Source organism: Perognathus longimembris, chromosome 4 (assembly GCF_023159225.1).
Source record: "Perognathus longimembris pacificus isolate PPM17 chromosome 4, ASM2315922v1, whole genome shotgun sequence".
NCBI lineage: Eukaryota > Metazoa > Chordata > Mammalia > Rodentia > Heteromyidae > Perognathus > Perognathus longimembris.
In genome coordinates, this window is record NC_063164.1 from 81,564,002 (window position 1) to 81,636,090 (window position 72,089).

The 72,089-nt window shown below is 36.7% G+C and overlaps 1 protein-coding gene across 1 annotated transcript; it reads right to left on the bottom strand.

Moving 5' to 3' along the window:
- Positions 1–11,930: 11,930 nt before the first annotated feature.
- On the bottom strand, positions 11,931–42,916 carry Hnmt (histamine N-methyltransferase). Its single transcript, XM_048345546.1, has 6 exons — positions 42,549–42,916; positions 37,777–37,829; positions 21,694–21,801; positions 20,355–20,485; positions 17,752–17,845; positions 11,931–12,535 (listed from the first exon to the last, which is right to left on the bottom strand). The coding sequence occupies exons 1-6, from the start codon at positions 42,683–42,685 to the stop codon at positions 12,180–12,182; spliced, it is 879 nt and encodes a 292-aa protein (XP_048201503.1). The 5' UTR covers positions 42,686–42,916; the 3' UTR covers positions 11,931–12,179.
- Between the last annotated feature and the right edge of the window lie 29,173 nt (positions 42,917–72,089).

A 72,089-nucleotide genomic window follows, 5' to 3' on the forward strand; every position in this document is an offset into this window, starting at 1 on the left:
CTGCTTAGTGCTGGCTGCTTTTAGTCAGATTTACAATTAGAACTGGGAACAAAAAGGAAAAGGATAACACTGTACAAAAAGAAATGTGCTAATTACCTTACTGCATAACTGTAATCCCTCTGTACATCACCTTTATAATAAAATTAAAATAAAAAATAAAATAAAGAAAAATTTATATGTCCATTTTTCTGGTCACTGGTAACTCATGCCTCTACTCCTAAGTATTCATGAAGCTGAGATCTGATTATCAAAGTTCAGAGCTACCCTAGGCAGACAAAACCTAGAAACTTTTATCTCCAATTAACCAGAACTGGAAGCAGGGCTCATGTGATAGAGGCACTAACTGTGAGCAAAATAGTCAGCAGAATGAATACCTGAGAATTGAGTTTAAGGGACAGTACTGGTGTGTATACACACACACACACACACACACACACACACACACACACACACACACACAATCTTTCCAGAAAAGGAGGTAGGGGAAAATTTTAGGGAAGCAAAGTGTGGTTATTATAGAGATTAGCCTCATTAAAATGAAGCCAAACACATTTCACCAAAACAATTAAGGAAGATGCCTTTAGGGTATCTTAGTAATGGACCTACCCTGCCAATTCTGGAGAGGTGAACATATATACGATTTCAAAATGGTAAAATATTATGCCTAAACTATTCTCTTTTTTTGTTAGGTTACATTAACTGTGCAAAGTAAGGAAATTATTACATCTCCATATATGTATATAGTATAATTTGGTCATAACCAGCCTCACTATTATCTTACCACAACCACCCTCCTTATTATTTTCCATTTCTCTTCTCTCCTTTCTAGCAGCTTTCTTCTATTTTTTTCCAGTCCTGGGGCTGGGCATTTTCTGAGTTTCTTTTGCTCAAGACTAGCACTCTACCAGTTGAGCCACAGGGCCACAGAACCCAGGGTTTCATGCATGCTAGGCAAGCACTCTACCACTAAGCCACTTTTCTTGCCCTTTCTATGTTCTTGAGCTGTGCTTTACCCACTAGCTTTTACAAATAAGAAAACTTTTTTTTTTTTGGTGCAGATAAGAATGGTTTATTTCAATGAACACAATGATCTCTAGTACTGTACTTTCCAATAAATGACATTTTCATTGTTCTTAAAGGCTGAGAAAACTCTATTATGTACATATATTACATTTTCTTTATTTATTCAGTCATTGATGGCCACCTAGGCTGATTTCATAACTTGGCTACTGCAAACAGTGCTAATATATACATATTTCTCTAGAATAATACAATTTGATCATTTTGGGTATATGCCCAGAAGTGTTAGGCTACATCTTATTAAATAAGCATTTGAAATATTTTACCTATTAGAGTCTGTGCATATTTACACAGCTAACAGTTAGTATTCTCTAAGTCCTTTACATCTCTTTGTATGTATGTATGTTCATCAAATCAAACTTGATTTGATGTAGAATGAGTGTCAAAGTTGTTAATAAAGAAAGTTGACAATTTTTATAACCAAGAAATAGTGACATCAAATGTGTTCAACATTATAGTTTCTCTTTGAAATTTGACAATATTCTGTAAAAACAAATTTTTATGAGGGACAAGGTAACAAACAGTACAAGAAATGTGTCCAATGCCTAACGTATGAAATTGTAACCTCTCTGTACATCAGTTTGATAATAAAAATTTGAAAAAATAAAATCAATGGGATGAGAGGGGTAATTTACGGCTAAACAAGAGTTTAGAATGTAAGACCCAGATTTAAACCCCAAAATGCCACACAAAAAATTAAAAATTGTCAGAAAGAGTCCGTAACAAGTTAACAGCACTAATGATAAGTAACAATAAATAAATAATAATATTAAATAAATAATATTAATGCTAAGACAGATACATAGTTGTTGGGTTTCTTTCTTTTCCTTTCTCCTTTCTTCCTTCTTTCCCTTGCTCTTTTCTTCCTTTCTTCCTATCCTTTCTTCCTTTTTCTTTATCATTTTGTTATTTGGTATGCGTGCATGCATGTGTGAGTGTGTGCATTCATATCTGTGTGTTTCAGGGAACTGAGCCAAGAGCCTTGCACATGTCATATAAATTCTCTACCCCTAAGCTTCACCTTAGGCCCATTTGTTCAGTTTATTGAGCTATGTTTATAATCCTAAAACAAATATGTAAGGCATAAGGTAGAAGCTTGAGAAAGGTAGAATTCATCCACTACAATGTCCTTTGCATCAACCATATATAAGGAACTATATAAAACATAGAAGGATGATTTGTGAAATAGCTTTCCAAAGTCATATCAAGTGTCATTTTTTTCTGAATCACAAGAACAAATTTGTAAAATCAATGTATGACTGTTTTGAATCCTTCAGAGTATTAAGCAGTACAGAAAGAATCCAACATTTCCATCCCTAGATGTGGGTAGAGCTGGTCAGGTCTGGTTGAGTCAGCTGGAGTAGCAGTAGAAGCACACTTCCTGCTCTTGGAGACATAGCCCACAGGCACATCTGCCCGGCTTGCCGGCCACGATCTGTCCAGCTCCCCACACTCCCCCGGGGAACCAATAGGTGCCCACCACTAGTGCCTTACATCAACTCCCCGCTAGGTGATTGGCCGGGGAGTACTCAGGAGGTTGGGGTGCTGGGGGCTATATAATTCCTGATCTGCACAACAGTAAACGAGACCTGCTTCAAGCTTGTCCTCCCAGCATGTGTTCCTGTGCGGGTCGTTCACGCTTACCTCCTGCCAGAGATCTAGCCCTGCACCTAGGTACTATATGTCTTTTGACCATTAAGTGACAGGTGGTCATGGAAATTTTTCTCTTAAAAAGTCCTGTGGTGGGGCTGGGAATATGAATTCTTTTTGCTCAAGTAGTAGAGTGCTAGCCTTGAGCAAAAAGAATCCATGGACAGTGCTCAGGCCCTCAGTCCAAGCCCTAGGACTGGCAAAAAAAAAAAAAAATAGGTCCTGTATATTCCAGTCATACTAAACTGTAGCAGGTGAATATTTATTTATTCTTGTGTTTTACAGAAAAGGCCTTAGAGGAGTCACTGTTTTCTTAGTGTTTTCTGTTCTTAATTTCGACATCAACTCTATTTTTGTTCCTTCCTGTACATGTGCTTTTTACAAACAGCCATAGTTTGCTCAATAGTGCCAATTTACAGCCTTCTAGTAACATTGTTCAAGGTCATCATGGCCCCATATCCATCAATCATGTGCTCCTCACAGATTTCCTTTCTCAGGATGATTAATCAGCATGATTAATGGCTCAGTGTTCATATGCAGGAATCTGACTGGATAACTGTCACTTTATTTGTCGAAATTTATAATAAATAAAACATTGAAACATCAATAAAGTTGTCCAAGAGATGAGATCATAATAATTTTTACTTATTATGAACAACAACGCTTGGTAATCTGTTAATTACCATGGAATCTAAGCCTGTATACTTCTTGGGGGTGAGGTGGGTGGGTGAACAGGTGCTGGGTATACACACTTTAATGTGAACATCCCATAGTATGAGATAGTAATACTGTCATGGAAACAAGTCACTATCATTCTGGATTGAAGGCTTCTATGCAAGGTTTATCAACTATTTAGTAAGAAGTAACTTTCTTCCTATGACTGAAGAGAGTAGTCCTACTTACTATAAAAATAGTATCAATTATTATTACTACTCAGCTAAAAGATGTATTGTACTATAAAAATGGCATAGGGTTAACATTTAAACAAAATAGAGAACATTAAGAAAATTTTCAAAAAGTCCCTCAAACCCCAGTGTACAAAGATGACCCCTGACCTCAGAGGAAATATGAGCAACATAAAGGATGATAAACTACCAAAAGAAGTTCAAGGTTTTCTTGAGATGTAGGAAGTGGTAAAGTATGCACTTCAAGTCAATGGAGACTTGGAAGTTTTGCATTTCAGTGCATCTTTGTGGTACAGGGGGCTATTATTTTGGAAGAATGAAGCTTGCCTTATATAACAGATTAAAACACATAAATTTCAACTATGACAAAAAAATTTAAAGTGAAACTGTAGAATTATTATAACATATACTAGAATTAATAAACTTTGATTATAGAAGATCTTTTCAATTGTGTGTTTAAAACCAAGAATTAAAAAAAAAATAGTGCTAAATCAGATTGAGTAAAATAGAGAAATTTTAATATATCAAAAAAGCAGACTTCCGGGAACACGGCTGGGGAGCAGTAGAGCCCTAGCTAAGCTCCCTCCAACATCCCAGTTTTACCACTCCAGAGTAACTTTTACTCCTAGAAAGACAGTCTAAGTAAGTTATAACAGTATAGGGATTCTGGCCAAAAAGGAAAAATCAACTTTGCTGGCCTGAAAACACAGATTTGAGCTCCAGGCTGCTTCCAAGCACCACACCGGCACCAGCGCCAGCACAGCGCCCAGCACTCCACACACCTAAAGCACACAACAGGGACCAGGAAGAAATCCTCCAGATGGAAGCAGACAGACACGAATCACAGTCTGAGCACGGATTGGCCGAAATCGCAGAGAAAGCGTGAGTACCCCCACGAAACACTTTCTTACTGGCACCCACAGAGCAGCATCTGGAAGGTAGCCCTTCCCCCACCTCCAGAGCAAAGCACCTTCTTTGACTCTGTCATAGACCTAGTCAGAGCAGACTGAAACTAAAATCAGGCCAGGGGAAAGCAAGGACAAAGGGGCCATCTTGGAAAAGGGCAAGAGTGACTGAACTGTGAGAGCCAGCTCCACCCAGGAGAACCTCCCAATGCCCAGGCTGGAGGCTCTTCCCCGGCCTGTGGCTCACAGAGTCAGATAAACTCAGCCAGAGATGCCCTGCCCCGCCCCACTGACACTGCAACTGCCCACTCTCCAGCAGCCAGAAATTCTAAAATCAAACCGAAAGTGGCGAGCAGTTACTGGCGGCATGGAACAATCAGACAGGCGTGTAAACAGTTCCCAAGACTGATAAACGGCCCCATTACAGAGGATGCCCAACTCCTACCAGCAAACCAAGCTGAATTCCACAGCCAGCTCCACCCAGGAGAAGGTTGCCCTGCCCAGGAGGGAGGAATTTCCCCGGGGCAAGTGGACCTCAGCTAGGTAAGCCAGGCCAAAGGCGCCCCACCCCACTGAGTCCACAGCTTATTCAGAGCCAGCCCTTAAAGGCAGTGGCCAAACAGCAGACAGGAGGAGCCACGGTTCCCCAGACAGTTCAGCATCCCCCAACTACAGAGGACACCGAAGTCCTACCTGCAATCTGTGCAAATCACAGAGCCCCAGGATTTTACTAACAGGGGAGGAGGGCAGAGCAGATCCACACCTTACAAGTGGAAAGCAAATCAAACCAGCCAAGCAGCAGGAAAATAGACTGTAGACTATCGCAAGGAAACCAGGGACTGGAAAGAGCCAACCTAAAAAAGGAAGATTCCATTTTTTTTAAACATTTTTTAAAACTTTTTTACTTTTTATTTTTCATTTTTGAGTTGTCGTTTATTTTTTCTCTTTTTTATTTGTTTGTTTTATTGGGATTGTTTTTGGTAATTTTTTTTTCTTGTCTAGTGTGTTTTCCTGTATTTTTGTTTCTCTTTTCACATTTTCTTTCTTTAAAATTACTTTCCTCTGACTAACACCTTTACTATTTTCTGTTGACTCTCTATTCTCTACCATTTTAACCTCGTTCTTTCTACCGATTCTACTCTACTCCACCTTTCAATTTCACTGAAACTAAAATAAAATCATCATCCCCCATTCATTTTACTCTATTCTTTTCACTACCTCTAACTTACCCTACTAAATTTACTTCCAGGACCTCCAGACTCCATTGACCTCTGGTTATTGGATTGTTCAATCCCTGTTCAATCCAAGTGAGTCAAAAGGGTTCATAGAGAAATCCCACCAGTCCAAAAAGAACTAAATATAAAAACAAAAATTGCACATAGGGTTATAACAGTAAATAAGTAACTACTGAATAGAGGGCTTGGGGTTGGTTGTTATATTAAAATTGTATTCTTTGGGGACACCAAATCTGATTTTATATACAAAAAAGAAGGAAGGTATCTGTATATAATTGTGAACTTCTAAGATTTTTACAACAGTGCTTGGTAAGGTCTGCTTTGGGTCTTAAACAGTGCTCACAGGTGCTTGTAGAATGGCATTTCCAATCCAAAAGGGCAGAAGAAGCACAAGAAAAATGGCAAACAAGGGAATCTCATCTCCCACTCAAAACAAGCAGGAAGCAGAGCAGTCAATCAAAGACCTAGAAGAGAACCCTCAAAATGCTCTAAAAACTCTACTGATAAAAATGTTAAATGAAAAGTTTGAATCTCTTCAGGCAACTGTTCTACAGCATGAGGAGGTGAACCAAAAATTAATAGAGGATTTCATGGCATCCACAAGTATAAAGATAAATGAACTTCAAGAGTTCAATGAAAAGTCCAATGAAAAGATAACTATCAAGCTAACAGATTTGAGAGATAGCACTCAGAACCAAATTAATGAAGTAAAGAAGTCCATGCAGGACCTAAGAGAAAATTAAAGCAAAGACATGAAGCCATTAAGAAAGACCAGTCAGAAGGAAGGGAGATTAGAAATCAAGTAGCTAGCCTACAGAGCAGAATAGATGAAGCAGAGGATCGAATCTCAGAAACTGAAAATTCCCCAAATCTTTGGAGAAAGAACAACAACAAAAAAAAATACAAAACCAATCCAATCAGCAAAACAGATCACTCCAGAGCTCCAAGATACAATCAGGAAACCCAATTTAAGGATAATAGGTATTGAGGAAAACCTGAAAAAGAAGTCAATGGACTAGGCAACCTATTTAACAGAATATTAGCTGAAAACTTCCCAAATATCCAGAAGGGTAGGCCTACCCTGATACAAGTAGCATTTAGCACCCCAAACTAACCAGACCAGAATTGGACATCCCACCAACACATTGTGATCAAAACAGGATCAACAGAATCCAAGGAAAGAATGCTTAAAGCTGCTAGGGAGAAGAAAGTAATCACATATCAAGAAAAACAAAACAGAATTACCCCAAACTTTTCAGCAGATACCATGAAAGCAAGGAGAGCCTGGAATGAGACATGTATGCAACACCCTAAAGAAAAATAACTATCAACCAAGAATACTGAACACAGCTAAACTCTCAGTCATAGCCGAAGGTCAAATTAAAGTCTTACACAGTAAGGAAAAATTGAAACAATATATCTGCACCAAACCAGCTTTACAGAAAATCCTCAAGGATGTACTACACATGGAAAATAATCAAGATCACAATACAGAAAAATGAGCCCTAAGTAGAAAATCAGAATATTAGAATTGGGAAGACACAGCTTTTTAACAAGATAGCTATAATGAATGGAACAAACGATCATCTCTCAATCCTAACTCTCAATATTAATGGACTTAATTCTCCAATTAAACGACATACACCAACTAGACTTAACCAATATCTACAGAATATTCCATCCAGCAACACCAGAATACACGTTCTTTTCTGGAGCACTTGGAACATTCTCCAAAATAGATAACATCTTAGGGCACAAAAAAAATCTGTACGAATTCAGAAGTATCAAAATCATTCCCTGCATTCTCTCAGAACACAATGGAATAAAATTAGAGCTCAACTCAAACAGAAAATCCTACAATTCATGGAGACTAAACAACACATTGCTGAACCATCAGTGGGTCATTGAAAAAAGTAGAAAAGAAATTGAAATGTTATGGAAAAATACCAAGGTAAGCACACATAGTACCAGCTCCTTTGGGACACAGCAAAGGCAGTATGCAGAGGAAAATTTATATCTGAGTGCCTACATCAACAAACTGGAGAAACAGCAATTCAACAACTTAAAGCAGCACCTAAAGCTCCTCAAAGGAGAACAACAAGCCAAACCACAAGCCAATAGATGGAAGCAAATAATTAAAATAAAATCAGAATTAAATCAATTAGAGATGAAAAAAACCATCGAAAGAATCAACAAAAGGAAGAGTTGGTTCTTTGAAAAAATAAACAAGATAGACCGACTCCTAGCAAATCTGACCAAAAAACAAAGGGAGCACACCCAAATAAACAAGATCAGAGATGAAACAGGTGACATCACCATACAAACAACCAAAATTCAGAATAAAATAAGGGACTATTTTGTAAAACCTTTATGCCAACAAATTCGAGAACCAGGAAGAAATGGATGATTTCCTAGCCAAAATTGATGTGCCCACACTCAACCATGAAGATTTAAACCTTCTAAACAGATCCATATCCACCATTGAAATAGAAATGGCAATAAGAGATCTCCCATCCAAGAAAAGCCCAAGTCCAGATGGATTCACAGCAGAATTCTTCAAGGACTTCAAAACAGAACTCAAACCAATATTTCTCAAACTCTTCGATGAAATTGAAAGACAACGTTCACTACCAGACACATTCAATGATCCCATTATAACACTCATTTCCAATCCAGGCTGGAACTCATCAAGGAAAGAGAACTACAGACTGATTTCCCTGATGAATATTGATGGAAAACTTCTCAACAAAATTCTGGGCAACTGACTTCAACAGGTCATCAAAAAAAACATACACTATAAGCAAACTGGATTCATCCCAGGGATGAAAAGGTGGTTCAATGTATGCAAGGCAATTGATGTAATCCACCACATCAACTGGAGCAAGATAAAGAATCACATGGTTACATCCCTAGATGCGGAAAAGGCATTTGATAAAATCCAGAACCCATTATGCTAAAAGCCCTGGAAAAACTGGGATTCCAGGGAACATTCCTGAACATAATAAAGGCGGTCTATGACAAATGAACAGGAAGCATAATTCTAAACGTTGAAAAGCTAAAGCCATTCCCTTTAAAATCAGGAGCAAGACAGGGATGTCTGCTCTCTACTCTCCTCTTTAACACAGTACTAGAAGTCCTAGTCAGAGCAATTAGGCAAGAAGAAAACATAAAGAGGATCCAAATGGGAAAAGCTGAAGTTAAACTTTCTCTCTTCACAGATGATATGATCCTATACCTAAAGAACCCCATAGACTCTACTCCCAAGCTACTAGAGCCGATCCAAAACTTTGGCCAAGTAGCAGAATATAAAACAAACCCTCAAAAATCAGTGGCTTTTCTATATGCCAATGATCCGAAGACTGAGGCTGAAATCAGAAAAGCAACTCTTTTTGCAATAGCCTCAAAAAACATAAAAAAAAAACTAGGATTAACCTTAACCAAAGAAGTGAAAGACCTCTATGGTGAGAACTTTAAAACATGAAAAACAAAATTAAGGCAGAACTAAGGAAATGGAAAACCCTACCTTGCTCCTGGATCGGGGGGATTAATAAAGTCAAAATGGCAATATTGCAAAAGGCTATCTACAAATTCAATGCAATACCCTTTAATATCCCAACACCATTTTTAAGTGAAATAGAGGAAGCAATCCAGAAATTCATATGGAACAATAAAAGACCCAGAATAGCAAAAACAATCCTAAGCAGAAAGAACGGTGTTGGAGGAATTACAATACCCAACTTCAAGCTGTGTTATAAAGCGATAATAATAAAAACAGCTTGGTATTGGCACAGGAACAGGCCTGAAGACCAGTGGAACAGAACAGAAGACCCAGAAATGAACCTGCAAAACTATGCCTACATAATCTTTGATAAAGTAGCTAAAATAATAGGATGGAAGAAAGATAGCCTCTTTAACAAATGGTGCTGGCAAAACTGGTTCAACAAACTAAAACTAGATCCTTATATATCACCCTGCACCAAAATCAATTCCAAATGGATCAAAGACCTCGTAATAAAAACAGATACCTGAAAACACTAAAAGAAAGAGTAGAAGAAACACATGAGCTCCTATGCACCGGATGAAACTTCCTTAATAAAGACCCAGAATTGCAACAAATCAAAGAAAGGTTGGACAAATGGGACTGTATCAAACTTTAGAGCTTCTGCAGGACAAAGGACATTGCTCGCAAGATAAACAGAAAGCCCACAGATTGGGAGAAGATCTTTACTGGCCATACAATGGACAAAGGCCTCATGTCTAAAATATATGCAGAACTAAAAAAATTAAATCCTTCGAAAACAAAACCTCAAAGAACTAACAGCACAGCCCCTCAACAAGTGGGCTAAAGACATTTAAAAAGAGACTTCTCTGATGAGGAAATGAGAATGGCCAAGAGACATATGAAAAAGTGCTCTACATCACTGGCCATAAAAGAAATGCAAATCAAAACAACATTGAGATTCCATCTCACCCCAGTAAGAATGTCATATATCAAGAAAACTAACAATAACAGTTGTTGGAGGGGATGTGGCCAAAAGGGAACCCTACTTCATTGTTGGTGGGAATGTAAACTGGCTCAGCCACTCTGGCAAGCAGTATGGAGATTCCTCAGAAGGCTAAATGTAGAACTCCCCTATGACCCAGCAACCCCACTTTTGGGTATTTATCCAAAAAACCACAAACAAAATCACAGTAAAGCCACCAGCACAACAATGTTCATTGCAGCGCAATTTGTCATAGCGAGAATCTGGAACCAACCCAGATGCCCCTCAGTAGACGAATGGATCAGGAAAATGTGGTACATATACACAATGGAATTTTATGCCTCTATCAGAAAGAATGACATTGCCCCATTTGTAAGGAAATGGAACGACTTGGAAAAAATTATACTAAGTGAAGTGAGCCAGACCCAAAGAAACATGGACTCTATGGTCTCCCTTATTGGGAATAACTAGCACAGGATTAGGCAAGCCACAGCAGAGGATCACAAGAGCGCAATAGCATTACCCTTATGATCACATAAGATGATGCTAAGTGAAATGAACTCCATTTTATGGAAATTATTGTTATATCACAGTTGTAACTACTTTCAACATCCCATGTGTATCTGTAGTTTATACTGTTGATGATGTTCTTGTATCACCTTCTTGGATTGTATCTACACTATCTCTGTAATCTTATCTGAGTATATTGGAAACCGTGTATACTAGTATTAGAATTAGGAAATTGAGAGGGAATACCAAAATTGAGAGACAAAGGGTAAATTAAGAGAAACAACAACAAAAGCAATACTTGCAAAACTGTATGGTGTAAGCGAACTGAACAGCTCGGGGCGGAAAGGGGGAGGAGGGAAGGGGGTATGAGGGACAAGGTAACAAACAGTACAAGAAATGTATCCAATGCCTAACGTATGAAACTGTAACCTCTCTGTACATCAGTTTTATAATAAAAACTTAAAAAAAAAAGCATACCAAATGTCAAGAAATGACAATATGTGGCAATACATGATAAATGTTTTATTTTTTAGTATTCTTAATGTTCCAAAATTGCTTATCTTTTTTTTTCTTTCTTTTTTCTTAAACTGGATTTTGAACTCAAAGCCTTGTACTGTCTAGGTAGGAGCTCTATTACTTGAGCCATGTCCCAGCTTTTTTTTTCCCTTCAGTTATTTTTCCAGCTGTTTCTCAAGTCTTTTAAAAGATGGTGTCTTTCTTGCCTAAGCTGGCTTCAAAACTTCCAAACTTGATCCTCAGAACTCAGTTTCTGAGTGGCTAGGATTACAGGAGTAAGCCACCAGTGTCTGGCTGTCTCGTGTCTGGCTGTCTCCTGTCAGGTTGGCCTCAACCCACCATCATCCTTACTTCCAAATCCTGAGTAGCTAGAATTATATTCATGAGCCATGGTGCCCAATCAGTATTTGTTTCCCAGTAGTAGCCTTAATTTTTTTAAGTGCCAGTAAGAGAATGTACAACAAAAAATACTTAACAGGATACTTATTAGTACTGAATACTTATTAGTATTTAAAGTATCAATTAATTCTTACTCTCCTCGCATTTAAGACTCCATGGGGCATATTTCATTAGAATTCTGGAAATATCCAGTAAAATCAACAAATGGAAAATATATTCTTTTCAACAAGACACTAGAATCCAGGCCATATATTTCAAGCTTATATGTTGGTTCGCCTTCATATGATCTCCCAAGGAAGAAATTAGAGCAGAAGTCACTCCACATGATTCTACATGAAAGTCCAAGAATGTCTTCAAATTTCCTAGATTCTATTTGTAAGAAGCAATTATCTATCTGTATTTTATGAAATACATTTGTAATTTTAATTGGGAAATAAATGAATGACCAACATTAGTTTAAAACATGATTTTTTAATATATTCTTGTGAATGATAATTAAGCTTCAACCACGATGAAACTCAGATTATTATTAAAAAGAACCTTCCCATCTTTCTTAACACTAAATTCAGGCTCTTGGAGATCTTTCATGATTTCTGCTTTGAGACTTGGTGGAGCTGTCATATTGAAATTGCAGGTTTCTGTCAAAAAATCCCAAAGTAGGTCTCCATTTTCATTACCATCAATAAAACAATCAGTTATGTCCATGGTGGATGGGAGATCATGACATTCATATTTAATCCCCAGGCTGTCCAGCATGTGAGTGAGATCAGATGAAGTGACATACAGGCAGAGGTCATCCCTAGGTAGGCGAGATCCATATTTTTTCCACAGTTTGTCCCAGCCACTGGTGCCTGTGAAATAAAACACGCTGTCATTTATTCTTCCTTTCATGACTCCATTCCACACACAAAATAATATGCTCAGACATCATGGAACTGAAGTCAAGGAACATGGGAAATGGTGAGGAGGATGAAATAAGTTCCATACACATCTGATGATGACATGTGTAAATGAGAAACTAAGCATAAAGAGATGAAGTCAAACAGTTTGAATGACTGCTGCTTTACCTATGGTGGTCATAAAGAATCTTTAATAAGGTGACAATTGAACATAGACCTGACAAACCATATAGACATGAAAGGAGAGATTGTGTCAAATGAAGATAAAAGCAATTGCAAAGGACTTAAGTCAAATGCATGTCTGGTATGTTCAAGACATAACCAGGAAGTCAGTGGAACTGGAGTTGAGTGAGAAAAGAGAGATGAAACTGAATGTGTGACAGAGGGAGTATATGAGGGCCCAGACAAAGGAAAGGTTCTTATAAGACCAAACTGGAAACTATAGAGCTGTCTAGAGGGAGTTCTGGTTTGAGAGGTATGTTTTATATTAGCATAGGCCAATACAGTAGCCACTTATTACTTGGAGCTGTAGAATACTTAAAATGTGGCTAGTGTGACTGAAGAACCTAATTTTAGGTTTATTTCATTTTAATCAATTTTAATTTTAACTTTAATAGCCAGGTGTGCCTTCTATCTTGAACAGCATAGTGCTAGGGTGACTTAATTTGCATTTTAATAAGGCAACTCTGGACATTCAGGCTGGAAGAACAGTACAGAGAGACTATTGCAATCAACTAGGTGATATGTGAAGGTAACATAGAATGGTTAATTGAAGACCAAAAGATGTGCTTGGAACATCTTTATGTATTTATTCTTCCAATTTGAGTGAGTTTGCCAACTACTTGAATATGAAGTATAAGCAGTAAAACAGGGCCAGTGAACACTAGTGATTGTTGTTTGAACAGCTGAAAGATAGACTTACCATTATTAGAAATGAGAAGAATAAAAGAAAAAAGCTTTTCAGTTTATAAACAGCCTTTGATTTAGAAATGCAAACTTGAAAGTGCTATTGGACATTCAGGAGGTCATATGAGAAAGGGAGTTGTTTGTGTTAATAAAGAAATTAGAAGAAGAATTAGAAGAAATGGTGAGTTATGCTAGCCAGATTTGCATGTCAATAGTCCACTTACAAAAAGCATTGCTGTCTGCAACTGCCTGAAAAGTAGATTGACTTCTGCATATTTTGTCCTAAGCTTTAGAAGACAATTCAGAAATACCTGTTGTGTTTAACTGAAAACCTAGCATAGAGACTAAGATGTATCATCCGGGCCCATCCAATGTTTACAGACTTATCTCAGCTCAAGAGATCATCTAAGAAAAGCAATAGTAAATATGTAGCTTAGTTAATTGTCATGCCTTTATATTTCAGAAGAAGTATAGATAACTACAGGATCTGTTGTAGGAAAAGGTGGCATTGGAATGTGGCAGAAAAGAATTAAGTCTCAGCAGAATAAAAAAACAATGAGCCTTGTGAGAATGTACTTAAAAATCTTCCATTGCAAAGACAGCAGGTTGTTTTCCCAAGTGAAAGGCTCTGTTATCATCATTGTTATTTTTAACCTGGCAGAAGAAAAAGAACCAGGCATTAATTGTGGAAAATTTGCTGGTGTCAGTGCTGTGACTCAGTGTCATTTTTAAGCTGAGCAATACACACTCCCTGACTGAGGTATTACCATAATGGCTCTCAGTGAGTACACATATGGTGTAACTTTTGCTTTTAATATGACATAAATGAGAATCTTTTCCTGCCCTACTATATTAGAAAGAACACACACTGACTTGCCACTTCCTTAGATAAAGGCAAAACAATTAGAAAGCTCAATTAGTTTTTTCTGTCTTTTTCCCCCACCTAAGTAAGACTGCCCTTTAACAACTCAACGAATACCTGGCTACGTAATTACAGAAACACATGCCACTCACATTATTTTACTATTGCATATTTCTCAATTAAAACAAAATCCAAATCTTCTTATTCCTCTTCTTTTTCTTCTCCAAACCAACTCTCATTTTCACACAAAAATGAGGATATTTACTGAGTTGGGCTGGTTGTGTAGTGCATGCCCCGAAACAGAGGAAAGGGCCTTTTCCTCAAGCAAGATTTCTTCTAGTAGTCTAAGAAATTGATCATTGAATTCTGCTTTCAGTTTTCTTTCTTTTCCTAATTAGTTTTGTTTATTTATACCATATTGCTTCTGTCTGGATTTTTCCTTATGAAATATAAATGCACACATGTATGTATGCATGTGTCTTTTTATTCAGCCTTTTATTCCTGTTTATTAAACCCATCTGTAAATATATCAAAGTTTCTCTACTCATTAATTTCTTTTTTTTTCGAATTTTTATTATCAAACTGATGTACAGAGAGGTTACAGTTTCATACGTTAGGCATTGGATACATCTCTTGTTCTACTCATTAATTTCTTATCCATATATCAAAAAATTAATATTGAAGGAAATAAATCCTGTTTTTGGTGGGAGGTGGATTTTCCCAAGTAATTACAGTTCTGATATCACAGGTAAAAATAAAAAGTATCCAGCTCAATTAAAAACATTTGAGTATCTTCTATTTAAAGTCTTTACAAAGGTCTGAGAATGTTTTGAGAAGGGAGACTCAGATTCTCTAGGGACTTTCCTGATTTTTTCCTAGTTTCTCTGATGGCCATGACCCCAAAAATACAGTGAAGGAATGAGGAGGAGGGAGACAGACAAACCAAGTTATTAAAGACAAAAGTCATTTATTCCATATTTTAGTCAAGTTTGAGCGAGTATACTTTAGTTATCTCGGGCAACATTTTAGTTAATCACTAAGTTGATGATGATGGTCAACATATTTGATAGGGTTTTTTTTTTTTTTTTGTGTGTGTGTGTGTGTGTGTGTAAAACTTGCCTCTTTATCTATAAACTTAACTATGAGAAAGTTAAAGTCCTTTTTTATATTTTGACTTTGTTTAATTAATTTTCTTAACATTTCTGATAAACACCCCTCCCCCCGCAAGGGACTTTAGTCTTAGGAAAGACAGGAGTGGAAATTTTAGAGTAAACTATCTAATAATATTTTCTCCTTTGAAAGAAGAAATGGATGTGATATTTCTTCTACAGTGGTTAAAATTTGAAATAGTGACTAATGTAAAAGAAAAGGCTTCCAAATTCCAGTTTAATAATCTGACTACTATAATTTGCTGAATTATTATATGTAGGAATAATATCTATTAATGATTAATGTGTTTTATTAGGGTAGCACCTCCCATTCTTTGATCAATAGTATAAAACCTGTGAAATAGCTATAGAGAAAGTCAATAAAATGTTTTTTGTTTGTTTGTTTGTTTGCTAGTCCTGGGGCTTGAACTCAGGGTCTGAGCACTGCCCTGGCTTTTTTTTTGCTCAAGGCTAGCACTGTACCACCTGAGCCACAGCTCCACCTCCAGCCTTTCCTGTTTATGTGGTACTGAGGAATCGAACCCAGGGCTTCATGCATGCAAAGTGAGCTCTCTACCGCTAAACCATATTCCCAGCCCAATAAAATGTTTTTACCATACAGAAATACATTGAATTTTTTTTTTACTCAAACTGCTTTTCAAAGAAGGCTGACTCTGATATTTCCCCATAAGATCTTATTTACATAGTACATGCAGATCACATATTAGGAAAAATATAATAATTATATTATTATCCAAAAACAGCTTTAATTTGGAGAGCAAATTAATACAGGTAGGAAGTACCTTAGTGTTCTTGTTCCATGTGTCATCATACTTTTCATGGGTTTATTTTGATTTACACATTTCTTGATGTCAATTGCATTGGATTCTATTAACTCCTCATTATATACCCAGTTATTGTATCTACAAAGGCATTAAGTAAATCCTCAGATTCATGTAGAATATGCCTGTCATTTTCTGTATCTTAGGTGGATATATTTCATAAATACTACTAACTAGTACTCAAACATTATCCTTTTGGAAACTAGTGGAGACTAGATCTGTTATTGATATCAAATGTATCCTGAACTCAAACTCTATGACTTCTGGATAAATCTCTGCCTACAATATTTCTTCTTACATGGCCAACAGACTTTCTCCAGTGTTGGTAATTAAGTTTGCTCTTGTATTCCCAAATGTAGTAAAGAGTGCCTCAGATACATATCCTAATTTAAACAGAGGTTGGTAGGAAGGATCATGTTCACATAATTCCTTCCAAGTGGGAAATCAGTCCTTCCTCTTATAGATGAGTACTTTGAACTGACTCGAAGTAAAAATAGTACATCAAAATGTTCCCTTGGTGAACAGGTTGTGTAGAGAAGCTTCTCATTGCCAACCTCACACATAAATTCAAGCTCAAGTTTACAAGGAACAACCATATTTGCCATTTTTAAAGCTATTCCTTGTATCTGAGAGGAAATTAATTTTGTGACATATGGTTTTTGAGTATGGAGCCTGCTGTATCCTAAGAAAAATAGGCACTGCTGTGTATTTAGAATCAATCCATGGGCACTGAGTGGGTAGCTTGTAAGAACTACTGCTTCAAAGAAGTACTGTATTGAATAAATGACCTTAACAATTTCAGTGCTTTATTTTCTGATAGCATTTACTTATATTCTCGGTGTGGCACTTACTATAACCTTGGAAGCAACATATATGATGAAATAAATTCTTTTCAAACAAAACAATATCACAAAACAAATCAAATAGACTATTTTGAAAAGTATTTGAGAAAAGCTATAATGAACAAGGCAACTAATTTCTCCACAAACACAAATTAACCAAAAGTTGTGGTCATCCTATTTATTAGTTAATCTGAAAGAGGGAAAGTAGTACATTTGGTGGCAAAGGAAAGGTAAATATGAATATTTACTATTTGTAGTCTTATTTTAAAACAATTGCCTGAATTTTCTCTGTTACATTGAAAGTGTTCATATATACAAGGCAAGGAATTTTTTAAGAGAATTAAGTAAATACTTATTGAATCCCATTACACCCTTAAATTGAGAGTTGTTATGAATGGCATTTCTAGTCGTGTAAAAATTAACTTTGTGTAATCAGAAACCAAAGCAACAATTTCATAACAAAAGTAAGAGACCAGTTTTCTAAAAGAAAAAAACAAACAAAAACCATGAATACATGCATATACCCTCAGTTGCTGCTTAAAATTCATTTTGAATAGATACAGCTTACCTGACACAACAATAATGAGAATCTTGGCCTTGATAGCTAAGATACTATGGAAGAATTTCAAAGTAGCTGGGATGTCTTTTACATAATACAGCATCTAAATAAAAGGGTAGAGAGAAATTAGATACTCTCCAATGTTGGAGTTTTTGTTGCCTGGACAGATAGTCACTGGAAAGTTTTGTTTTCAAGTAAAGTGTACTTTTAGTTAACAACAACTTAAAATTTTGAAGACTAAAGATGTTATATTGGGAGTTATAACATTAATGTATGAAGATACTTTGGGCAAAGGGAAAACTATGGCATTTTGCTCAACAGCAACCAAATAGCTTCCCAATAGATTAGCAACCAAATAGACTTACCTTTTTGGCTTCCATAACACATATTTCTAGCTGAAAATATTGAGTCCATTCTACATGGTAACAATGATCCTATGTCCATTCTATGCTTTATAAATTGTAGTACTGCTAGGAGAAAGTGTTATGGGCACCATAAAAATATACCCCATTCCATAGAATGTTGTTTTAAAGTTAAGTTTTTATACCAGCTTTTACACATTCTTGGGTAAGCTTTTTCCCCCTTAAAGCATGGAAAATGTAACAGGTTCTTAATACTGAGAGAGTCTTCTAGAGACTCCTGTCTTAACTAGAGTCTCTCCAGAGTCTTGGGACTGAGTGAAATGTACATCTACACAGTTGGTCACAGGCTGTTAAGGGGTCAGCCCATCCACAGAAGCCTCTTCTTGCTAGACTTGTATTGTACTCCTTGAGTCACACTTTCAGTCTTTTTGTTCTGAGTTTGTTTTCCAGACAGCATTTCATATGAAGTTGGCCTCGGTTGACCTCAGAAACATGATACTTCTAACTCCACCTCCAAATTCACTAGTGCCTGACAGCCCACCCAGTTCTAATAATTCTGGACTAATCCCTCATGAAGTGCTGACCTATGCTTCCAACATACAGCACTACAAAGTGAAATTTTCCTTAATGGTGGACATCCCTCAGCCACTAGGGAATACACCCTTGACATATGCTTTTTACATCTCAACTTCTTTTTTCTTGGGCTAGAATTCAATATTCCCTTCAACATTGCCCAAAAAATATTCATTGCCTGAAGGGAAAAGGATTTAAGCTGTGACTCTTCCACATGATCAAATTAAACTGAATTTTCACATGGTCTATGTTACCTCAAAGGCCATGTTTAGATGGATTTAGTCTATGGGCTCACCAAAGGGATAGAAGATTGGTACTCAAATACAGCTAATCCAAAAGATGAAAAACAATATATGACCTGATCTGGATGGAAAAGAAGTAGTTGGGCATAGCAGATATAACAAATTTTTACCTAAGATGCACTGAAATCTCTGGATTGACAGTGAATAGTGAGTTGATAAAATGTCATCAGAATGTTGAAAATATTCACACTGGGAAAAAATACAGAGCTCAGAAAAATGTAGAATAGACAGGTGAGAGAAAAAGCAAGCAGAGTTGTTATAATAAAAATGAAAAAAAACTTGCAAAAATAGGTGAAAAAAGATCACCAAAGCTATAATATTTTATAACAAAAAGAAGGAAACTAAGGAAAAAGCAGAGAAAATATATTTGATAAGAAGAGACTTCTGTAAGTAAATGGAAGATGGAGGTGACAGACACAAGTGCATCTGTGTTTATGAACATAGAAGGAAAAATGCAAATTTCCATCTGATTATTTCTGTTTTCTCTAAGTAGTATGAAGAGAGGTCTTCAGCTGGAAATGCATGGTGAGGGGCCAATGGCAGGAAGAATTGGCAGATAATTTCTAGGAAATAGGTATGTGAGCAGCTGGGGGGGGAAAGTGTAATACAGAAATATCTAGGGATGCTTGAATAATGGTAAGTATTCTCTAATCAACAAAGGATTTTGCCAGCTCATAGAGAAATGTGAGAGTATCTAAAAGTCAGGCTTGAACTCTTTCTGCCTTCAGTTTCTTATAAGTTTGCTCCTTTCAAGTGACTGTGGTTGTAGACTCTAGGAAGTATTAATTGGTTGTTAATCATGTAGTGTATCTAAACTCTGCACATCATCTGAAAATAGCCCACTTCTAGAGTGTATACATTCCTCATAGTAGCTAGAACTTTCAGATTTGCCTGGAAATACATACACTTGCCATTTACATGCCATCTGCGCATCACTGGTTATGGCACTATGGAAATACAATCTTAGGAAATGAATAGTTGAAGAATCACAAAATCTTTCCCTTCTGTTGTATGCTCATTGGCCAGGCCATCTATTAAAGGCAAAAGTAAGAAGATTCAGAAAAAAAAATCTGAGACACTGGATTTTAGAGACTGTTAGAATCATGGTAAAAATAGTTAGGATCCATTTTTTTTCTACTCTCTTCAAGTCAATGCAGACTTCTATTGTAGGTTATGGTGTGGAGTAAAGAAAACAGTCTATTTTGATGTTTAAAAAAAATCTCACTGCTATCACCAACTTCATTTAGAGAGATAAGGTTCACTTATAACCCTGGAAGTCTGGTTTTCATTTAAAAATGGAAATATGATACATTCTTCCTAGATATTTCTATAAAGAATCTCCTTTCTGATAGTATGTATAATAAATAGATCTCACCTGAATCATGTGAATGAAGTCCCACTTTTGGAGCTCTTTTTTCTCCATCACTCTATTTTGATATTCAGATGATGTCTCCTTATGCCAAGCAAACTTTATGTTCTCCAGGTTTGATTTCTTGGCTACAAGATCTAAAATACAGAGAAGAGGTGGCACAACAGTAATTTTAATTGCAAATGTGGAGCCCATTTCCATTTAGAATTTTAATGCAATCAATGTTACATACATAACAGATATAAACCACATTTTTCTTTTTATGTAGCTCTGAGAAAACAGGGTTCATTTTTATTTTTTTCATTATAAAATGAAATTGAAGGTAAAAGAAAAGTGTAATTATGAGAACTTGGTCACTCAGGGGGTTATATTATCTTAATGTTAATGAGAATCAACTGGTGAATTTTATTGATAGAAAATTGATGTGAAACAGGTGACAGAATAGTGTAAGCCATAAGTAAACAAATGGTGGCATACACGCTTTCTTTGGTGTGACATCTATTTTTGTATGGGATAGAAGCCGAAAACAAAAATACTGTTCTGCTTTCTAATTTAGTGTCTCTGTCATTTATGTTTATAGGGTTGGAAAGCATACAGACCAGGGACTATGTAAGGCTCTTAAAAGCATTCAGTATGTGATGTCTGAGACACATAATACAGGGGTATTATGATACAGGCTGCCATGGCCTGTCTGTCTTCCTGTACTGATAATTTTGTATGACCCACGATAATGACATAAATATTCAAATGGCCTTTGGCAGAGAACAGTCCCCTACTTCTTCATTACATTTTAAATGGTTGGGAAAAGATTAAAAAGAAGGATCATATTTCATAGTTTATAAAATAATATGACTTCAAATATCAATATTTATAAATAAAGTTTTATTAGAACACTTTCATGCTCAACTGATAACTGGCATTCGGTCACAGTAGCATTGTCCATTATCTATCACAGAGACTATTTGATTTCCTATGTCTAAAATATTTACTGTTTGGCCCCTTCCAGAAAATGTTTGTCAACTCCTGTTGCAACCCATTAAAGATAAACTCTTTAAGGGTAGGGACTCCATTTAAATATATCTGAATGAATGAATGGTTCTGTCTTTAAGAATAAACATTAATGATGACAGAGGAATGAATAGGGAATCAATAAGAAAATCTAATTATTCACTGTTAAGAGTCTGAGGAGTTCAGTCATGCCTGTCAAGAATTAATTAGGTTCTTATTCTAGTATGCTTAGGAAGAGCATAATGCTGCCAGTGTACTATTAATCACTTCAGATGAAATGAGAAGTGGAAAGCCTTTGGTGATAGGACTTGCATGCAGCATCACAGCCTACAGGTACCTTTGTACTTGGCAATTTGGTCAGCATTGGGCTCCACAACTTCATTGTTGATACGAATTCCAGGGTGTTGAGCCTGGACTTTGGAGAGAATTTGAAGATCAATTTCACCTAGTAGATAAATATATGGCATAGGTTACAACATTCCTGAAAGAGCTGATTAAGAGGCATTTGAGTTGATTTATTACCTTCCTCGCCTTCACATCAACTAGCATAACGAGTAATGTTCAATTGTTGTACTGTCACTATGTCTGCTTTAATAGTACTCTAAGTTGGACTGTATATATTATGATAGATCTCTAGATAGGTGTAAATATTGATAGATATGTTTTAAAAACATATAATTGTTAAACACACACACCGGAAATAAAAGTGTGTCAAATATTGCTTCAAAAATACCAAGTGGATGCTAGAGGCATGGCTCAAGTGGTAGTGGCCCTAAATTCTAACATCAATTTAATAATAAAATAAAATAAAGTAGAAAAAACACAAACATGGAGACAACCCTAAATGTGTGGACTAGGATAGGATGAGGGAAAGAAAGATGGGGAAATACAAGGGAGGAGGTGATAGCAATTCAAAACTCACAGAAGGACTTCATTCTAAAGGTCTGATTCTCCAAATGAGTAGAATAGACTTCAGGCAAGTGAAGAATTATAGGTAAAGAGGGGAGGATTACAGAGGCACCATGTCTGCAAGCAGAAGAACATATAGAAATTATAACAATTCAGAGTCCTTAAAATACTACAAGAAAGACAGGACCTCTAAAACAGAGGAGATTACTGAAGTAAATGGAGAAGAATTATGGATAAAATAGGTATCTATTCATTGATATATCTGTCAGCTATTAATTGGCGGTTTACATGTGTGAGGTACTACATTAGGCTCTAGCCAAGGAAGATAAAAAAAAAGAGCAGGTAGACCTTCCCCTGATGGGAACTCAGTCTCTAAGCCTTGTGAGAGAGATGTGGTAAATTTGATAGCCTTGAGCCCCAACCGTGTCTTCTCTGTATACTCAGTGTATATGGCTTGAGTTATACAATTCTTCGAACTTCATTTTCCTTCTCAGAAAAACAACCAAAAAGTTTTAATTTATTGGTTGAGAGGATTTAAGGACATAATTCATGGAAAGCACAATGCAGGGGAGAGCTGGCCATGAATAAATGTGCGCTGTTAATTACGTCTATTGTTAACCTTTTGTCTCTCTTCCTAAAACATTTCCTTCTCTCCTTATTGCTGATGGTTCAAAATGAAGTTTTTCACTTTTATTTGATTAGGTTATGATGTTGACCTTCATGAAAATGGAAATACTTCTTGGCAAGATCAGCATGTGAAAATTAGGTTAGTCTTTAATGTTTTGGAATAAATGACATTGACAGAGCTCTTTCAATGTTGGACATGGCAGGCAGCAAAAGCATGAGTGACGAGATTAGAGCCTCTATATGGAAGATGAGAATGATAAGGAACAGAAGATGCTAAGCTAGAAACAGAAGTCAATCAATGACAAAATGAAAGCCTGCAGTTTGTTAGGGACTCTAACTCTGGAGACGGTGTGTGTGGAATATGATGAGGACAAGTAGAAAAGAAGCTAAATTCAGGAAGAAAGAAGCCTACTTTTCTCCAAAACTAGTCTTACCTACGTAAAACTTTTTACTTTTATCCTAAGAACCATGACTATCATTTATTGGCCATTTACTATTTATGCTAGAAATTACCTGGAATATCTATGTTATTCCCAATCAGGTAATATGATTTCAGTATTTTGACACTCAGGATATTAATACTACACATGAAGTTTAAGTCCTATCTGTGTAGATTTAAAGTGATTGTTCTAATGACTTTATAAAAGGAAATAGGAAGATACCAAAAGAACATAAAAAATATCTTTATAGCAGCAATATTTGAAAAGTAAATAATGAAGGTAAAGACTAATAAGAAAAGCTTCTCAAGAGAGCTATTATGGCAGAGCTATATGGGTTAATGAGAGAGTGGTCCTTTTGCCCCAGAAGACTAGAAGATGAAAGTTTTTCTCTTGCCTCTATAAGCTACTATTTTTTAATTAAAAAGAAATCATCAATTATGAAGATCTCACATCCAATTTTGAAATTTTGAAATGCCTCCCACACACCAAGATTTGATAAGTTCTTTTCCTAAGATAAACAGAATTTATTTTCAGAACCACTCAAAGAGTAGATCAATCAAATCTATCCTGCTCCAGGTTTGTGCAGGACTAGTTAGTTCCTCCTTCTGAGTCATTGACAGAGGACTTTGTTAGAACTGCCATTATGATGTACAAGCCAGGTTGGGCATCAGCCTCTAGAGTATGAGCACAGAGAACCAGAAACCCTGGGTGACTATACTGTGTCCATGAAAGTTGGTGAATATTACTAAATGTACAACTTTGTCAGAGACGTTGATAATGAGGAGATTATGCATGGGGGGAGCAGTGTACATGGGCAGTCTCTGTAGTTTCCTTTCAATTTTGCTAAGAATTTAGAAGTGCTTTAAAGAACGTATTTGAAACAAAAAGATTTGTATAAATACCTTCCCAGCAATAAAGCTCACAAGATTACTCAGATCTTTTTCATTGTATTATAGTCTAATTTAACCATTCAGCATTTAGTTATGGTTTCTCAAAGCTTCCCCCTATGCTATTCATTATGTTTTCAATTACTTAAACTCTATTCTTTCTTTTCTCATACTTCCCTGGCCATTAGAGTTCCTACAAAATGAATTTTCCCTCTTTCTTTTCAGTTTCATCCTTTCTCTTCTGTGTGGAATACTCTCCTTGGCCTTATTCCGTTCACCTGACTAACACTGATGCATCTCCAACTCTATCATCATGACTATGTAGTCTTGCCTTTCCTACAGAGCCAAGAACTCGAATCAGAGTCCTCCAGATAATAATAGATATCCTCCAAATGACTGCAGTTGGCAGCAGAGAAAAACTCTTGTCTTCCGTAATCTAAATTATTGCTTTCCTTCACTTACTTGACTCATTAGCAAGGGCTGCATTCCAATTCATTTGTTAAGAAAGAATCAAGGATTCCAAACCACGAGGTTGAACAACTGAGCTGGTGATCATAAACTACTGTGATCCAGGAGTAAAAGGGATCCAAGGAAAGAGGAGGTGGGGAAGTGACCATATATTTTCGCCCACCTGCGTCCTTCTGAACAGGAGCCAAAAGGCAATGAATGTGCTCTCCAGTTGATCAGTCTTTAAACCTTCCTAGAGAGCACACAAGCCAAAAGAATGTGCCAAAAGTAAACTGAACTTGATCATCAAATAATTCAGACATTCTCAGCACATTTGGAAGTGAGTGTAAGATGTGAAAAGCCAGGAGTCATCTCAAAGGAAACATGGGACATGTTCAGTTGTTAGTTGCTTTTCACATATGAATGGCAAATATATTACTTGATCCTAACTCCAACACTTCTCTCTCAACTACTTATTTTCTTTACATTCTAACCTTTGAAGCACATAACTGACAGATGTTTTTATTAACTGAAGGCATACTAAGAAAGTTGTTTCCCTCCCTAAACAACTACCAAATTTGTGTTATCAAGGGAGAAATAATAATGATTAACTAGCTCTATTCAACCACATTGTCCTTTTCTTTTCTTTCTTCCCCTTTTGTGAGTACCAAAGCAAATTAACCATTTTGAAGTCCAAGCATGTTATGATGATACAACAACTGATTTTCTATTTGATCAATGTGTAGAATTTGAGCAGTTAGGCAAAGCCAAATATCTGTCAGCATGAATCAATGGGTTATAAAGTACTTCTTTTGAATGCTCAGTGCTCAGACGATATTCATTGAATTACCATCAGCAGTTATCTCAGAGTGTTGGAATTATAGGTTATTTTAGATTTGATTTTTCTTATCTATAATTTACGAGGTTTCTACAAAAGTTTAGTTAATTATTTTCAAGTGCTTGTTTATGTCCCAATTAAAAACTCTTTATAGATGGTTAATTTTATGTGTTGACTCAAATGTGACATACGGTACCTAGGATATCTGTATGTTTCTGCATGAGACTGACCATTTGGGTCAGCCCATTAAGTAATGCAGATTGTGCTTCCCAAACAGGGTGGACTTCAGCCCATCAAGTACAGGTTAAGATAAAAAGCTGAGCTGGGGCATTGGTCCTTTGTGGCCCCGAAACTCAGACTGAAATGGCAGGATCTTCTTGGGTCTGGAGACTGCCAGGTCTTTGGGACTGGAACTTATTACCAGCTCCCTGCATCACCAGCTGACAAACTATATACCATAAAGTTGCTCAATATCTGTGGTCATGTTAAATAATTTCTTATTTCATATTGGGGTGGTTTTTGTATCTCTGGAGAATCCTATTTCTGCCTTATCATCATCCAGACAAACAATAAACGAAGAACTCTACAATAAGATAGGTACAGGCATCAATGAATTGTGATTATAATTTTATGTGCAAATACTATCCAAAAGCATGTAAAAATGAATATGGAGCAGATCATATCAGTACTAATTCAACATTTAGCTTAGTGTCATTATTTCTTGATACTATAATTACACTTTAACATTGGTACTACATAGTTTTTAACCAAACACCTAAATGAGAGGTCTTTATAATGTATTAATTGTCCTCTCTTGTATTGAATGCATATTTGGTTTTATAAAAACACAAACACACAGTATTATAAGGTATTGTTGCAACACAATAAATGTCAGAATATGAAGGATGCGTCCATACTTAGATCACATATGATTTTTATCTACTGACTGGCTTTCTGAGCTATAATCTTTCTATATTGTATAACTGTACTAGAGAGACTAGAAAGTGAAATTTTGATGGCTTATAAATATGAGTAAGTAGGTACATATGTGATCTGATGGACACACAGATGTACAAGCTGAAAAGTGGACAAATAGCTATTTGAATGAATACAAAGAAAAAAGAATGTAGTCAAGGAGTAAGTTATAATTTGAAAAAATAGAATTTTAAGTTCTCTACTATGACTAAGAAGAAGGAAGCCAAACATATTTAACATACCAATTATTTTTGAGGTAACAGCAATTAAGAAGTAGTAAAAGTTTCCTGATCCATTTCCTGACCCCCCTCTTTCGTGTTTCAAATTAAGATGCAAATTCCCTTTATTGGAACTTAATTCTAGATTTATATTAACTCAGAGATAAGATCAGAGGTATTTAAAAACAAACTTCAATCGTAGTTTTTGTCCACACATTTAGATTTGTTTAGGTTCCACCTTTATTTAAAGGCATAACACTGTTTATTTTCCTTCATCTTGAATTTCTACTCATTTACCCTTTTTTGTTGAAAATCCTATAATAAATTGGAGGCCTACGCCTTTGCTTTGAGTTATGTATCTGTTCTTTCATATGCTGTCCATTGTACATATTGAATGTGCATCGCTCTCTCTCTTTGCATCTCTGCGTCTCTGTCTGTGTACCTATGTGTTTTTCTCTCTCTTTCCTTCTGTTCCTCCAGCTTGCTAAAGTGATGCTATACCATTTGACATTTGCCTCATACTTCCAGCACTGCTTTTTTATGGTTATTGGAAGATGTAGTCTAGCAATCTTTCTGCCCACATGGCTTTGAATCATGATCCTCCAGATCTCAGTCTCCTGAATAGGAATAGCTAGGACTAACGGCGCCAGTCACCAGTGTCCAGCCATTTTTCTCTTTTTATTCTGTCTTTGCTTACATTTGTCTCTCCCAGCTAAGATCTCATTAGGGTAAAGAGGAGAAAATAATTTTCAATATATTATAAGATCATACAAGAGAATTTTGAAACATACAGATTGGAGAGGAGAGACACATAACACATTAAGTGCGATAATTTGCTAGAATACAATATGGAAATCTCTAGAACAAACAATGAAGGAATAAATGCCCAGTAACTGGTTGTCATGAAGAAGAGGGAGAATCAGAGAGGATGCTGGGAATAATTTGAGTAGACAAACCTTGGGATAGTCTGTGTGTTTAATACTTACTCTATTCTAGGTTTTCTAGCACTTATTCTAGAGATTTAACATAATTATGAGTAACTGGAAGGTTCTACATGTTGTGGAGGTTTCCTGACTTAAGGGATGAATCATAAACTGTAGGGAAAATTAGATCTGAGCTTAGGCCTCTGCTCTACCACCTACTACCTGACCATAAGCATCATAAATCCTCTGAATTTCTAAACATCTGAACATTAGTTTGTTCCATTTAAAATGAAACCCCATAGAGTTATGGAGGAGAATGAACACAGTAACATAAATAAGCTTCAAGCAACAGGCCTTCAATGTATCTTGGTTATTCTCTGGCTCCTCTTCTGAAATATACAGTACATACATGCTCTATGCTAGTATAGTATATAATGGAGGTCAAAACAACTTTTATTAAAATATTGCTTTGTGAATTTTACAAGCTATCTGAATACAATTTACTTGAAAAGTTAATATATTTTAATTTAATCAAAAGTTATTTTCTAATCAATTGGATAATGAATATCTTTTCTGTTCCTTTCCTTCCTGAATACCAAAGTGTACTGACTTTTTATTAGAAAGCTAAATACAAGCTAATTTTTAAAAATCTCCTTCCCTGTAAATAACTATCATTTGTAACATCTTGTCCCTCAAACGTGTCACAAATGTAGAATGAATTGCCATTGACTGTGGGCTATATTGAGTGGTTATGCTTAATTGTGAAGTCATATATTTTTGGAGTTGTAATATCTTCCATGAGGCAGTTTTGTCAGTGTGTAAGCCATACTTTAAATACACCATGCTTGCACTTAGTAAGGAATGCTTAACTGAAATTTCTGAAAAATTAGTGCATAGAGCCACAAAACTGAGCCCAAGTTTAGTACTTTCAACAATTATCTTATGTCTATTTGTTAATTCTCTCTCTCCTTAAGACTGTGCTTCTATAAGTCAAGGGGATATGCTCTATGTTACAGGATCACTGTAAGTGTTAGAGGCACAATATACCACACTTCATAATATATAGTAAATGTTCAAAAAATTGAAGGTACTATTCAACAAGTATGTTTGAGCAGCTACAAAATGCCATATTCTAAGCACTAGAAATATAGCAATAATAAAACAAGCAAATGTATGTGATCTATATGGGGAACAATAAGGATCACAGAGAAAAATCAAACTAAAACAATGGGAATCTGTGGCAGAAGTTCTCCATGATTTTCAATTGAGTGGTCAGGTCAGCTTCTTGGAAAAGGTGACATTTACAAGAAGTCTGAAGGAGAATAGGAATGAGAGAAATGGAGATTTGCCTTTTTAAATGTGCAGCTCCACAACAAAATGACAACTGAGGGGCACATGCATCACGTATTTGTGGTGTCTGGCTTATCCCACTTACTGATCCTGCATAAAATGAAACACAAATTCCAGCTTGAGAACCCCAGGCTGCCCCAAATGAAATCTGCAGGTCAAGAAAATGAAGAATTAGAGACTGGAGACTTCTGCTATTTAATCTCACTCAGCCTCCTTTTGCTTCATTTCTCATTATTGAAATACATGTGAATTCCTTAGATTATCAGCAGGAATTTTTTTATTCTGTTACTTGCTGCAATAAGATTATTACCAACCTTGTTCTTGCTGCTAAAATATCAGGCAAAAAATGTTTCTAGAAGAAAAATTACTCAGATAGCTCTGTACTTGGCAATGAGAAATAATTTCAGCTGTGGATTTGTTACTAGAATAAGAAATAATCTGATTGTGAGCTGCACTGTGAAAGATAGAAGATTCCTGACAAGATCCTCTTTTTTTCCTTCTCTCCCTATCTCTACTTTTCCCCTGCGTATATCAGCATTGAAGCAGTTTTGTCAGTATGAAAGAAAGACAGCAGAATATTAAAATAGCTGTATGGTCTCAGGGATGGGATTATAAATATAAATTCTAAGTCAATGGGCATAGTCATTTGCTTTCATGTGCCCTCTGGCCCTTGGCCCAGGAAATCTACTGCCTGAATACTTTGCAACTGCTGAATGCCTGTGAAAGCCATGTTCCCAAAATGTCCTATGAAATATAAATGTAGAGAAAGTATCACAAAGGCTGTGACCACTGAAGTATAGAAATATTTGACAGACAACTCAGAAAAAAAACTGGAGAGCGTTAATTTTCAACTTACAATTTTAAACATATAGATACTGAAACTACTTCAGCACATACAAAGAAAAAGGTATATTCTAGGGCTAGAAATATGGCCTAGTGTTAAAGTGTTCGCCTTGTATACATGAAGCCCTGGTCTCGATTCCTCAGCACCACATATATAGAAAAAGCTGGAAGTGACACTGTGGCTCAAGTGGTACAGTGCTAGCCTTGAGCAAAAAGAAGCCAGGGACAGTGCTCAGGCCCTGAGTCCATGCCCTAGGACTGGCAAAAACAAAAACAAAAACAAAAAAAGGTATATTCTAAACTCTATACAAACAAACTTACAATGTGTAAAAGTTATATCTACATTTTTTCTAGCCAGGATTGAGTTGTGTAGCCCAGGCTGGCCCCACATTGAAGATCTTTTTGCCTCTGCTCCCCAAATACTAGTATTACCGTCTAATGGCACCATGTCTGGCTTTTTCAGTTTCTCTTAATGAAGTATTTTCCTTCTATATTCATTATAAAATAAAACTGTTTGTGCCAGCTGGTGTAGGCAAAGATAATCACATGGTTGATATCTCATCACTATTAATTGTCTCTCTCCTTCTGTCTCGATCTTCATTTCTTACCTGAGCTTCACTCCATTAGCCAAACACCATTAATTACACAGGATTTCCTGAAGAAAATAACCATTTGTACTTGATTGTGAGACAATAATCTATGAGACTGTTGCCATTTAAGGTAAAAATAAACTACAAATAAACAACAGAAACCATCAAGAAATGAGAACAAGCACCTTGCTTTCAGTTAGCACCACTCTCAGTCTCTGTGAGTCAAAGTTCTGTTAGAGCCAGATACAGAAGAAATGATAGACTAAAGAGCTGAAACCTATACTGAAGCTCCAATTGCTCTTAAATCATTCCTTCAGGTATGTACTGTTACAAGTGAATCAAAATCATGCAAGCTGGCATAATAATGTGTTGGAGCAGTAGGTTAGATGTCCACTACTTAGCTAAAGAGGAAAGAAAAAGCTAGCTTAGCCCATAAAATTATCATTTATGTGTCATAGTAGAGTTGTAATTGGGTGTATTTTCCCATCTCCAGATATAATATATTATAGAAAACTCAACACAGACAAAGGTATAAAATAGAAAAGAAAATAAGCATCTCATTGCTAGAGAAAGCAAAAGTTCTCATTTAGATTTACTCCATTCCTAAGGGTTTTGTTTTCCTTCTATAGTCTCAGTGAGATCATTATGTATGTTTGTGAATAGTTCTGCTCTTCTTACCTGGGTGTTAAAACATTAATATTATATTGAAGTATTTTTAACTGTGTTATTTGTAATGTCTATATTGTATTGTGTAAAAATAGATTCATGAAATAATCAACTTGATGATTAATCTTGTAAGTAATATAAACAAAAGTGCATATATAAAATATGGTATGATGGTATGGTATGATGTATATGCTTACATATGGATGCATATATATTATGTACAAAGTTTATATATTATATAAAGAAGTGTATATGCATATGTCTAAAGTCATCGTATGCATAACAATGAGTCAATCAACAACTTTATACACAATAATGAGCCCAAACCATGTCTAATGACACCACATTTGTTGTAGTGTGGGTATCTTTATCCTATGCTATCCATACAGTGGCAAAATCACTTAAGAATGCATATCTTAGACTTATATATGACTCTACTAGATAGGTGTATTTATAAAATATGCATAAATATATAATATGCACTATACACACACACACACACACACACACACACACACACACACACACTAGATATCTATCTCAATGGTAGAATGTGATCTAAGTACGCATATGGACCTGAATTCTATTCTTAGTGCCAAAAGGAAACCAAACAACAACATATAAGAGAACTAACTACCGAGTTAAGCAATTTAACTCTAGAGTTAACTATGTATATATTTTTTAAATAGTTTCCTATTGTGAGGAGCCTAACCATGAACCATACATTTGGGAGCAAAACGTTTTAACTTTATTTGCTTAATTCCAAGAACTAGGATTAACATTCAGACTGAGACTCTTCATCTGTGGTAATACTCAAAAGAAAACAAGACTAAGAAGAGCTGCAAGCAGCCCAGCCAAGGGTATTGGCTGAAGAACTGTAGCTTCAGGCTCAGAGGCCCACCCCCTAGGTGAGCACAACCAATCCACATGCTGGAACCCAGGACATGGAGACTAGGGCTGGAAACAGAGGCACAGAAACAGCACAGCTGTGAAGGGGCAGCAAGGGAGTGGCCATTTGCCAAGTATTTGAAGATTTTAGCAAACAGCATAACCAAGCCAGTGTAAATCAAATGAAAAGCAGAACTATTCATGATAGCAAATGTCAAATTACTTTCAGGAAAATATTAATTCTTTTTATAGCCTACATGAAAGACTCCACAATGTAGTAACAATAGGCTTTTTAAATCTTCTTCTCAGTGAACATTTAAACTTTTCTTGAGTTTTTCTGGTATTTGGCTTGAATATACAATCAGTAGCTAACCAGATATTTCTCATCGTTTCTCTCAGTTCATTATTGTTAATAAAGTTTCAGGAGACCCTGAACAATGACCCTAATTTCTGTAGCTTTCAAAACCCCAGTGTACATATTATCAGGCTCACCATCCAGAAATGAAGACAATAAATACCCACACCAGAGCTGTCTGCATGAATTAAGCTGTGATGCTTTATTTAACAGGGAATGTCAAAGAAAAGCATATTCACTAAGACACTATATCCCAAACAGGCATAAAACCTGCCAAGACCCAAATGTATACTTTAGGAAAATTACACTAACTATACATCACAGATTGTCAGCTTAATTTTAAACAATCAAAATGGTGATTGAAAACCTTTCAAATTCTAACAAAGAGTTCCAATCTACGATATTTCTTTCTGTTTATAGTACCTATGTTAGGCCACCACTGCCTTCTTAATTCTAAGACTTTTGAGTTTAATTCTTAAGACAATTGAGTTTATTCGCTTTTCTAAGTATATAGTCATTTAATCTGCAAATAATGATAGTATTGTCTCCACTCTACTCATTATCCCATTTTCTGTTTCAAGCCTTATTAAATTAGCCAAAACAATCTTGTTTGCTCTGCTTTTAATGACAATGACTCGAACATTGTTGCCTTTTGTTCCATTCTCTCAAATCTGTAATGGACTTGTTTTTAAACACTACTTTCACATTCCCTGAAAGTCTGAAATACAATACAATGAGATAAATTCTCTTACTAAAATTACACATAAAGAAATGATTTTTAACTGTGTAATTATGAATGATTTATATTCAAGGCCCCAAATATAGTAGTAATAATCCATATATATATATATATATTCCTAATAATGAAGCAAGCAAGTTCTTACTCATCTTAAATTATACATAATTAGAATATGGACTGAAAATTGCCAGCAGACCCATTAAATTTAAATTTCATTCCTCTGTACCAGTAAACACTGTGATGCCACAAGACTGTAGAAAGGCCTGTTTCTTTCTTAAATTGTTGCTCATCAAACTATAGATTTTTCAAAACAAAACCACTTTTTTCTTTTTTTTTGGCTGGTCCAGGAGCTTAAACTTAGGGCCTGGAAGAGGTCCCTGAGCCTCTTTGTGTTCAAGTCTAGTGCTCTACCACTTGAGCCACAGGACAACATCTGGATTTTTCTGAGTAGTTTATTGGAGATGAGAGTCTCATGGAGACTTTTCTGCCTGGGCTGGCTTAGCACCCAATCCTCAGATCTCAACCTCCTGAGTAACTAGCATTATAGGCATGAACCAATGGGGCCTAGCTCAAAAATACTTTTAATGGTTCAAACACCCAAGGGAATCAGTGCTTAAGTCTCTCTACATTAAGTCTGAAAGGTGTTTTTCTAGTCCATGTTGACATTCATGAAATGACAGATGACTCTTCACTTCTCAAAAAATTTGGTTCCATTTCTATATAGTTTTGATCATTTCCATTTTTTACAATGAACCAAGAAATCACTCTCTAGGCCATTGGGAGAAAATATTTTACAGTTTATTCAACAAGAAATATTTTAAAATAGCAATAGGTGCATTTAAATTATTTTATCTGGGTGAAAATTTTTTCAATTTCCTCTACTTCCCTAATCATTTTAATTTATTGATGTAAACTGTTGGCTTACTATGCACCACTAGAAAACATTGACATTTGCATCATGACTCTTCCTGGTTTGTAAACCTGCCATGCTAGTTCTTCTTGTTCTTAACTACACTCACTCTATTCCTATCCAACAGGCTTAAACTTCCATGTCACCTTACCATGTCATTTATGAAAGAAGACAAGAATCTGATAAGGTTACATTGTCAAATAATTAGCCATTCCTAAATACCTAATCTCATCTTTGGTAGCTTAATAATTTTTTGCATGTTTCATACAATTGGTTAGACTGAACTATTGAGACCCCCTGTTTCTATTGCTATTCAATAGGTTAATGAAAGCAGAAATATATAGAAGGATAAAATGAGATTATTGCAATAGTTTTAGTTCTAATTCTTATAAAACTTTCTGACATTTGCACCTAAGAATGGAACAAGACAGATAAAAGGATTCTCATGTAAGCAGAGCTCAGAGCAAGAGCACAGTGCCTATTACTGCCTTCCAGAACGTTTGTCTAGGGATAAATATATGCACTGTAAAGTAATAGCATTCTCCTTTACAAAAAAAAAAAAAAAAACGGGTTTCTTTTTTTCCATGCACCATATAGCATAAAGACAATACTCATTAAATGTTGAATAATAATGAAGCTCCATTGGGGAGTTTAATTTTAGGAACTATCAATGTTGAAAATGGGCCAAAAAGCAGGTTCTAAAAGATTTAGAATACAATGCCTTTACTCTCTAAACCTAAAAACAATGCTGCAATTCTGTTATATAAACATATTGAGACCCAGGAAAAGCAATCCTGGTTCTAATTATGGTTTGTTTGTTTTTTAAAGGAAACTCATGCATATGTACCAACAACTTCCAGTTTCAGCTCTGCAAAAAATTACATGGTCTATATTTCTATTCATTATTTGTTTTCCTCCTGATTTCTTTTGGTGGCCTTATGAAATATTTATTTTGCAGATGCCCTTAACACTTGCCCATACCATCTGTAGAATGCAATGCTGCTTATCCATTGTGTTTCATTGACGTGAAAGATGACTTTTAAACCTCCTCAGGAGTTAGCCACCATATCCTTCTTTGGATCTATTTGGAGTCCTAATGACTGCTTAGCTGCTAAACTGAAGTGCCAAGTCCCCTTTACAAAACCTTTTTTCATTTTGCATATTTTCAATGCTTTTTCATTTTTTCATAAACTATAGAAGTCTCTCTATGCAAATAACCCCCTCTAATGAAGAAAAGATACAAATGTGACCTTCCTGATTATGTTTCTGAAAAGAAAAATCAGGACTCCAAAGAATACAAACACTAAATAATATAAAAGCAGCAATTTCATTTATGGAAGTTTTTAGTTTATTTGCTTTGGATATATTTCTCAATGTGATCACAGTAGGGGCCATGCCATTATGAATGAAGAGAGAATATTTGCCCCAAAGATATGCAAAACACCATTTGTAGTTGTCTGGGAAACTAATTACAGAACATTCTTTGTCAATTAAATTAGAGAGGAATGTAAACTGAGACTTCAATGGGACCCTATGAGATGAGATATAACAGGGGAAGGAAGCATAAAGTATGGGACAAGGAGCAGGCCCTCATTTGCTATGGATTAGTGTTTATTGACTTCTTTGTAAGGATACTCAAGCTGAGAATTATGTAATACACTTCACTGTAGATAGAAACACATGAGGGGCAATCACTTCTCCAAGGCAAGGATAGGCAGTTGCCATGAGCATAGTGTTCTCTGTTGGGCAATGAAAGTGTTTTAACTAAGCATCTCCTAATAGATATCTAAGCACTCAAGATAATCAAAGTGGAATTCCTCTTCCATCAAAATGATGCTGTTCCATAACCAGAACCCTTAGATTGACTGATTTTAGATTCAATGCTTATATTGACTGATTTTAGATTCAATGCTTTGACTTCATATAGGTTGTGTTAATAGCTGAAAACTAGGTACCCATAACTTGAATTTTTCTTAGTATTCTTCATATTGTTTTCAATGATTTTTTTAAATGAAGAATCACTTTCAGGAAGCCCATATTCTTTCCAGGCAAAATCTGTTACTAATACAATGCTTAGCTCCACCACTACACTAAGTGTTGCTCCCTTTATTTTAGTAAGTTCTCTATTTTAGTTCCTAGGTGTACCTTGATGTGAAAAAAAAAAAAAAAATCAGTGTGCAGGCCAAACATTCTTTTCTTGAGATAGCTCATAAGCATCTGGATAAATTTGCATTAGAAATTCAATTAACTTTATATTAGGAGGTCAATTAACTGGGCCATGATAGGGATTGTTTTTTAATTACTTTTCCTTGTAAGGTTTCTTTTCATGAGTGACACTATCAAATCATAGTCTCATTGCCTGTTGGCTGCCTGAGACCCATAAGCAAAAACTGGAAATGACTACCTTGGGTAAATGAATTAATAAGATACTCTTTGGATAGTTCATCACTATTATAATCCTATGGGCTTATAGTATCAGTAAGTAATAATGGAGTGTTTTAGCTTAAACACTCTCTATAGTATTATTCATTACAGTATCCTTTATTTGTTCTCTATGGTTTCTATTTTCTTGGTGAAAGATGATAATAAAATGAAATGATTTTAAGGATTGGTTCTTATTACATTATATCACAGTGTATTTTATGAAAAATGAACAAATAATGACATCATAAACTAGTGATCCAATTTCACCAGAGGACTCTTCATTTGCTTTGTGTTAATATGGGCCACAATTCAACTCATTCATGTGGCACTGCAACACTTGTACTTAACAGACTCAAGGAATTACAACTTAGCACTAAGTCACAATTGGCAGTGTACTCTCCAAGTGGTGACTATAATTAAACCAGCATGTAGACAAAAACAAACAAGCAGAAAAAATAAAACAGAAATAAAAGCCTGAATAGATAACATTTACCTGTTTTGTGTACCAATATATTAACTGAAACTTCCAAATGACAAGGAACTTAAAGGAAATACCAAGTATTGATATGAAACTTTTTGCTTTATTTTTGCAGAAAAGAATAGCCTTTTGCTTATAGAATAATTACAACATGCTATGCACTATCAACATTACTTATGCTATTCTCACTATAATCCTGTGAGATAAGACACAGTGTTCCCATTTCACTGATGGACAAATTGCAGTTTTTGTTTCAGCCAAGGTCATGTGTGTAGTTCATTAGGATCAGATAGAAATGACATATCAATCTGCCTTTCTAGAGATGACCTTGTGATGAAAGTACTAACTTTAAGCACAATGCTACCATAAAATACTTAAACAAACAGGGTAGTATAAGTGTTTTGAATGGTTAGAACATAGTTCTAGAATTCAAATAGAGGAAAGGAGGTTGAGGCCAATGTAACTCAAAATAGGTTCACAATCATGCACGTCAACTCTGTCATGCAGCATACTTTTACCCCAAAATGAGGCTTTCTGAATGAAGGGATCTATGCAATAAGTATATTCTGGTGAATATTTCAAGTCCCCTCATGGACCAATAACAGTTAGAAAACTAGTAACCAGTCTATGGACCTTGCTTTAAAACCTTATGAAATTTTCCTTTTCTGTAAATATTTAAATTAGTGTAGATAAAAATGAGCTTCAATATCATCTTGTTGTTTATTTATAAAAGGAATAAGGAAGTCATATCTTAAAGCCTACTACAAATAAACATGAAAGTTAGTATCCTGTAAATTATTTGCAGTGATCTTTTCCCCAAACTAAAGAATTCAGCAAGCAAAAGAATGAATAATATAGACATCAAATAGCTTATTTCCAGTGAATTATATATTATTGAGTATATTACACATACCAGCACCTCCGCCTATGCTCAGAATCTTAATTTCTGACTTCGTGTCTCCAATACTGTAAAAGAAAATTATATGATATAAGAAAAATGTTAGGTGTTTTTAAAAAATCTATTAAGTCTACTTTAAAAAGAACAATACTAAAACTCTAATGAAGTGAAACTCAGACAGTGTAAAATTCTCTAGTACGTTCAGTGATTATATGGTTGTTTTAGGATATCCTTTAAATACTGGGAGACTTAGAAAGAGCCCCATGCACATCTGAGGATTAGTAAATTATGTTTGTTTAAAGATTACAGACAGAAAGTGTGGCTTTTCAGTGTGGGGATATGAAAGGCCATTCATTATAAGTGGGGATATGTCAATAATGATTGTTGACTATATAACTATTATATGTTTATTCTAAGCATTGAGCTCCACAACTGAATAAGATACTACATCCGTGCCAATTAAAATCGGAGATCATAGAGCCCTGAATTGGTTTTAGTAGTAGAATCAGAATGGCTATGTAGACTGAGAAGTTAATAGGGCTTGTTTGTAGCTAGATATGAAGGAGTCAGGAAAGAGGATAAGTGTATAATAATGGCAGTTGGGTCCTTCTTGGATACCTCAGCAAGATGTAGGTCCAGAAACTGGATGATATAGTATGATATGCAAAATTTCATTTTATCAGGTTTTTCAAACTGAATATGCAGAAACTTGTACCTGTAAGATTTTAGCTGTGTTTGAGAGAGATCAGGTCAATTATGTATTCTAGAGAACTATCATCATAAAGTAATGGCAAAAGCAAGAGAGTATACTCCATCATCCAATAATATTGCCACATAAAAGAGTAGTGGGAAGGGGATACAACACCACATTTTGGGTCATTGGACTTTGAGTACCACAAAAAAGAGACAGAAGAAAAGTGATAAAGCTTGGAGAGGCACTGGGGCAATGAGAAACAGCTAACCAATGGTAGTACCCAAGAAAGCAGAGGACACTACTAACAAATGAAAAGAAAAAGACTCCACTGAAGCTGAAAGAGTATCTTCATTAATAACAGTTGTAAAAGAAGGATGTGGGCAAACATATGACAAGGGGATTAAAAGTGACCTTGATAAAGAGGGGAAAGATCTAGAAACTGCTGGAAAGGATGCAAGTGAGAAGGGAATAGATGATAAGTGAAAGGGAAAGAGGAACTGGAAAAATGGTGTCTGTGTTTTTGGACTGTGGGATTGTAAATAAAATTAAAGATTCTGCACAGAGTACTAGAATGAAGACAAAAGGTGAAGCCTGGATCTGAGAAAACTAGGAAGGCCAGAGTCAAACATGTCAATGAATGACCTTGCAAATATTTTAAATTATTTTCCAATTCATAATCATAAAGTTTAATATATCACCATTATCTATCTATACCACTTATTCATTTGTAAAAATGATTCTGTGGTTAGTGTGGGAAGGTTATAAACAGAGATCATTTTTTTAATACAGTAACAAAAATACCAATAATGAGCTGAAAGATAATGTAGAACACTGAAAACATATTTTTAAAAGAGAGAAACAATCTAAGAGGTCTGGTATTTGATAAAAAACAATTCAGAAAAATAAAATATAGGAGAAGGATGGTTATTTAATTTTGAAGTTTCTCAGTACAGAAGAACCTGAATCCTAACTGAACAGCGTAAAGAGTATTTGCAAAAAGGGAATTCAGTTTAGTAGAGTATTAAAGCTAAAGAAAAAAATCCTAAAACATTTAAAGTAAGGCCAACAAAGCCAAACAAAAACAGCCAAAAGTTGACATGAAATAACTATTTTGAATGGACACTGGATTTATTCAGTGTTAGCTAAGCTTGTTAAGCTTGTGACAAAAATCATTTTCAGTACAGATTTTTATACCTAGGCAAACTGTCTAATAGGCATTTTTAAAAGCACAAAGTATCAAATAGTTTTCCATATATTCACCCTAAGCCCCTATACTATTACCTCAAAAAATGGTGGACTGAAGAAATGAAGAAAGATATAAGTCCCAACTTGAAGAAATTATGTGCAAGAGAGATGAGAATTTCAGAAAATGAAGTAAATTATCTCATTAATAGCTGTGAGGCCAACTACAAGCAAATTTTCTCAACAGAGCACTCCAGGAAACTGTTTTCACAGGAAAAATATATAGATCACTTCACATGTTTGAGAAATTAGTATAAAAGGAAATATGCTTGACATAGTGAGAAGATATTAGTACAAAAGGCAACAAAGTAAGTATAGCTATTGCTCAGTTATGTATAATATGTGCTAGGTATAATGGACACAAGCAAATTTTTAACCAGAAGTTTTTGGCATAAATATATAATTAATAGATTGGAAAGATATCTGTGTTTAGCTAACTTAATAAAGCAAAATTAGGAAACAAAGGGATAACAGGTTATTTAGAGTTATGAAAGAAAATACCATAGGAAATAATTCTGAAGGTTGAAAATGATTGTTTCTAGATAGTGAAAATCAGAGTTAGAGTGGAAGGGACACTATTTGTTGTGGTCATTCTTGTTATAAACTTTGTAGAACCATTTGATTTTTTTTTTCCCAATATAAAAACATCTTCAGACAGGTACTGGTGGCTCATACCTATAGCTTTATTCATGAGTCTGAGACTTGAGAATTGTGGGTAGAAGTCATCCCTGGCAGAAAAGCTCATAAGATCCTTATCTCCTTTAAACTATTAAAAAATAATAATAATGTCAAAAGTGTGGTAGAGTGCTGAAGTTGAGCAAAAGAAGCTCAAGGACAGCACCCAAACCCTAGGACCCACCAGCAGCAAAGGACAAAAAGACAAACAAAATAAACAAAAGAACAATGAAATAAAAACCATGTTCTATGGGGGCTGGGGATATAGCCTAGTGGCAAGAGTGCCTGCCTCGGATACACGAGGCCCTAGGTTCGATTCCCCAGCACCACATATACAGAAAACGGCCAGAAGTGGCGCTGTGGCTCAAGTGGAAGAGTGCTAGCCTTGAGCGGGAAGAAGCCAGGGACAGTGCTCAGGCCCTGAGTCCAAGGCCCAGGACTGGCCAAAAAAAAAAAAAAAAAAAAAAAAAAAAAAAAAAAAAAAAAAACCATGTTCTGTTAGTAAAAATATTAAGTGGAGACCAAACCCAAACAATAGTGAGGTCTGCACACAATTAGCACAAGCCACTCACTCAGCAAAACCTGCCCTTGTAGATGCAATGACATTCTAAACCAGTTTTTAGCATCTCATACTCATGAACACTTTTAAACAAAAATCATATAAGTCATTTTAGCTAAATCTAACTGTAAACATTACTTTAGGGGAATAACTCCTCCCTCCTTCTTAAAACTTGACATTTGATTCAAGTATTCCTGTTAGCATTATAATGCAAACTTAATTATACCTTGTAAAATTCATCGATTTTTCACAAATGTTAAATTCAAAATTCCAGTTAGGCTGGATATACTTAAGCTGGGAAGAGGGTATCCATCATGCCCTGCATTACATCCACCCATGATGTGTCTTTAGACTTAGCCTTGTGACAAAAGAAAACAAAGAACCTGGATAAGCTACAGAAATGAATGTGGTCTCTCAGGACTTGGAAAGAAAAGGGAAAGAAAAGGGAATTAATTTATTACCTTTAAGTTTAGAAATGAGTAAGCAATCCAATGAGGTAAACTATAGTCTCTAGATAAGAAATTGTCTGTTTTTGCTGGTTTCATTTTTTTATGACCAGCCTAATACATGTTAATTATTCATATATTACATAATATTCTGGGGTTCTTTTCAGAAATTAATATTTTCAAAACAACCCATGTAAAATTTTAAATTTTTATTTTTTAATTAAATTAAGGAATGTCAGCGGTATTTTTCTGGCTTGGAAACACATTCCAGGCCTACCAAAGAGAAATTTATTGAAAGATAAAATACCAAGTTTACTCCATCTCTCTCTCTCTCTCTCTCTGTCTCTCTCTCTCAATGAAATACACAGCCAATCATTTCTTCCCAGTTTCCATCATTTTTTCCTAAAGCCGAAGGAATTACAGCAATTCTTCCCCAGTTAGATGATTTGATTATCTTTAGCATGTGGAATCTGTTATTCTCATAATGCTTATCAGCTCAGGCACAAATTGAACACATTAATCACGGAAGAAGAAGGGGAAAAGGGAATCTCTGGAGCAGAATAGAAACAGCGAGTTTCACTGATAATGGAGAAACACTATTTTTTAGGTGCCACGTTGCTAATATAAAGTTGAAAGGAAAAAAAATCTCATTCTTTCGGAGAATGATAGCTATAATCACAGATAAAGGAAAAATGAATTAAAACAGATACCATAGGAACCCAGGAACATCCACTCAATCCTTAGGTGCAGAATAGTATATGACAATTATTTACATTTTCTTCACATGAAATAAACACTCCATTCAATGGGAGACTTTTTCTTTAATGTAATATTTGGAGAAGGGTTGAAAAGTCTGGGTTTAAAGCTTTGTATTTTATCTTTTTCCCCAAAAAGAACGTGCAACTGGGCCTTCAAATGGTTAACATTTATCTCCATGCAGCTGGAAAAGCAGCCCAAATCAGAGCTCTGAATGCTTAAAAAGGGAAAGTGTGACCCGGGCGCAGCAGGAGGCCTAGGGGAGTGGGGACGCGGGGTGAGGGGGGTCGGGTGCAGCTGCCATCAGTAACTAGCCCTCATTCCTGAGCCCAGCCCCACTCCACCCCAGCGCTGGGCTGGACCCATCCACCCAGGCAACATTGTCCCTTTGACAAAAAACGGCCCTCTTTGTTACCTCGCTATTATTCCTGGCAGCTTCTTGTCCAAGAATTCCTGCATGCACTGGTGTTCCGTGGAGCTTTGGAGAAACCTCCGAAAAGACTCAACGTATCTGCTCTGGTCAGAGAACAAGCTCCTCATGGAAGATGCCATGTTGGGTTTTCTAAGGAACCCTGGGAAAGAAGCAGCGTTTAACTTCCTCTCCTTCTCTTCCCAGTTCCCCTTTTCTTTCCCCACCCCCACCAGTTTCTGTCCGAAATGAAATAAAAACTCAATAAACGAAAAGAGGCTAAGTACACTTTGATTTGAGCATGCAGCCAGAGCTGGGCAGAGAGCAAAGTCAGTGTTTGCACACGACTTTTTGCTGATAGTTTAACCTCTATGCATTTTTTTTTCCATTTATGAGAAATAGAGGTCATAAAGCAACCTATGGCATCCAAGGATAAAACTTGCTTTAAAACTTCTGAGGTTGGGAAAGCCAAGGAAACAGATTGCATTCAAATTACTTCCTGTTTTGTCAGCCTTAGCAACAAGTAAGTTCCAAGTGTTCCTTTCAGACTACAGAACATGCAATGCAGCCAGAGAGAACCACTAGTGGGGCTCAGATCACTTTCAGACATCTACAGCTGCTGGAATTATGACAAAAGTGTGTCACCTGCCTTTGCATGACACAGTAGAGCACTCAATCTGCCAGCTTCTCCACACTTGCCCTTGAACTCCACTTGCTACAATTTCTGCAAGTGTGCATGCTTTCCTCAGCACTAAAGAAAACTCTTAAGTCTTAGGGTAGTTTGAGAACTCTAGGCTAGAAGGTGGCATGGAACCTTCCATATTTCTCTCAAAAGAATTAATACTCATGCTGGAAGTTTCTAAGCGTCTTGCAAGTTTGAAAACTTTCATCTTTGTGTGATAATCATTTAAGACGTTGTCTAAATTCCCTTTCGTATCCACTTGTGATTGTTAACTCATAAAGACAGAAAAGGAGCCACAGCAACTGCACTTGTTAGTTCACTCACCATATACTTTCAACTTTTTTTAAATTATTGTAAATGTACTCTCACAATGCTGAGGTGTTCTCCATAAGTTACTAGTGGCGCTACTAGGGTGATTTATTGAGTGAGTATATGTACAAGGAACTTAATGATCAGTGTAAGGTTACTCCTTGCCTTACCTACATGAGCTTCTTTACAGAGGTGATGAGAAAAGGAGAGTTCTGAGAAGTTGAACATTTTGCTCAAGGATTCCCCCCTGAAAGTGGCAGAGCTGACATGTAATGTCAGACTCTCTCAAGCCCTAATATCAGTGTCCTCACAAAATTCCTTTTATTTAGCCAAATGCTGTCTCATTGTTTTATTCGTTAGCCGTACAATATTCATTAAAAAAAAAAAAAAAAAACCTTGAAATTGACTGCTAAGATAAGCTTCCTCCCTAAGGTATCTCATCCACAGCTCTTACTTTTTTTTTTTTTGCCAGTCCTGGACCTTGGACTCAGGGCCTGAGCACCGTCCCTAGCTTCTTTTTGCTCGAGGCTGCCATTGTCTGGGTTAGAATGGTAAGGTTCGCCAGAAAGGAAACCCCCACCACATGGTTCAGGAGCTTATTGGGGGTAGAGAAGACTGCCAGCTCACACAAGATGGAGGCATGGGGTGAAAGAAAGGAAGGAAGACAGGAAAAAGTGAGAAAAGAGCAAGAGAGAGTAAGAGACAAAAAGAAAGAGAGCAGGAACTGTATTGAGCTGGATTATATAGGAAAAGGTGGGAGATATGGCCAGGTGGATTGGATGTGACCTCAGAGAAGGAGGAGGTAACTGCCTCCAGGTGTGTCAGTTACCTAGGTAACTCAGGTACTGGGCATAAACTTAAACAAGTGGGGGGCATCTGCCTGGAGCCCTCCCAGGGGTGGACCTTACAAGAATATTGTTTCTCAGTCTTTTGTCAACCTAAATTCTTGAAGATTTTTACTAGATGGGTTCCATAGTCAAATAATTTAGACAACACTGTCTTCAGTATTTTCCTGTTGTTCTTCAAAATATACATTACTGCATTAAAATTGTATATAAATTCCTGATATGCAGATACATGGTATGTCATGGTATTTTTAATTAATATTTTAATTCCTCTTAAACTTTGTTTTAACAAAAGGAAGTCTCTGTTTTCAACATGACTTGCATTTGATTAGGTGCTGGTTTCAGCAACGACAACTTCCTTTTAATATTTTATAGAGAATAGGTTTTATAATATATAAACCATCTGGAATTTTCATGGAGATTAACACACCAAGCTGCTTGGTTAGAAATCTGAGAACCTTCCTTTTCATCTCATTTGAAAACTGGCCCTACCATCTAGCATATCTATCATCCTCACTGGCTTCTCAGTGGTTACATTTAATGACATTATTATTGCTTTTACAAAATTGTGTGTGTGTGTGTGTGTGTGTGTGTGTGTGTGTGTGTGTGTGTGTGTATTTTGGTCAGTTATAGGGCTCGAACTCAGGACCGGGGTCTGTCCCTAGTGCTCTACCACTTCCAGTGGTACTGCCCAGTCTGTCATTGAACTGAGATCTTTCAATCTCAGCCTCCTAAATAGTTAGGGTTACAGGAATGTGCCACTGTCACCTAGATTCTTTTTTGTTTTTTCAGGTGTTTCTTTTTTTGTATTTTGAGCACATTGGATGTAATGCTTATAGATGTTAAAATGAAAGGTTTTAAGATTACTATTTATTTTATGAACTTGGTGTTTCTATGCCATGTTATTTATCATGTATTTTTACTGTATCTAAGTGCCTTATATACTTGATCTCATTCAATACTCCTAACACTGCAGGGATGGACCTATTGATATTACCAGGTAAGAGTCAATTCATAACTTGCAAAAGATTACAAGGTTCTTTAAGGAAGAATGGGATCCAAATTTGTGCTTGGCATCATGGTCATTTTATTTTGGTTTGGCTTGTTTACTTTTTTGAAACAAAGCCTTTCTGTGTAGCCCAGACTGGCCACAAGCTATGATCACTCTGCCTCCAGAGGCTGGAATTACAGGTGTGTGCCACCATATCTGCGCCCTCCTTTCTTTTTAATTATACAATACTACCCCTCACTGCCCTATACCTTTCTTATATGCTACCTTATATACTAAATAGACATATAAAATATAGCACATACTATATTTATAGTATATATACTATAGTATATATTGCATATTATATAGAATATATTGTAGATGTATACTTTATATTGTTTGTACTCTATGTAGTAAATACATATATCTGATTATTAAATGAAAGTTAATTCTCACATGATTTCTTCTTAGTTTGATCTTCTTTCTTCTTTTTTAAGTAATTATCGCCCAAATAATTTGTTTTTATCATTGCTTGTTAAGCCGAAGAGGACAGGTAGACAAATGATGATAAAAAGCTACATAAATAGGCAGGAACAAAGAGGTAAAATTGAAATGAAATATTTAAAAACAAGATCTGGAATCAGGTTGAAATGATGTGAGAAATGACTTCTATTTAATAATCGAAAGATCTAATATGCCCCCAGGCTGTAGAAAGAACTGAACAGCAAATATATATATATATATAAAAATACAAATAGATGTTAATTCAAAAATAAAAGCCAAACTATTAGAATCACAAAATAAAATAAACTCATTCAAAAAGCTTTGCCTAAGCGTCTATATTGAGAATCCTGCAGACTTCATGACCTGAAACTGTGTATCTTTATGCTTAACTTTCAGTTTCCTGAGTATCTGGGATTACAGGTGTGAGACACTAGCACCCAACTACATGTCTTTTGATACATATGTGAACTCAGCTTTATTATCATGAGTAAAATTACTATTTTGTAATGGGGTCCCCCCATGGGAGGGAACCACAATGTAAGGGGGCCTGGTGGAGGGGGGAATCCCCCATCCCTCCAAGAGTCCACCACTCAGAGACAGTCTCAAGTAAAAAGATGGATTTATTGAGGAAGTAAAAAGTATACTGACTGACCAGGGTCATGGCCCAGACTCAGGAGCTGGAACCACACCCATAAAAAGCAGGTTGGCCAGCCAGGGCCACAGCCCAGACTCAGGATCTGGGACTGTGTGCCCCGGGCCACACTCAGGGTCAGGTTATAGAGGCAAACACCAAGCTTGCCACACACAGGTGGCCAATGAGGTTACAATCTGCCTCATAGCAACTGTTTGAATCAACTTATCATTTTTGTTAGACTGGCACACGGATTTGGTGGGGCTCACTTGATGCAGGCAGATACACCTTCTCATGGGAGGGCACAGGTTTAACCTTGAGCGTTCTACTACTCAGGTGGTCAAACAGTTTACACAATCTTATCACAGTGAAGGGGAACTTCCCTGGATAGGGTTGGGGGAGATCTTGATGAAGATGGAGTCGGATTCTGCTCTCTTTAATCTGAGATGAGTCAATGTGACACCCCTCAACAGCCAATGATGGTTCTGGCCAGATCTGACCTCCATATTACATTTCATAACATATGCAATGAGTAACTTTAGAAAATATTGTTTAAAACAAGTTTTGCAGTTGTTCACAAATAACATTAACATTTAAAGAGGGTCAAGTGTTCCTGTCCTTAGCAATTATTTAATCTCTAGTCACTTTTGTTTTTCATTTGTACAGACCACCATCTATACATTTGGTCAACAAAATGAATTATTTTGTATTTCATATATTTAGCTAGTAGTATAATGGAGTTGACTGTTAGAATTTCAGAAATATTGTATGTGGTTGATATCTATAGCTTGAAATAAGTCAGGATAGGAACACTTATAGCATGGAAATTGGTGAGCTTTATGGATCAGGATTATTTTTATCCTTCCTGAAGAGCAGATGGTGTATCAAATGTTCAGCATAGTACATGACTCTGGTATGAGCACATATTAAACCCTTATAAAATAAAGGTAAAAGGTAATAGTGATATTAATTGAGACCTAATTATGGAATCTCTATGAGGTAGTCTGGAACAAAATTTTAATACCTAGAGCTCATTATTGTAAGTGTTGAAAGAGCTGAAAGCACAGATTGTGGTGGTAATGTGGTCTGCCTAGTCAGGAGACTCCTGCCACATGGAGGGCTGGAAGGACAAGGGCACAATATGGTGTTACCCAAGCTTTGGAGCCTGAACTATGTAAGGGGAACTACAATACTAGAGTGGCACAACCAGTTTTGAGAGACTGTCTGAAACAGCAAAATTGGAAAAGGTACCTAGGATCTCCCTTCTTTGTACCCTTTCAGCTGCCAGTTTTCTATTACTAAAACTAATTAAAAACCAGTTGACCAGAAAATTCAAATAATGTGACTTGTAAAATACACTACATTAAAGTACTGAAGAGAGCAGGGGAAACCAGACAAATAGTAGTAAATAGGCAACAAGTAGCACAAGTGCCTACTTTATCTATTGAGAACATATCTCAAAATTCCTAGAATTTAAGTGTGTACTAAAATCTAGATAATCAGAGAGCAATACAAATAAGTGAGATCTGTTTTGATAGGTACAGGTCAAAGGAAGGCTATAGAAACAAGAGTTTTAGGCCAAAAGCTTAACTCTATCATTTTTCAAGTGTTGAGTCTGGCTACTTGCTTCAAATAAAGAGACTAGTAGGGGTGAAGGACAAGGAAAGGAGCTTTATCATGTGTGGCACAGTCATTCCATGGGAAGAGATTAAAGTAAATGCTTCAGCTCACCTTGTGTACAGATATGGCCTTCACAGTTAAACAATCTGGAAAAGGAGTGACACATAATTATTAAACAAAGACGTGGCTCAGTTGATCATTATCTCAAGATGATCAGATGACATTAACACTGACTGGTCATGGTAGGAAAGGAATTATTATCTGGTAGACATTTTCAACTCTTGTCACAAGATGTTTATCCATCAAACCTGTACCTCTGAGATTCCAAAGCAGCTGCTAGATGACTACCAAGAGCAATGACAGGTGAAATGGAGGCAGAGTCACTAAACACTTAATGCTGCTTCTAAGTGAACTCATGGGACCAAATAAGGATTTAATGCCTTTTAGCAAGAACAGTTTCTAGTTACTTGTCTCTATTCTAATATTTATGAAATTTTAAAGAATTGAGATAAGCTATTGTGATCTCTAACTCCCTAAGGTCTTTAAGAAGATTGCCTTTGTTTAATGAACCATTAAACAAAGTCATTGGGCTAGAAACTATTTCTTGGGAATACATCAGTTGTTTGGAGAAGTTGTCAGAAGGATATCACCCTGGAATGTCTCTGTCTCTAAGATTTAGAGCTGATGATGAGCATGGATGGCCATTAGCTACTTTCTCTTCAGGCACACACTGAGCCAGTACCAAGAGAAAGAGTGCGATCTCTTCTACTTGCTCCTCTGCTATCTGCCATGTGTGACTTAGAATAAGTATTCAATAGATCTGGGCTTGAGTTTCTTCTCTAATCAGTCACTATCAGTTGTAAAATGCCAAGATTACTTGAGTTGAAAACTGTAAATAAGAATGTGAGTAATATTTCAGGTTGGAAAAAAGAAATCATTTCTAAGACATTTGGAACTCTGGGTACCTCATTCTTTTACTCTGCTATCCCCTCCTTTCCTAACACACATGTGAAGATATTTTCCATTATTTTTAACATAAATTACAGCATCACACTGCATCAACCATTTGGAAAACATAAGGGAACCAAAGTAATTACCCATATGTTCTTAGGCAGTAGAACATAATTAAAGTCTGTTTATAAATATGGCTAATTAAAATAAAAGGCATACATATTCAATGTTCAGTCCTATTAATTCCTATGGGGGCACTATGAATTGTTTTAAAATATAACTGAAACATCTAGAACTAGGTACTTTCTAGGATGTTCTGTAAAGGAGACTTTATGCACTATGGTACAATTAAAGTGTTTCTGTTCTTCTCATCCAATTTCACACTTCCATTAGGACAGTTGTGACAGCGGGAAAAGCATATTGGGTCAAAGATGGTGAAATCACACAAAATCAACTCAGTAGCTTACAAATTTGCTTCTTGAGAATTCTAAGTGGAGTCATAGGCTGATTTGGGGACACACTTCTGTACTTTAAAAAAATGAATATATAAGACAAACCAGGAAAATAAAGTAGATGAAAAGAGAAGAGGAAAAAAAACCATGATTTTTGCCTCCTACTTATAGGTACACTCTATTTTATATTCTGTCTTTAGTTTAGATTCCAAATGAATGCTGGTTGAAATTTCAAAGTTAGATGAAACTTTTCGTAGCACTTGCCCTTTCTTAAACACTGAAAAGCTTTTGTGCTTTTTGTACTATTGCTGCTGGAATTATTTTTCTAACACTCATTTTTATCACCTTTTCATCTCCATGCAAGATAAGAAATGAACATATATTGGAATTTAATTTGTTTAGGGAATTCAGTTTGTTTCATTTGGATTTAAAATACTAACTGTAATCCAGTCTTGAGAGGAGATAGTTCAAATTCCTTAATAGCTGTATTGAGAGAGATTTATATAGGGAGATTGTGGGTAAAAAAAATAGATATCAATGATATTCAAGCAAATAATTTCAGTAAAATCTCAGGAATGAGTCACAATTATATATAAAAACTCATATTGGATTAGAATTCAAAGAAAGTTCTCTGTGAATGCAGGGCTCTGCACCTTCTGCTAGATGGCAGACACAAAAAAAGAATAAATGAGCTCCAGCTTTTGAGAAACTTAATTAAAAGTTATATCAAACCTGGGATTCTCTTGAAAGAATTTGTACTTACTTTAATAAAAGCTGTTTCTCATTGAGAAGCAATTCTAATTTTACAGCAGGGTTGCAATTCTTTGTTGAAAATGGTCTTTCTATGAGATTGTACTCATTTCTACAAACACAATATATCCTCCCCACCCTGAGGACCTTCCTTTGGCATCCTGACAAGACAGTATTTGCCAAAACAATGATAGGTATGCTCTAAGGGCAACAGCACTTGTATGAACTTTATTGCTATGAACTTACAGTGCAACTAAAATCTAGACCACAGCCAATATTAGGGTAACATCCAGCTAGATATTTCTCATTTGTTTATTTTAATAAGGAGAGACAATAGATTAGTGATTTGCAGAGCTTGACAGGGGGTGGTGGTGTAGGTGGGTTGTATTGCATAGGAGATGTCAGGAAGACCTTAAATCTGTGTGTTCTAAACATGGTGGTATCATTTGTCAAAATGCTCCCAAAGAGTGAATTTACCATAGACAGATTTAAAAACAAGTAAGTCTTACCAGTTTTTAAACCATGGAAAAATGTGTGGGTTTTGTATTAGGTTACATGAGTCGACTTGTTATTTACCCTGTTAGTCTCTACTACCCTACCTGCTATTTCAGAGTTTCCTTCTTTACAACTTCTCAGTTTCTCAGCTAAGGTTTTCTAGGATTTCCTGATTTCTCTCTTATGCACAAAACCACTTCGAATAAACCTCAAATTAAGCTAGGAGATGATAGCAATTCAGACTTGGAAAAAAGACATTTGAGAGTAGAGAATGTGCTGGTTGAACCAGAAAATTCAGAGAGAAAAGGGAACATTCTTTTATTTCTTTGATTTTTTTTTGAGAGCCATCTAAGTCTAAAAAGAGGAAAGAAGGAAAGAATACCATCACAACCTTACCTAACATTGGTAAATTGTGTTATAGTTTATAGTAATCTTTAGTTAATTCCCTTTAATACTTCATCCTGAATTGCAAGCATTTCACTAACAAGGAACTGTGACTCATATGGGTGCCTTGCCTATGATCACAGGGCTGGGGTGTAAACATTTGATTTTAATGTATGATTCATTGCTCTAGTACTGGCTTCAGTCCACTCACAACACCCTCCCACCCCCCACCCACAATGTGATATCTACCAAACTGTCCTAGTCTCGGAAAAGTGACCAACAAGCTCACATACTCAGTTAACATGCTTGTTGGTAACTGTCCAAGAGCGTGGGTGAGAAGTTAGTCAGAAACCTCCACTCTGGGCTGGTCTTTTAGACATGGTGATTGCATGCTGATGAGTTCACTCTATCACTCTTTGTCTTTCATTGATTTAGGGAAGGTCACAGAAGGAGAGAGTACAGACTGGACAAGTGCTCTCTCCATGAGTGTCCATCTCCAAATCATCAGTGTCACAAATAACAATCCACCTGGAAAATAACACATGGATCTCATCTTCCACATATGCAAGAAAATTATTCAGACAGGATCCTCCTCATGAAACAGAGTGATGACCTGGAGATAAATATCATTACTTATTTATTTTGTGCCTTGTTCCACAGATAATCCTAGAAAACTAATGAGCATAGTCCTATTCATCAAATGTTGCTCAAGAAAGACAGGCTCCTGCACTTCTTGAGAAATTTCCTCAAGAGACTTTAACCTTGCCAAATACTGTATGTTTTGTTTTCTGCCATGGATTCAGTATTTCTCAACATGTTTCAAAGTATAAATAGCAAACCAGTTGAGCAAATACCCATATGTTTGTCTAATCTTTTCTTTTTTAATAGAGAAATAAAATGTATTTTACTGGAGAAAACACACGGAAGTAGTTGGTGGCTATACTTGAGGTTTGATCTGTACACATTACTCAACAATAATCATAGTAATAACAACTTAAATTTATTTCAAGGGCTGGGAATGAGGCTCATCAAGATACGGCTGTATAATATGACAGAATCCCTGGGCTTCTTCTTCATATTATGGGTAAGGGGAAGGTAATTGTTTCATCACAGGAAGGACCATCTTTGATTTTTCTCCTCTCTAGCAACTGTCCTGTCTTTTTCAAGTCTGTTACTCTGTCATGTAACTAGGATAATTCCTTCAAAACATTGCTTTAAAAAAATTACCTTTCTCTCTGTACATCAGTTTTATAATAAAAACTTTAAAAAAAATCCCTTTCATTAGACAAAAATACCATTGGACCAAGGAGCTATGTATAGGCTATGGGTATATCAATGAGTACCTCCAGTTTCTGGCATGAAATACTGACTAAACTAAAGTTTAACCTGCTTATGTTTGTAATCAAGGGTCGAGACTCAAGACAGATCCTACTTCTGTTACTTCATAGCTACTGCCATCTTCAGCAAATGCCCTAATTGTGCCAAAATTCAATTTTCTTTCTTATAAATTAGAACTAATATTTATCAGTCAACCTTCAGTTATACCTGTGAGGCTCAAATAATTTAAGGAATGTAACTTCATTAAACAAAATCTTCTATACATGCAAAAGAAATCACTATTACTGTAAGCATGAAATCATGGTACATAGTGACTCTGGGATATGAATGAACTAAAGTAATTCATCCTACAGAGGAAAAAGCTGGTTCTAGTCATAGGAAGATGTGCAATCTCATGCTCATCAGTTAAATTCTCTGAGACGACACTGAAACCCTAGGTATGTGTGCTCTTTACACCTCAGAGTTCTTGGCTTTGAATGGCTTACTTGGTATTTGTATATTGTATGTAATGAGATACAGTAGTTAACAAGAATTACTTGGGGCTTCCTAAAAGATGGCAGAGGAGCAGCAGAGCCCAAGCTGAGCTCCCGCCATCATCACAGTTTTCCCATCCCAGAAAAACTTTTACTCCTATACAGACAGCCAGAGTAAGTTATAACAGTACAGGGATTCTGGCCAGGAAGGAAAAATCGACTTTGCTGGTCTGAAAACACAGATTTGAGCTCCAGGGCATCCCACCGCCATGCCAGTGGCGGCGCCAGCACAGCACCCCATACTCCCCACAGCTAAAGCACTCAATGGAGACCAGGGAGAAATCTTCCAGAAGGTGGCATACAGACAGATCGCAGGCTGAGCACAGACGGGACGAAATCACAGAGAAACATGAGTACCCCAAGAAAGACACTCTCACTCACGCCCATAGAGCAGCTTTTGGGAGGTAGCCCTTCCCCCACCGCCAGAGCAAAGCACCATCTTTGACACTGGCATAGGGTCAGACCAGACTGGAGCTAAAGCCAGCCTGGGGAAAACAAGGACAAATCATCCATCTTTGAGAAGGGCAAGAGGGAGCAACCAGTGAGAGCCAGCTCTGCCCAGGAGAACGACCCCTGCCCAGGCAGGAGGCTTGTCCTGGGCCTTGGCTCAGCTAGAGGTGCCTCGCCCTGCCCACTGGAATTCCTAAATTAAAAGCGAAAGTGGCCATCAGCTACCAGCAGCATGGAACAGCCAGACAGGAGAACAAACAGGTCCTAAGACAGATAAATGGTCCCATCACAGAGGAAGCCCAATTCCCAGCCTGAAATGGAGCTGAATTCCATACCCAGCTATGCCCAGAAGGCTGGCCCGCCCAGGAGGGAGGAACCTCCCCCAGGCAAGCAACTCTCAGCTGGGTAAACTGGACCAGAGATGCCCCGACCTGCTGAGTCCACAGCCTATTCAGAGCCAGGCGTTAAAGGCAGCGGCCCCACAGCAGATGAGAGTAGCCATGGTTTCCAAGACTGTTCACATTCACCACCTACAGAGGACACCCAGGTCTTACCTGCAAGCTGTGGGAACCACAGAGACCAAGGATTTCACTAAAAGGGGAAGAGTGTCAAAGCAGGAATTATCTTCCACTCCAAACAAGCAAGAAGCAGAGCAGTCAATCAAAGACATAGAAGAGAACCCTCAAAATGCTCTACAAAGTCTACTGATAAACCTGATAAATGAAAAGTTTGAATCTCTTAAGTCAATTATTCTAGAGTGTGAGGAGGCAAAGCAAATTAATGGAGAATTTCAGGGCCTCCACAAATAGAAAGATAAATGAACTTCAAGAGTCAAATGAAAAGATAGCTACCCAGCTAAAAGATTTGAGAGACAACACTCAAAACCAAGTTAATGAAGTAAAGAAGTCCATGCAGGACCTAAGAGATAATTATAGCAAGGACATGGAAATCATCAGGAAAGACCAGTCAGAAGGAAAAGAGATTCAAAATCAAGTAGCTAGCCTACAGTCCCGACTAACTGAAGCAGAGGATAGTATCTCAGGAGCTGAAGATTCCCTAGAATCTATGGGGAAAGATCAAAAGTCAATACAAAACCAATCCAATCGACAAAACAGATCACTGCAGGAGATTCAAGATAGAATCAGAAAGCCCAATTTAAGGCTAATAGGTATTGAGGAAAACCTGGAGAAGGAAGTTAATGGAATAGGCAAACTATTTAACAGAATATTAGCTTACAACTTCCCAAATATCCAAAAGGAAAGGCCTATACAGATATAAGAAGCATTTAGAACCCCAAACCAACCAGACCAAAATAGGACATCCCACCAACTCATTGTGATCAAAACAGGATCAGTAGAGTCCAAGGAAAGAATCCTTAAAGCTGTTACGGAGAGGAAAACAATCCCATGTAAAGGACAAGCAACAAGAATTACAGCAGACTTTTCAGCAGAGACCATGAAAGCAAGGAGAGCCTGGAATGAAGTATGCCAAACCCTAAACAAAAATAACTACCAACCAAGAATAGTGTACCCAGCTAAACTCTCATTCATAACCGAAGGTCAAATAAAAGTCTTCCACAGTAAGGAAAAACTGAAACAATATATCTCCACCAAACCATCTTTACAAAAAATCGTCAAAGATGTACTATACAGGGAAAATAATCAAGATCCCAATGCAGACAGAGAAATGAACCCTAAATAGTAAATCAGAGTATCAGATCAACAAATGGGAAGACTCACTCTTTAATAAGATAGGGATAATGAAAGGAAAAAATGATCATCTCTCAATCCTAACTCTCAACATTAATGGACTTAATTCTCCAATCAAACGACATAGGCTCATAAGTTGGATCAAAAATCAAGATCCATCTTTCTGCTGCCTCCAAGAGACTCATCGATCCAGCAAAAGTAAACATCTTCTAAAAGTGAAAGGCTGGAATCAAATCTATCAAGCAAATGGCCCCCATAAGCAGGCTCGAGTTGCAATCCTAGTATCAGACAAAATTGACTTCAAATTAAAAATGGTAAGAAGAGACAAAGAAGGTTAATACATACTAATAAAGGGATCTTTCCTACAGGAAGATATAACCATCCTAAATATCCACACACCAAACACAGGAGCACCAAACTTCATCAAACAAACACTACTGACTCTGAAAACACTCATAGACCCAAACACATTGATAGTTTGGGACTTTAACACTCCACTGTCACCTCTAGACAGATCAACACGCCAAAAACTGAACAAAGAAACCACAGAAATAAACAATTGCATAAACCAACTAGACTTAATCGACATCTACAGAATATTCCATCCAGCAACAACAGAATACACATTCTTCTCAGCGGCACATGGAACATTCTCCAAAATAGATCACATCTTAGGGCACAAAGAAAATCTGTACAAATTCAGAAGTATCAAAACCATTCCCTGCATTCTCTCAGACGACAATGGAATAAAATTAGAGCTCTACTCAAACAGCCACCACAGTTCATGGAGACTAAATCGTACAGTTCATGGAGACTAAATCGTACAGTTCATGGAGACTAAACAACACACTGCTGAACCATCAGTTGGTCATTGAAGATATTAAAACAGAAATTCAAATGTTTATGGAACTCAACCAAGATGAGGACACAAAGTACAAGCTCCTTTGGGACACAGCAAAGGCAGTACTCAGAGAAAAATTTATATCTCTGAGTGCCTTCACCAACAAACTGGAGAAACAGCAACTCAATGATTTAAGGAAGCACCTTAATTTCCTTGAAAGAGAACAACTAGCCAAACCCCAAGTCAATAGATGGACGGAAATAATTAAAATCAATTCAGAATTAAATCAATTAGAGACGAAAAAATACCATCAAAAGAATCAACAAAACAAAGAGTTGGTTCTTTGAAAAATTCAACAAGATAGACATACTCATAGCAAACCTGACCAAAAAACGAAGGCAGCACACTCAAATAAACAAGATAAGAGATGAAACAGCTAACATCACCACTTAACCAAAATTCAGACCATAATAAGGGACTATTTTGCAAACCTTTAAGCCAACAAATTCAAGAACTTGGAAGAAATGGATGATTTCCTAGAAAAAAATTCATATCCCCAAACTCAACCATGAAGATTTAAACCTTCTAAACAGACCCATATCCAGTATTGAAATAGAAACAGCAATAAGTGATCTCCCATTCAAGAAAAGCCCAGGTCCAGATGGATTCACAGCAGAATTCTACAAGGCCTTCAAAACAGAACTCACACCAATATTTCTCAAACTTTTCAACGAAATTTAAAGAGAACGTTCACTACCAGACACATTCTATGAAGCCAGTATAACCCTCATCCCAAAACCAGGCAGGGACTCATCACGGAAAGAGGACTACAGACCGATTTCCCTGATGAACATAGACGCAAAAATTCTCAACAAAATTCTGGCCAATCGACTTCAACAGGTCATGAAAAGGATCATACATCATGATCAAATTGGATTCATTCCAGGGATGCAAAGTTGGTTTATTATACGCAAGTCAGGTAATGTAATCTACCACATCAACCGGAGCAAGGTAAAGAACCACATGGTTATATCACTAGATGAGGAAAAGGTGTTTGATAAAATCCAGCACCCATTTATGCTAAAAGCCTTGGAAAAACTGGGATTCCAGGGAACATTCCTGAATATAATCAAGGCAGTTTATGACAAACCAACTGCAAGCATAACTCTGAATGGTGGAAAAGTAAAGCCATTCCCTTTAAAATCAGGAACAAGACAGGGATGCCCACTCTCTCCCCTTCTCTTCAACATAGTACTAGAATTCCTAGCCAGGGCAAATTGGCAAGAAGAAAACATAAAGGGGACCCAAATAGGAAAAGATGAAGTTAAACTTTCTCTCTTCGCAAATGACATGATCCTATACCTAAAGAACCCCGTAGACTCTACCCCCAAGCTACTAGAGCTGATACAAAACTTTGGCAAAGTTGCAGGATATAAAATAAACCCTCAAAAATCAATGGCCTTTCTCTATGCTAACGACCCGAAGACCAAGGCTGAAATCAGGAAAATAACTCCTTTTGCAATAGCCCCCCAAAACATAAAATACCTAGGAATAATCTTAAGCAAAGAAGTGAAAGACTTCTACGATGAGAACTTTAAAAACATGAAAAATGAAATTAAGGCAGAACTAAGGAAATGGAAAAACCTCCCATCCTGGTTTGGGAGGATTAATATAATCAAAATGTCAATATTGCCAAAGGCTATCTACAAATTCAATGCAATACCCATTATTATCCCAACACCGTGTTTTAATGAAATAGAGGAAGCAATCCTGAAATTCATATGGAACAATAAGAGACCTAGAATAGCAAAAACACTCCTGAGCAGAAAGAAAAGTGCTGGAGGAATTACAATACCCAACTTCAAGCTGTATTATAAAGCTATAGTAATAAAAACAGCTTGGTATTGGCACCGGAACAGCCTGAAGACCAATAGAACAGAATTGAAGACCCAGAAATGAACACACAGATCTACACCTACTTAATCTTTGACAAAGGAGCTAAAACAATAGTCTGGAAGAAAGATAGCCTCTTTAACAAATGGTGCTATAACTGCTTTCAACGTCCCATCTGTATCTGTAGCTTCTATTGTTGATAATGTTCTTATACCACCTTCCTATTGTTGTACTTACACTATCTCAGTAATCTTATCTGAATATATTGGAAACCATGTATACTGGTATTAGAAGTAGGAACTTGAAGGGGAATACCAAAATTGAGAAACACAGGGTAAAAAAAGACAAAGAACTACAAAAGCAATACTTGCAAAACTTTTGGTGTAAGTGAACTGAACACCTCAGGGGGCGAAAGGGAAAGGGGGAGGAGGGAAGAAGGTATGAGAGACAAGGTAACAAACAGTACAAGAAATGTATCCAATGCCTAACGTATGAAACAGTAACCTCTGTACATCAGTGTGATAATAAAAATTTGAAAAAAAATAAATAAATAAAAACAAACAAAAAAAACTCAAAAAACAAATGGTGCTGGAAAAACTGGTTCAACACATGCAACAAACTAAAACTAGATCCTTATATATCACTGCACCAAAATCAATTCCAAATGGATCAAAGATCTCATAATAAAAACAGATACCCTGAAAACACTAAAGAAGGAGTAGGAAAAACACTTGAGCTCCTTGGCACAGGAAGGAACTTCCTTAATAAAGGCCCAGAAATGCTACAAATCAAAGAAAGTTTGGACAAACGGCACTACATCAAACTGCAGAGCTTCTGCAGGGCAAAGGACATAGCTCGCAAGATAAACAGAAAGCCCACAGACTGGGAGAAGATCTTTACTGGCTATTCAATGGACAAAGGCCTCATATCTAAAATATATGCAGAACTAAAAAAAATACCTTCCTCCAAAACAAAACCACAAAGAACCAGTAGCCTCCTCATCAAGTGGGCTAGAGATTTAAAAAGTGACTTCTCTGATGAGGAAATGAGAATCGCCAAGAGACATATGAAAAAGTGCTCTACATCACTTGCCATAAAAGAAATGCAAATCAAAAACAACATTGAGATTCCATCTCACCCCAGTAAAAATGTCCTATATCAAGAAAACTAACAATAACAATTGTTGGAGGGGATGTGGCCAAAAGGGAACCCTACTTCATTATTGGTGGCAATGTAAACTGGTTCAGCCACTCTGACAAGGGGTATGGAGATTCCTCAGAAGGCTAAACATAGAACTCCCCTATGACCCAGCAACCCCACTTTTGCGCATCTATCCAAAAGACCACAAACAAAATCACAGTAAAGCCACCAGCACAACAATGTTCATCGCAGCACAATTTGTCATAAGTAGAATATGGAACCAACCCAGATGCCCCTCAGTAGATGAATGGATCAGGAAAATGTGGTACATATACACAATCTTCCTGTATCATCTTCCTGTGATTGTACCTACACTCTCTCTGTTTCTTACCTGAGTATATTGGAAACCAGGGAAACTGGTATTAGAACTAGGAAATTGGAAGGGAATACCAAAATCGAGAGACACAGGGTAAAAAAAGACAAACAACTACAAAAGCAATACTTGCAAAACTGTTTGGTGTAAATGAACTGTACAACTGCACAACTCACGGGGGGAGGGGGAAGGGAAGGAGGAGGGGGAGGGGGGAATGAAGGACTAGGTATCAAACAGTACAAGAAATGTATCCAATGCCTAATGTATGAAACTCTAACCTCTCTGTAATTCAGTTTGATAGTAAAAAAAAATTTTTTTTAAAGAATTACTGAAAGGTAGTGCCTCATATTTTCATTTACATAAAAATTATATACTTTTAATTATGAACGAATACCAATTATATACAACTTAATTATTTTCTTAATGTATTTTGATATATTTTGTATTGGTAATAGTTTTAATAAATATTGGTTATTTTACTATACATTCCTAAATTCATGCTTTATACATGCTTTATTAAGTAGTTGTAGATCCAGAGTAAAGCACCATGTGATTCTCTGCTTATATATCGGCACTGTGCTATGTATAGGTTGTGCTGAAGTTGTGGTTTGCAGCCTGAAGAGTTTGGATCCCACTCAGTAGTTGTTAAGAATCTGTTGAAAGTGTTTGAGAAGAATAGTAGGATAATATCAGTGCTTTTAAAAGAAATAAAACAATTGGAGAAATGGATCCGGAAAATGTGGTCCATATACACAATGGGATTTTATGTCTCTATCAGAAAGAATGACATTGCCCCATTCGTAAGGAAATGGAAGAACTTGGAAAAAATTATACTAAGTGAAGTGAGCCAGACTCAAAGAAACATGGACTCTATGGTCTCCCTTATAGGGAATAATTAACACAGGTTTAGGCTAGTCACAGCAAAGGATCACAAGAGCCTAATAGCTATGCCCCTATGAATGCATAAGATAATGTTATGTGAAATGAACTCCATGTTATGGAAACGAGTGATATATCACTGTTGTAATTACTTTCAACATGCCATGTGAAACCGTAGCTTCTATTGTTGATGATCCTCTTGTATCCCCTTCCTGTGGTTCTACCTGCACTATCACTGTATCTTATCTGAGTACATTGGAAACTGTATAGACTGGTATTAAAACTAGGAAAATGAAAGAGAATACCAAAATCGAGAGACACAGGATAAAAAGAAAAACGACTACAAAAGCAATACTTGCAAAACTGTTTGGTGTAAACCAACTGAACAACTCATGGTGGGAGAGAGAAAGGGAGAGGGGGAAGGGGGAATGAGAGAGGAGGTAACAAGCAGTACAAGAAATGTATCCAATGCCTAATGTATGAAACTGTAACCTCTCTGTACATCAGTTTGATAATAAAATTTTTTAAAAAAAGAAATGTATCCAATGCCTAACGTATGAAACTGTAAACTCTTTGTACATCACTTTGACATTTAATAAGGAAAAAAACAAAAGCAAAAACAAAGTGTGTAATCTGGAAGGAGCAGGCATAAGATTAAAAATAAAACAAAACAAATAGGCATCAGAGAAAAGATTAAAAAAAAATTGGAGAACAACAATGAATGAATCGACAAGTAAAAACCAACTCAAAGTCCCTAACTTGGAAAACTGTAGGAAAGGTACTGCTAGTAAAAAGGGACAGATAGATGTGTTAGATGAAACTTTAGAACGTGTGTGTAAGTCTTCCAAAATGACCACAATGAAAAGAGCAGCTTTGAGTACATAATATTCTTTTACATCAAAGCAATTTTTTTCTGATTTCACAAAAATACATAATTATATTATCTTTTAAAAATTCAACAAAAACAATGCACAATGCCTGCTTGACCATCCCAAGCTTGCTCCTTCTTCCCAGCCCAGTCTTACCCGTATTTACTTCTAACAAGCGCCCCCTGGTGGCTTATTACTCTGCTTCTATTAAAGGAAAGTCCCTGTTCATTTTGATTGCCACTCCTGAACATGAGGCTGCTATTTCAGAGCTCTTAGAGATTTAGATCTCAAGGGTTGAAGACCATAATATATTTACTCCATAGTTGCTAACCAAAAGTACCTATACTTTCAAGGTTTAAAAAATAATTATCTCAGCTAATAATGTAATCCAGTAAGATATGTAGTAAATACAGGTTAAAATCACATATATTTCAACACTGGTCTCTGTTTGCTTTTGATTCAACAAACCTCCAGTCCTTTGTTGTATTTGACCTTGTGTATTAAGCTCTTATTGGTTCTGTAGTTACTGAGTAATCCAGTCCAGGGCAATCCTGTCCTTAAAGACAGAGGAAGTGATAGGTGAACAGAAAGACACGAAAAAAGGAACCACCTGAAGCTCTTCAAAGAAGTGTACTTTCCTGAAGTATCGACTTGCTATAGGTAGCTGATACTGAGAACAGATGTTTCGACTCATAGCCAATGTTGTACCACCTACAACTTATTTTCCACACCAAAAGACATAAGATTTCTTAACATTTCTCTTAGTGCCTACTGAAAGCCTGAAAAATCCCATCCTGCCACTAAAACATTTCTCTCAGAATCTCCTGATTCAAAGGTTCCTCATGGAAAAAACAAAAACAAAAACAAAAGAAAACCCATCTACCCAAACTCTCCCTAAGCAGAAACAGTGTTCTCTTCTCCTCATCACCACATTTTGTTTTTTCTTTCTTCTCATCCCTTCCTCACACTTTTATAAAGTTCACTTTGGTGGAGGGGCAGCTCTAATAAATTTTTGTGAACAGGGAATGTCATAAACAATGGATGTCTATTTCCCACAGTTCTAGGAACTTGGGGGCCCTAGACCAGTGCTGGTGTGCCAGGCTCTGGTGAGAACTTGTTTTCTCATGAACAAGGCATTTGCACGATGTCCTCACATGCTAGAAGTAGGGAGGAAGCTCTCTGGTGTGGTATTAATTCTGTTCATGTGTCTGTCCTCACCGATGAATTTCCTCTCTCAAAGGCCCTCTCCCGTAACTGTTTAGGGGGACAGGATTTCAATATATGAATTTGGCAGGGTCCACAAGCATTCAAACCCCAGTGTGTTCCATATCTGATCTGTTTAAATGTGTCCAGTTTCCTTGAATTTTGTCATTTTTAGAATCAAATACTGGGTCTACAATCCTGTCTTCTAAATATTACTGAGGTTTGTGGCTGCTGTAATAGATGATGCCCCTCTCACATTGCAGGAAGGTTATTCTGGAAGGAAATCTAACAAATGTGTGCTAGACAATGGAATTTTATGCCTCTATCAGAAAGAATGACATTGTTCCATTTGTAAGGAAATGGAAGGACTTGGAAAAAGTTATACTAAGTGAAGTGAGCCAGACCCAAAGAAACATGGACTCTATGGCCTCCCTTATTGGGAATAATTAGTACAGGTTTAGGCAAGCCATAGCAGAGCATCACAAGGCCCAATAGCTATACCCTTAGGAACACATAAGATGATGCTAAGTGAAATGAACTCCATGATATGGAAACAAGTGATATAACACAGTTATAACTACTTTCAACGTCCTATGTATATGTGTAGTTTCTATTATTGATGATGTTTTGTATCACCCTCCTATGTTTGTACCTACACTATCTCTGTAATCTTATCTGAGTATATTGGAAACCGTGGTTACTGGTATTGGAAGTAGGAAATTCAAAGGGAATACCAAATTCGAGAGACACAGGGTAAAAAAAAGAGAAATAACTACAAAAGCAATACTTGCAAAACTGTTTGGTGTAAGTGAACTGAACAACTGGGCAGGGGGGAGGGAAAGGGGGGGAGGGAGGGGGGCATGAGGGACAAGGCAACAAACAGTACAAGAAATGTCTCCAATGCCCAACGTATGATACTGTAAACTCTCTGTACGTCAGTTTGAAAATAAAAATTTGAGAAAAAAAAACAAAAAAAACAAATGTGTGCTAGATATACCTTGAAGATTCCAGATTGCCTGAGGGTTACAAAGTGAAAGTAAATGTTATGTAAATGTCTCTGTGAATGTTAACAGACTCTGAGCTTTTACTGTGCTTCTAAGAAGAGCCTCATTCAAAATTCTATGTATGTATATATCTATGCACTTGCCTGCCTACCTATGTATGTATGTATGTATGTATGTATGTATGTATCTATCTATCTATCTATCTATCTATCTATCTATCTATCTATCTATCTCTCTATCTGTCTATTTGTGTGCTGTGTGTGTGGGGGTCCATTTGTCCGACCTGGGTCTTGAATTCAGGCTTGGACACTATCCCTGAATATTTTGCTCTCAAAGATAGCACTCTACCACCAGACCCAGAGTTCCGCATGTAATTTTTTGAAAGTTCATTGGAAGTGTTTCACAGAATTTCCTTCCTGTACTGGCTTTGAAGTGCTTAGATTTCTCCCCCCTGAGTAACTAAGATTACAGGCATAAACCAACAACACCTGGCTATACAGGCTTTTTTTCTTTAACCAGAAAACAGGTTTTGTAAAATGAGTAAGGGTTGAACTCTTTTGCTAAAAATCACTTTACTGAGAATATGTATACTTAGTTTCTAGGCCTCTTACATTTTCTTAGGAAGGACATTTGAAGCTTTACCCAGGGTGCAGCTCTTGATTATTGTTTTATTCTGTAGAAGCAAAGGGAGGGAAGATGTCCAAAGATTCCTAAGATTAGTTTAGTTCTGCAACAAGGAGAGATGAGAGATAGTTAAATGGAAAGAAGCAAGATTAGAAGGCAAAACAATAATATTATTAACAACTTCAAGTGCATAAGAGAAAATATTGTATTCATACCCTATGAAAGTGCTACAAAAATGAAATTAAAAGTCTAATAACCAAGATACAATTAATAAAAGGTGGCATAGTTAATGATTTGTCTTTAGACATAGAGAAAATTGGCACCAAAAAAAAATCCAAGAGGGATCGAGAGGAAGACTACCTAGAGAGGAGAGATCATGAGAAAAAAATGAACAAAGGGAACCATTGGCCAAGAAATGGCCTCCAGAAGCCAGGAAACACAAGAAAATGAATTATCCCCTGGAGTGTCTAGGAAGGACTCCATCTCTGTCAGTACCTTGATGTTAGCCCAGTAATGTAGGTTATAGGTTTTATACCAATACAATACCAAATTGATGTTGTGTTCAGTCCCTAACTTCACAGTAATTTGTTCCAACAGGCATACAAATTGAGCCTGATCCCTAGGAATCTGCCCTGTCATAGATTATGGTCTCTGCTCTGCTCAGCAAACTGTACTCACTGGAGTTAGACCTAGCCTAACTAACTCCTTCCGGCTTCAATTTTCCTGCTGTCACTGTCACCCTTGTCCCCTGAAGAGGATAACATTGACAAGAATATTGCCTTCTTTGGGCCCCCTTAGCATTTTCACATGCACAAAGAAGTTTCTGTCCTTCATCTCCCCTCTTCCTTTGGTGTATTTCTATGACTATTTCCAATATCTGGAATAATCTTAGCTGTCTTGATGGAACTTTCCTTGCACAGTCTTGAACAAAAGCATTTTCAATAAGCCTGCTCAAGGCATGTTACATCCTTTTTTTTTTTTTTTTTTTGGCCAGTCCTGGGCCTTGGACTCAGGGCCTGAGCACTGTCCCTGGCTTCTTCCCGCTCAAGGCTAGCACTCTGCCACTTGAGCCACAGCGCCGCTTCTGGCCGTTTTCTGTATATGTGGTGCTGGGGAATCGAACCTAGAGCCTCGTGTATCCGAGGCAGGCACTCTTGCCACTAGGCTATATCCTCAGCCCCGCATGTTACATCCTTGATGTGCTGAGGACTAGTTTTGGCCATTCCAAAAATAATTATTATGGAAAAGGGCTTTGATGTTTAGACTTGCAAAGATTGCAAAAACTAATGAAAATGTAGCCAGATGTTTAAGACAAAATGAGTGTATGTAATGTAGTAATCAATATATAGTATATTTAAGGGAGAAATCAAATAGTGTAATTCTTTAGAAAAGCAAAATCAAACTTCAGCAAAATGGAACAATAGGAAGCTGGGATAGGGTCAAGGAGAAAAAGGTGAAAATGAAGAGGAGAAGAAAGGGAGAATGCAGCAAAGAATAAGACAAGTGAGGGCAAGGGTGGGAGGGATGGGTAAGAATGTTTGAAAGGGATAACACTAATCAAGATATATTGTGCTCATAAACTGCTTTACTAAAAGGCAACTCCTTTGTACACCTACTTCAAGATAATTTTTAAAATTAAAAGAAAAGGCATGTGTATGGGTTTATTGAGAGTAATTAATGACAAAAAGGTCCAAAAGAGGGCAGTTGAATGCAAAGACTCATTGGTAATGAGTGCTATAAGAGACTCAGCAGAAGCAGGAAATCTACATGAGAGGTCAAAGTTCATCTGCGTTCGGAATCTAAGTCAGATGAGAAGGAACCTAGCTTGATACTAATTTGACCTAATTACCTATTTTCCTCAGATCTAAGACCAAAATCAAACTATACTCAAGTTAGGATGAAAGGACTGCTGGTAGAAATTGAAGATCCACAACCTTTTTCTGATTTGTTTCACTGCGCACTGGGAGAAGGCCTGAAAGATAAAACAAAACTCCCAGCCAGGATTTTGCATTGTTCAGACAAAAATCCTATTTTAGAGACAAGCATTCCATTGGGGATAAAAGTAGAGATATTCTCTCACCTATTACAGTTCTCCAAGATTGTATGAAACCAAAAAATTTCCGAAGCTTTATGCCAGGCTGACACATAGATGCAAGAACTGTTATATCAGCATAGCTATAATTGTCTCCTCCTGTTCCTGAACTCAGCACTTGGAGATTTATTAATTAACATTGCATCCCATGAGCTTAACAGTTTCCAACTGTAGGCTACTAAACAAATCTCAGTGGCACACAGTTTACAGTGTTTTTGTGTTGTTGCTCCTTCTGTTCTGCATTACAATTTTATTCATTTTTCATTTGACATACCCATATTAAATTCTAGTTCAATAAACTGCATTACTAAATACTACAGATGTATAGAGATAAATAGGATAAAAATCAATGGCTCAAGTTGTATGTGTTTTTTGTTTAATTATTTCAAGGAAATTTGGAAAGTTTTAGAAGTAGTATAATGAGTGTCTGAAGAGGGACTTTGATGATTGGTCTTCTTAATGATGGTTTTGAAGGAAGGGGACTGGGCATTGAACCTGGGGACTTGTTCATACCAGGCAAGTACCCTACCATAGAACTACATTCCCAGCTTCTTTGATGCATTTTAATTTAACCCAAGGATGCAGCAAATTTGCCAAACTCTGGAAAAATGTCCTTAAAAATGTAATAAAGGTGATTGATTGTTAAAAAAAAATCAATGGCTCAAAATATAGAAAGTAGTAGGTACTGTGATGTCTAGAGGAAATAAGGTGTGTGGTTACTCTCTTTAATTCTTTTAAGAATTAAAACCTCAAATTATTTCTTTTCACTCTTAGCCTCCAATTTTTAATGTAAACAAAACTGTCCTTAGTTTAGTGGCAAAATAGAAAATTAAAAAAAATACTTGGGCAATGCTGTCCAACTTTGTGGTTGGTAATTAATCAGTATTATAACCTGTGATGAAAGTTACATTACTGTCCTAGTTTATGCAACCTGTATTTTTCAAACCATTATGACACTCAAAGTGATACTTGATCTTGCATATACTCCACCAATGAAGGAATTCCGAAAACTGTGTATTTCTGTTCAACAAACTATTATTTATACTGAACCGACTCAGGGTTGACCACTCCTGGTGGGTCACAATACTGACCTGACAAAGCCTGTACTAGATCTGGCATCTGTGCTCTGAAAGAAGACAAAACTTGGTTAGTGAGTTTTCCTCTAGAATTGTTTTACTTGTGCATATTGTGCATATTTTTGTGGCAGATAAACTGAGATTGTAGATACTGTGTGTGCCAGGTTAGGAGAGCAAGGACAGAAGAGTCAAGCCCTGAAAGAGACATTTGGAGATTGAAGGGCCACAGCCCCCAAAGACAGCAAACTACTAGGTCTCTACAAGCAAGCCTAAGGAGGGGCATTTTTAAACACAGAACTATTTGTGTACACTAAGCATAGTTAAGATAACATTTGCACTAGTCACCAGTTCACAAGCACAAATCTTTAATCAGTAACTAATTCAGTAACCAAATGCTCACTCTAGGGAAAGGGTATTTATCATTGTTTGGTAACTTTCAACTCTTCCTGTCCTCTCAACAATGCCCACAACGTCCTTTGGAGTAGAGAAAGCATACTAGTGGATTAATCAATTTTGCTGTCTCCAATTTCAAACAGAACTGAAATTAAACAATTATGAACCATAGACACCTTCCTCAAATAGGACCAGTGCTCTTGCTTATGATGCAAATTCCTTTTACTCTTGGCTCCTTTTACTCTTCAACAAGGAAATCAAATTGTATAGGGATTCCAACTTCACCATCATTTTTCTCTCAACATTCCTATGAGCTTTGCTTCAAGTACCAAAATAGAACTCTGTGTCCGTTTACCAAGTGAATTGGTGTGGACAGAAGGGAGCATGCAGCATGCCATTTGTGGGAGTTATTTCTTATGATCAGTAATTTTTAAGTAGGGAACGTCCTCCAGCTCTTAAATATGTTATCCCAGGAGCTGCTGCTTCTCTTTTCCCAACTCCTTTGTCTTCCATGTGTCAGATGTGCCTCAGGCTTGCCAAGCATCTGGTGTTTACCAGTGGGCTGCTCCTTGCCCTCATTCCCCTGGGAAAGCCCTCCGAGGACTGAATTATTAGCACAAAGGAACCTATGGAGAATAAACTCCAAACTGTTTTAGTTCCCAGTTTAGCAAAAAATGGTTAGTGAGTTGGCTGAAAGGATGGTTCCAACAAAAGCCCTGTTGATGGCAACAGTAAGAATTAAAATTTAAAAAATAACTTATTTGGGGGGCTGGGCATTTAGCTCAGCCAAAGAGCACCTGCCTGACAAGTGCAAGGCCCCGAGTTCGGTCCTCAGCTCTGGGGAAAAAATAAATTAAAATAAGTTACTTGATTCTATAGCTACCCTTTTATAAAAGATAACCATAATCTATTATAACTATCAACCATATATTATAAAGTATATATAATTTTATATAATACTTTATAAAGAAATATTATATAATCCAGGTAGAACCACAAATTTATTGGGGAGATGATCACATAATAAGATAATCACAGGGGCTGGGGATATAGCCTAGTGGCAAGAGAGCCTGCCTTGGATACACGAGGCCCTAGGTTCGATTCCCCAGCACCACATATACAGAAAATGGCCAGAAGCGGCGCTGTGGCTCAAGTGGCAGAGTGCTAGCCTTGAGCGGGAAGAAGCCAGGGACAGTGCTCAGGCCCTGAGTCCAAGGCCCAGGACTGGCCAAAAAATAAATAAATAAATAAATAAGATAATCACAGCAGCTATAGTGGTGCAATAGCAATTTTATTTAATAATAGGTAGAGGAAAGTACCCTGATACAGACAAATATATGGAAATGAAAAATCCAGGAATTCTCTGTAGAGAGGTGGCACCAAAATTGAGACCTAATGATTGAATTGTGACTATTTGTTATTAGGAGAGGAGGCTTAAAGAGGAGGGGATATTATTCCCCATTCTGTTGTCTTCTAGCTCTGTGTATTATTAGCTCACTCTGGGGAATTTACAAGAACCACTTTTTCAGAATTCATTACACCTGGTGTTCTCCATGGGTTCTGCTCCCATGTAATTCCTATGCATTTGCTTAATTAAAGCACTATGATAGACTGGGTAGACATTTTCTAGTGATTTATGATCACCTGGAGGAGCTTAGGTCTTGAAGCAAAGCTGTGAAAATGTGCAGTTATACTTATATAAAAAGTAGTTAAATTATTATCTTTTCATGTCTTGATCAAGCAAAAGTTGAAAAGGTATATTGTTGTAGTTGACAAGCTGCATTTACAACTTGGGTTCTCTTCCTACTTACTGAAAAATACCTACAAATAAACAAATGTAGAGAATCATACAACCTGAAGTTGACACATTTTCTTTTGCCTTAGATATTTGAAGTCCAGATTTACTTGAGGATCTTTCCTAAGAGTTACTGCTTGGAAGCTTTGGATTGGTTGCCACCATCTGTAGGTAGCTTTGCACGAAAAACGTAATACAGATCTTTACAAATGACTTTATTTAATCAAGATAGGTTTAGTCAAATATTTCCTACAGATGGTAGAACTGGTAAGATAAGTTTGCTGGCTGTTTTTTAAATGGATAGGTCAATTAAAATTGTAACACTTAGAATCTTCAAAGACATTACTTTATAATATGTCATTACCTACCTGCCCTGAGTTTCTAGAAGATTTCAGGATTTACAGAAAGTGTTTTCCATCTGGAGCATGGAGAAGGTTTTGGAAATACTTTCTCACTGAAGTTCTCTGATGATGGATTAATTTCTTTCCTTTCAGCCCATTCTACCTTTTGGGCAGAATGCTAAATTCACCATCTAAAAGGAAGTTTGAAACAAAAAAGAAAATATAGTGGGGCAAGTTTTATTTAGACAGGAAGGGAGAGCAAACTTTACTCATTCCTGTTCTGGAAAGTAATAGAAGAGGAAGAAAGAAGTAAAACAAAAATCATTCTTCTCTGTACCACATGTCATGTAGAAGTCTTAGGGACACATGAGTTGCTATGGGAGTGATTGTAGATATTGTGAGAGTAGCTTACTTTACAGGGCAGTTAGTTAGGAGGCCACAGGCTCTCCAAATAGCCTATAAACAATATTTATTCTCTGTTCCAAAACTAGTTATAACATGATTGAGAATATATATAATATATACATATATATGTATATGACAATCATGATTGCCTTTTTTTCTCAACTCAGAACCAATGCTTATATTTGACGGAAGATAAATAGAAGGTGATTTAGAAACATGTCTTTTGTGTTTAGGTACTCTTACCGGGACCCTTGGACAAATCGAGAGGAAGAATATATTTCTTCTAATAGCTCTTAAGGTCAAGGTAAAATAAATGGGTAATGGGTCTAGACTCTCTCCAGATGCCAGATTTAGAAGCTGATTAATAGTATTAGTGTTTATTTCTGAAGAAGAAATACAAAACTAATGATTTTATCCAGAGATAGAAATCAGATTGTGGTGTTGGCTTAATCAAGAGAAGGGAGAGCAGAGGCTAAACAATTTAGCATAAAAGACATTGATTAACCTCTTAATATATACATGGTAGGTGAGCAAGTGATATATAAATTGTACGAGGGTTACAGTTATAGGCAATAAAAAGTGCACTAAAATGACTTTTTCCTGTTCTTTCCTGCTTGAATCTTTGTAAAACTAATGGTACCTTTGTGAAGGAGATATGGTCTACCACTATTAGGAAAGATGGAGCCATTTAATAAATCCAGCCCCTTTACACCTTGTCATACTTGCACTCTCTGCTCTGCACTATCTGGCCCCTATCATATATTGTGTTTCTCTTGCTTTCTTTATGCTGCTATCTAGTCCAGTTTTGTTTGTCAGCTTTTTTGCAACCTAAACAAGTGGAATTCTCCTTGGACTCTTCAGTTCAGACATAAATTGGAAAATAGCACTTTGGCAATGGCCTGGTAGACTTTTTTGAACTACTCATATCTCAACCACCTACGACAGAGGCCAACTTGTCTGTACTAGCAACCTAAAGTCAAAGGTACTTCAGGGTTATGAAAAAGCCCTATTCAGAAAGTACTTTGAGGGGCTGGGGATATAGCCTAGTGGCAAGAGTGCCTGCCTCGGATACACGAGGCCCTAGGTTGGATTCCCCAGCACCACATATACAGAAAACGGCCAGAAGCGGCGCTGTGGCTCAAGTGGCAGAGTGCTAGCCTTGAGCGGGAAGAAGCCAGGGACAGTGCTCAGGCCCTGAGTCCAAGGCCCAGGACTGGCCAAAAAAAAAAAAAAAAAAAGAAAGTACTTTGAAGGGGATTATATGGGAAAAAAATGGTAATGGAATTTTATTGCTTTTAGACAACTAAACCTAGACTACAGAAAAAAAATACAATCTGGTAACTACACAAGAGCAAACGTTATTGAGTTTATTTCTCTGTGGCGAATCAACTGAAAATAAAAAATGTGTTCTTATTAATTTCTTACAAAATAATTTAATGACACATTCTGCCCTTCTCTTACCATGCCAGATCAGTCTGTTTCCTTCTGTTGACACTGGGGACTTTTGCCTGATTTCAGTAGCCCTGGGAGGTCCCCTACATACTTTATAAAACAATAAATTATGCTGGTCCTGGTACCTGAAAGGATCTACTGTGGCATGAGACTTTCTTGCTGGAGAGATAAACCTGCTAAGCTATGGTTTGGCTGTGTGCTCAAGAGCCACTACTAGAAAGAATGTAGAGAGGATAAAACAAAGATAACTGCTTTGTTGTATTGTTTGCATAAAAATGTATCACACAGACTCATGATTTGATTGCTTGGCTTGCTTTTCAGCTAGTAGTGGTATCTAGGGAGGTTCTGGAAACTTTATGAGATGGGGGTCCAATTATAGGAAGTAGGACACAGGGATGAGAATGCCTTGGAAGGTTATAACTAGTTCCCAGTCCTTCCCCCCAACTCTGCTTCATGTAGACCATGAAGTGAACAGACTCTTCCTCTGCATGTTGCCACTGCCATGATATTCTGCCCAAAGGCA

Bases quoted from the DNA above. Each gene is read 5' to 3' on its own strand.
- Hnmt (XM_048345546.1), bottom strand. From the start codon at position 42,685: ATGGCATCTTCCATGAGGAGCTTGTTCTCTGACCAGAGCAGATACGTT. The intron at 20,486-21,693 runs GTACCTGTAGGC...TCTGTATTTTAG, and splicing joins CCAAATTGCCAAGTACAAAG to ATCTTGTAGCCAAGAAATCA. The intron at 17,846-20,354 runs GTGAGATCTATT...CCTTTTATTTAG, and splicing joins ACTTCATTCACATGATTCAG to ATGCTGTATTATGTAAAAGA.